This window comes from Capra hircus, chromosome 23 (assembly GCF_001704415.2).
Source record: "Capra hircus breed San Clemente chromosome 23, ASM170441v1, whole genome shotgun sequence".
NCBI lineage: Eukaryota > Metazoa > Chordata > Mammalia > Artiodactyla > Bovidae > Capra > Capra hircus.
In genome coordinates this window covers 41,775,386-41,847,474 of record NC_030830.1, presented here as the reverse complement: position 1 = coordinate 41,847,474, position 72,089 = coordinate 41,775,386, and the positions used below count along the sequence as shown (strand labels likewise).

Genomic DNA, 72,089 nt, shown 5'->3' with positions numbered 1-72,089 from the left:
CCTCACGTTGGTCATGTGGGTGATGCGGCTACACCGAAAGATCATCTCCTTGCCTTGGCTCAAGTGGCTCACAAATTCCGCGGGTGTCACCCTCCAATCCTCCCAAGAGGATGCTATCCTAGCAGAGTAATAGGGTATCAGGTAAACGGGTTTGTCCTGTTGCAGGGAATTTTGCTAGGGCCCAGAGACGGGGGAGAAACATTGTCACACACAGCAGGGGAGTCAGCCACCTCCCACAGAGTCAGTTGATGGAGAAGCACCCATTCAAGAACCAGAAACTCTGCTCCCCAACCCCCATGGAAGAGCCGTGTGGGAAATGGTTTCTAAAAGGGTTCTTGGGAAATCTCTATCATGTCACAGTCTAGTCAGTCTTTTTTTTTCTTTAATTGTTTCGTGGCAATTTGGGGGGTGCCGTGCATGCTGGGTCTTCAGTTCCCTGACCAGTGGCTGAACTCTGGCCGCCTGCGTTGGGAGCATGGAGCTTTGGCCACTGGACCACCAGGGAAGTCCCTAGTCAGCCTTTTAAGTAGAATTATAAGGCCTCTGCCACCGCCACATCACTTAAACTCTGAAAGTGATTGCTCAGAGGCCTGGAAAGGGGAAGCTAGGTATGTAGTGAGGTTAGCAGCTACCTGTGGAGCGAGGGCCAGAAGGCCTGGTTACGCTGAGCCAGAGCGGCTGGTTCAGATGCCAGCAGGCCAGGCTGGCAGCAGAGGGGCTGACCTGACTCAGTGACTCAGTGACTCAGTGCACGAGTCACACCAGTGCTTCTGCCCCTAAGTGAGGAGCACACGGTTCCTTAGCAGACAAATATGCCTCCAATAAAAGGGCTTGGCAAATAGAAGGCAATTATTCATTCAAGAAAGGCACCCAGCTACGTATGCTGTGTTATTACAATTCTGTGGAAGAAGCCATGCAAATTTATCTTGTCCTCCTAGCTTTTAAAATTTAAAAAAAAATTTTTTTTTGAAGTACAACTGATTTACAATGTTTCAGGTGTATAGCTAAGTGATTCAGTAATACATATATATTATTTTTCAGATGAGTTTTCATTATAAATTATTATAATAACCTATAAGATATTGAATATAGTTCCTCTCGTCATAACTTTGTATGATGACAGAGGGTAACTGTACTTATAGTAATGATCACTTTGTACTATATAAAAATATTGAATCACTGTATTGTACACCTGAAATTAATATTATACTGTAAACCTATGCACATGTGCATGCTTAATTGTGTGTGCATGCTCAACTCTTTGCAATCCTATGGACTGCAGCCCGCCAGGCTCTTCTATACATGGAATTTTCCAGGGATCAGACTTGCATCTCCTGTGTCTCCTGCATTGGCAGGTGGATTCTATCCCACTGGGTCACCAGGGAAGCCCTGTAAGCCTACAACATTTCAATTTTTAAAAGATGTTTAAAAGAGGAATGAAAACTGATGCAAGTGAAATAATAAAATAAAAATAGTTGTTCTTGGTTGTTGGGGTAGTTTCTCTTCTATATTTCTAATTTGCTCAATTGCATACTTATTAGCGTCATAGTTGAAAAAGGAAACTAATAAATGGGTTTTGTAAAATCAAAGCTTAATAACTCCAAAGACAATGAATTATACCTTAAAATGAGGCCTTAAAAGCCTAGTGAGATAGATGGTTAGGAGATAAATATATTTAAATCTCCTGGAGAAGGAAATGGCAACCCACTCCAGTATTCTTGCTTGAAAAATCCCATGGATAGAGGAGTCTGGTGGGCAACAGTCCGTGGGGTTGCAAAGAGTCAGAAATGATTTAGCTACTTAACAGCAACAGCAGATATTTAAATCACTAGCTGTCGTATACTGTTAGTAATCAATTAAAACGATGATTAATAGATCAGTCTATCTGTCAATATCAGGAATAAGCTTAATAAGAAATGTGTAAGATCTATATTTGTAAAAAATATTTTAAATATATATGAATAATATACATGTATAAGTGGAGAGAGAGACCTTGTTTCTGTCTGGAGCACTCAATACTGTAAAAAAGTCTATTCTTCTCACATTAGTGGATTAAAATGCAATTTCAGTAAAAATTCCAATGAGACTGCTTTAGAACCTGACATAGGAATTCTAAATCCATCTAGAAAAAAGTGAAGAAGAAATCTGTTAAAAGAAGAAAGAGGAGGAGGAAGGGGAGAAGAAGAAAATGAAAACTAAACTTTCTAGAAGTTCTATAAAACTGCAGAAATTTTGATAGCTTGGATAGTCACACAAAAAGAGGAAGAGATAAAAGGAGGGACCAGAATTATCTGTGGAGTTGACTATACGATAAAGGAGATAATTCAAATCCAGGAATAATGAAGACCTGTCTGGTGCTGAGAATGAAATTTGAAAATAAAAGAAACAAAGTAATAGCTCAACTTCAAGTCCAAAGTGAAGCATATATTTTGCATGAGGATTAGTGATCAGAGAGATTAATAAATGGCAAATCTATGTAAGTAGCAGATAGAGAAACCAGGAATATATTTTATAATCTTGGGATAAGGACATCTTTCTTAAACAAGAAGTAAACTCAGAAGTCATGAAAACAAACAGATCTCACTGTATAGAAAGGGAACATGTCTGTGTACCACTGTCAACCAGGTCGAAAATACTTACAATGCATAGTAGACAAAAGATTACTGTAAAAACTCAAATACCTAAAGGGACAAAAGCTATAGACAGGCCATCCCAAGAAGAGGCACTTAAATCTAATTCATCCTCACACCTTCGTCATGACAGGCAAACTACAACTTCCATGGAGCCACTTTTCACATGGCGTATTGGTTAATCTCGAAAAGACTGCCAATGCCCCGTAGTTGCCAAGTGATTGGGAAAAAAGCATTTTTCTATAAGATGGTGGGCATGTGATTTGGTGAGCCCTTTGGAGAAGATGTGATTTGGAGGACAATTTGAGGAGCGTTATTTAAATAACCCAGCACTTCCACATCTAGAAATCTGTCCTATAGAACATCGTGTACAGGTGTCCATGGATATGCACATAGAGCATTATCTGCAAAACAGAAAAGTTAGAGTCAACAGGATGTCCCCCTATAAGGAGTTGGTGAGATGAATTATGGCTTAACCGAGCTGTGGAATACAATGCTGTGTCGGTAAGGACGCGGTACATTTCCAAGTACTGATGGTGGAAGAGGCTCGTGACTTATCACTGAGTTAGAACACTGTTGCAGGAACTTCCCTGGTAGTCCCGTGGTTAGGACTCTGCAGTTCCACTGATGGGGCACGGGTTCGATCCCTGGTCAGGAACTAAGGTCCCACATGCCTGAAAAGAATTTAAAAAGAAAAAGAAAATTGTTGTGTATGCATATGCAGAGATAGCTTAATTTTTTTTAAATTTCTTTATACTGTGTGAAGAATGAAGGATTCTCTTATTTTATAAACTTTCATAATTTCGAGTCATATTACACTCATCTTTTAGAACACTTTCTTAGCTGAAGTATTCAGAACTAAGCATCTCTAATGCAGTCCCATCTCAGTGTTCCTATCCTCGCTAGCGGCCCCAAGCTGCTCATCACTTCCACTCTGTTTACAAAAGAGCCCTGGAAAGCTTTAGAAAATGGTAATGTCTGGGTTCTACCTCAGAGCAAGGAAGTCAGGATGTCGCAAATAGAACTGAGGTATCTCAAAGCATGGTCTGCAGACCAGTAGCATCCCTTGCCTCTGACAGTTTGTTAGCCATGCAGAATCTCAGGCCCCACAGCAGACTAACCCCAGAAAAATACATATTTCAAGAGAGCTATACAGTAAGCCCCCTACATAGGAACCTTCAAGTTACAGACTTTCATAGACGAGAACACGCATCTGGTTCCAGCAAGGAACTAGAAGCTGTACCATCAGTGTCAGGCGTGAGTGACATTGTGGCTTGCCCTTTATCTCCGGTTGCTGACGGTCCTTCAGCGCTACCATCTCCAGTCAGTAACTCTTGACTGTTCACTCGATGCCAGCCCCTATGTGCCAGCTGTTGTACTATGCTCCTATACTTTTCAAGGTGCTATACTGCAAGATTTAAAATGTTTTATTTTTTTGTATTTGTTTTTTATGTATTCTTTGTGTGAAAAGTATTATAAACCTATTACAGTCTGGCATTATACAGCCAATTGTGTTAGTACCTAGGCTAACTTCTTCGGACTTATGAACAAAGCGCCCTTTCAAACTCATTCTTGGAATGGAGCTTGTTCATATGAAGTGGAGTTCAGTTCAGTTCAGTCGCTCAGTTGTGTCCGACTCTTTGCGATCCCATGGACCACAGCACCCCAAGCCTCCCCGTCCATCACCAACTCCTGGAGTTTACCCAAACTCATGTCCATTGAGTTGGTGATGCCATCCAACCATCTCATCCTCTGTTGTCCCCTTCTCCTCCTGCCTTCAATCTTTCCCAGCATCAGGGTCTTTTCCAGTAGTCAGCTCTGGATCAGGGGCCAAAGTATTGGAGCTTCAAATTCAGCAGCAGTCCTTCCAATGAGTATTCAGGGTTGATTTCCTTTAGAATTGACTTGTTTGATCTCCTTGCAGTACAAGGGACTCTCAAGAGTCTTCTCCAGTACCAAAATTCAAAAACGTCAATCCTTTGACGCTTAGCCTTTTTTATGGTCGAACTCTCACATATGTACGTGATTACTGGGAAAACCATAGCTTTGACTAGATGGACCTTTGTTGGTGAAGTGATGTCAGTAGGAGTCAGTACCTACTTTTTATTAAGCTAAATGCTGCCAGGAAAGCAAGTAGTCTGATTTACAGGCATCTACATTCTAGAAGAAAGACTCTTCAACAGTGCCACCGCAAAGGCAGGCTGGCCCTCAGCTCTCATATGTATACTGTTTTCATTATTTGCCACTGAAAAGCAGCCCATGGTGGCTGCCTGCTTACAGTCAGAGGAACCTTGCTCTGGGTTTTGCACACTGCGTCATACTTTCAGAAGTGCTTGCAATGAATATGCTTTCTCCTTTCCAAGTGTGTCTTATCCAAAACAGTGCTGCTACCTTTAAAATGTCACAACAGAGCATGTGAACCACAAGTGTCCAGTTACGTCAAGAAGCTCTTAACTATATTCAGTGCAGCCCAGCACAGCTGGCATTTCTAGAGGCTGTTGGAACGGGCAGTGGGAATTCACTGACTTAGCAGCAGTCTCCATGAAAGTTTTGACTACACGGATGAATCTCCTGTTTATTTTCCAGAAGTTAGAGCTTGGTGGGAACTCGACACAGCTGTGCTGAACTTACGGCTTCCTGCTTCCAACCTACCTGTCTGAATACTAAAGCATCCCCCTTTGTGTCCCCTTGAAGAGGCAAGGTTTCGAGTCTGTTATCTGGAATTCTTGGCACGTGGCCTCTGCTGGCTCTGTGCATCGCATTTGTTTGCAGAGTCACTGACAGCTCCTCTTGCAGGCAGTTTCCACCTCCCGCAGCGAAGATGGAAACAGCCTTGTCGTTCCCTGTGACCTGTCACCGTATGTCCTCCTCAGTGAAGACAAGTGGATTAACTCTGGTGTGACCCGGATGTCAACTGAGGTCTCTGAGCCTTTTTAGTATTTAAATAGAACTGGCTTGACCTCTCAAAGTCACAGCCTTTGGGGAGTTCCCTGCCCTCACCTGCATTTCAGGGGCGGGCCCAGGGCCTCAGGCCCGCGTCTGTCCCTCCCCATCACATCCTTCTGCTTAGCTCTCCTGTCAGCTCTGCCCACCGAGCGCTCTCTTCTGTGATCTCCACTCGAAACACCCACCCAGCATTACGGAGAGCAGGCTTTCCTGACACCCCGGTGCTGTGGAGGGTTCTCACTCCACAGAACATGAGCCACTGAACACAGATGGTCAGGCACCTTTGCTGACGTGGGTCCTACGGCCGCTGGGCCTCAGAAAGGCCTCCCGGGCCCCTTTTCCCCACAGACTCCAGCTCAAGTCGTGTGCCTCAGCCCCAGCCTTCCTGCCTCCCAGGGGGTCTGCTCCCAGTGCCTCTCATTTCACGAGCTCCTGAGCTAGATAACTGTGTAACTAAGGAGAAAAGGGGTCTACTGGAAGTGAGGATGGGAGGGATACATTAGGAGTTTGGGATTAATAGTTGCTATAAAAAAAATAGATAACCAATAAGAACCTACTGTATAGTACAGGGAACTGGACTCAAAATCATGCAATAATCTGTAAGGGAAAAGAATCTGAAAAAGAATATGTGTATATATATTAACATATATGTTTGCATATATCTATAATACATATATGTGATGCATACATGTACATACTTACATATAAATATGTAACTGAATCACTGTGTGGTGCACATGAAGCTAACACAATATTGTAAATCAACTACGTTGTTGTTGTTCAGGCACCCAGTTGTGTCCAACTCTGCGACCCCATGGACTGCAGCACGCCAGGCCTCCCTGTCCCTCATCATCTCCCAGAGATTGCCCAAGTTCATGTTCATTGCATCGGTGATGCTGTCCAGCCATCTCATCCTCGGACACCCTCTTCTGCTTCTGCCCTCAGTCTTGCCCAGCATCATTGACTTTTCCAATGAGTCGGCTGTTTGCATCAGATGACCAAAATACTGGAGCTTCAGCTTCAGCATCAGTCCTTCCAGTGAACATTCAGGGTTCATCTCCCTTCAGATTGCCTGGTTCTATCTCCTTGCTGTCCAAGGGACTTTCAGGAGTCTTCTCCAGCACCACAGTTGGAAGGCATTGATTCTTTGGTGTTCTGCCTTCTTTACAGTCCAGCTCTCACCACCATAGACCACTGGGAAGACCATAGCCTTGACTATACAGATCTTTGTTGGCAGAGTAATGTCTCTGCTTTTCAACGCACTGCCTAGGTTTGTCATCACTCTCCTGCCAAGAAGCAGTCATCTTCTGATTTTATGGCTGCAGTCACCGTCTGCAGTGATGGCTTTAATTAAAAAAAATAAAAAGAAATTTTTTGTTTTAAAGAAAGGATCCCGTGCAGCTCAGGGAATCATTGCTGGACGACCAGAGAAACAGACCAGGAAAAGGAAAGGGGAAAATGGGGCTTCTGCAGATAGAACCATAGCCCAGACAAGCTCCAGACACCGCAGAGGCCCCCACAGGGCCACGGAAGCCACAACTGAATGCCTCAAGGCCCAAACAGTGAGGCAGCTGCTGGCCCCAGTGCCCACGCCGCTCCTGCAAGCTAGGGCGCCCCCTTTGCCAGGCAGGCCTCCTCTCAGGCCGCACCATCAGTTCTCAACCTCCAGTTGGAGGCGCAGGCATCTGATCAGCCAGGTCCATGCCTGGCACTCATCCACGCCATCCCTGCAAAGAAGGCTGGTAAAGCAAGCATCTGGCTTTCTGATTTCTAGGGTGGAAGACCAGCTCTGCCTTGTACCCAACCTTATGGCCTGGGAAAACACACAGCCATCAGAAGGGGGGTTAGAGGTCCAGCAGCCGGAAGGAACACGTCCTGCTTCACCCTTCAGGCCTGTTGGTCTCCCCGCCTTTCTGGCTCCTGATCACTCTGCACAAGCAAAGACTTGCTGTAGCCTTTGCCCAACAAGGCCTTCCCTGGTGGCTCAGACGGTAACAGAATCTGCCTGCAATGCAGGAGACTCCCCTGGGTGGGGAAGATCCCCTGGAGAAGGAAATGGAGACCCACTCCAGTATTCTTGCCTGCAGAATCCCATGGACAGAGGAGCCTGGTGGGCTACAGTCCATGGGGTCACAAAGAGTCAGACACGACTGACACTTTGACTTTTGCTCAACAAAGGGCTATCTTCTCCAGCCTCGCCTTCTCAGAGCACAGAAACTGGCAGCTTGGATATTTCTCTCTTTTTTAAGATTCTTTTTTATGTGGACCATTTTTAAAGTATTTACTGAATTTGTTTCAATATTGCTTCCACTTTATGTTTTGATTTTTTGGGGGTTTTTTGGGGGGGGGTCATGAGATATGTGGGATCTTAGTTTCCCAGCCAAGGATCAAACCTGCATCCCCTGAATTGGAAGGTAAAGTCTTAATTCCTGGACCACCAGCGAAGTCCCAGGCAGCTTTGTTCTCTTAACTTTTCCTGTCTCCAGCCTGAGATGAAAGTGCACACCCCAGGGCACCCAAATGTTAGAAATACAAAGGCACAAGCTTAAACTCCATTCTCAGGCTACCGTTCAAGACATAGGTCAGGATTTCTTTCCAGTTTCCATGTAAAGAGCAACTTTAATTACATTGAGCAACTTCAGCAACATGCAACAAATTATGATAAATTCTTTTAATTTTTCTTCTGTTACAAATATTTTCTAATATTCTTTACTATGGCTTCTTAAATACACCCATCATTTAAAAGTAGACATTTAATTTCCAATTACATGGGGTTTTTAAAGCATCTTTGATGTTAATTTCTCATTTTGATACTAACTTCCCATTTAAATGTTTCCTTTGCTGCAATCACCTTCTGCGTTTGTTCAGTCTTTTAGCTTTATCGACGCTTTCAATGGCTAAGTCAAAGACCTCTCGGTAAATGTCACATTGTCCTTGAAAATATGTGGATTATTTTCAAATATCTTTTGATATTGATTTCCAATGTAATTTCATAAGAGAACAGATCCTATATGATTTTAATAACTTCAGACCATGACTTTTGGTACCATTTTTATGTCCCTGGATATGTTTCAGTGTCTCCTGGTTTATAGTCTGCGGGAACTTGGATAGAATGTGTATCCTACTGTTGTGCGAAAATCGTACAAGTCTTCATTGCGTTGAATTGGTCCATAGCTTTGCAGGTCTACTGTATCCGTCTACTCTTCAGTCTATTCATTCTATTAATTTTTTGAGAGTTTGATATTAAAACTCCAACTAGAAATCTTCATTTACCTACCTAAAAAATAATTGCAATATATAATAGAACTATATGTAACTTGGTCTATGTTTTCCAAGTCTCCTGTAAATGTGTTGCAATACTTTTATAATTAAAAATTTTTTAATAAAAAAATAAAATGCTATAAACAGAGTAGAAAAAAATGATTAAAAAAATAAAGAGCAACTTTAAGATAAACTCTGTTCCTAAAGTTTAGGTTTTTTCCTTGGATTAATTTGGAGTGTATCTTGAAATCATAGGAGCCATGAGGATAACACAGCGTCTGCACACTCTCCCAGGCTGAAGCTTCCTTGCAAATCTTGTTTACCCCGGTACTGTCCACACGCCTGCACCGTCCACACGCCTGTGGTGAATGTTACTAGCTATCGTGCACTTGCAGCGGGGCAGGTCTGAATTTCAGCCCCTGAAATGTGCTGAAAATGTAAAAGACCACGTTTTGAAGTCTTAGGACTTAGAATTTAAAGTATCTCACTAATTTTATATTGATAACCCATATTATACATATACTGAGTTCAATCAAATGTAATGTGGAAATTAATTTCACCTGTTCCTTTTTACTCTTTCTAAAGCAACTTCCAGAAAATTTAAAGCTACATATGTGACTCACATAATGTGTATATATGCTGCTCTATACACTGAAATGCATCCCTAACTTTCAGTCAATTAGTATACGGCCCATCCCACACCTAGACAGTCTGCAAAATGAGAAGATGCCTCTGAGACCAAACAGACACTATACCGCTTAAGAATACACTTGTAAAAGTCCCCAGCACAAAAACAATCTATTCATTTACTAATTTTCTGAATTAAGTAATCAATTAATTAACCAAGTAACGTCCGTGCTAAATACCGTGTTGTGACTAGGATTAGAGCTGTGGACAGATTAGACAGACCTACGTCCATCTAAGTCGAGGTCAGCAACGTGGCCTCTGGAGCCTGACCATGTGGGTCCACATCATGGCTCCACCCATCACCAGCCGTGTGCTCTAGAAGGGAAACTGAAGCTGCTGCGGGAACACAGAAGTTGAGCTGAAGGTCCAAGAGAGGATTTTTTGAGGAAGTGGTATTTAAGCCACGAGGCAAAGGATAAGTTAGGAATCGTTAGGCAAAGGTGAGGAAGAGATCACTCGGGCAAGTGTGGAAAGCCAAGGGAGAAGATAAGTACGGAATACTGGGGGCCCTTGAAGAGGGTTTTGAATGAAGGGATCACAGAGGTGGACACTGTGGGACCAGGTGGCTGAGAGGCACTGAAAACCAGGAAGGAGTTGAGACTTTCTCCTAAGGAAATAGAAAGCTGTGGGATTTCCTGCAGGGCAGTCACATGATCAGATGTGAAAAGATCACTTTGACTGCACTGCGTAGAGGGTGGATTGGAGGGAAGCAAGAGCGGACACAGTAAAGTCATTTGGGGGGATTCCACGATGGTCAAGGTGAGAGGCGCTGATGGCTTGGACCAGAATGGCAGCAGTGAGAAGAAATTATAGATATGTAGCCCAAGGACATGGAAATCAATCAGATGTGGAGATGGGGGTGCCGGGGGATGAGGAAGAGGTCACTTGTGAGGCCAGATTTACCATTTAAGGAACTGGACGAGGGGTGGCTTGTTCACTACCAAAGAGAATATTGTAAGGGGAACCTATTTGCAGGGAAAGGATGACTTCAGTCTTGGAAAGATATTCTTAGATATCTGTGGATATCTAAGAATGCATGAGCTCGTCTTCCAGACACAGTTTTGAGGCTGAAAGAGAGTGCAGGACAGACCTGAAGCACTGTTATCTTCAAGAGTTGACCAGAAGACCTTCCACGAGGAAAAGAGGATGAGAAGAAACAGCCAGGGCAATTTGAGAAAAACCAAAACCAATGGGAAAAGGGCATTTTTAGTAGGAGCAATTGGTCAGCTGTGCGGAATCATCCTGCAAGGTCAAACACTGGCAAATGTCCAAAAAAAAACAGTGACCCAGGGTTATTTACAACCTTGGCACATCACTTGGAAGAGGGCAAACAGGGAGGCTTGGCTGGATACAGTTGAGGGGAAGATGGAAAGCAACGGGAGACAGGCAGTGCACCTGAGAACTGTGCCTGTGCGGACGTGGAAGGAAATGTGGCTTTAACTGCAGGGAAAAACAGACTAAATGGGAAGTTTTGTTTGTCGTTGTTGTTTTTTAATAGAGAGAGCCTGTGTACCATTCAATGGTGGTAGAAGTTAGCGGCCAGATGAGGAGGGTGGGGTACAGGCTGGACAGAAGTGAGAGAGCAAGGTTCCCAAACAGGTGGTTGTGGCAGTGGTCCAAAGCTGGGTTTGGGAGGAGGGCTGTTCCACATCACTTATTTGTTTGTTTATTTCTGGCTGCACTGGGTCTCCATCTGGAGAAGGCAATGGCGCCTCACTCCAGTACTCTTGCCTGGAAAATCCCATGGACGGGTCTCCATTGCTGTGCTGGTTTTCTCTACTTGCCCCTCTCCAGTCGTGGTGCTCAGGCTTCTCACTGTGGTGGTTTCTCTCGTTGCGGAGCACAGGGTCTAGAGTGGGTGGGCTTCAGTAGTTTGCGGGCACAGTAACTGTGGGACACAGGCTTCGTTGCCTCGAGGCATGTGGTATCTTCCTGGATCAGAGATCGAACCTGTGTCTCCTGCATTCACAGGCAGATTCTTTACTACTAAGCCTCTAAGGAAGTCCGGGCTGTTACAGCTTAACAAGGAAACGTCAGGAACTTTTTCCAGTAGATCTCAAGACGTGAAACTGAAATACTGAGTTCTGATGAAATGGCTTCTATTGCTTTTTAACAAATCTTTTCCTTTCAGATGCTGAGTAACCAAGCATTCCAAATCCTTGCTATTCAAAGTGTGGCCCTTGGACCAGCAGCATCAGCATTACCTGTAAGCTAGTTAGAAAGGCAGAATCTTGGGCCTCACTTCAGACATCTGTTAACCCGAATCAGTGTTTAAAAATGTTCTCAGAATTCCTGTATCCACTAAAATTTGAGAAACAGCACTCTAAATGACTTCCTATTAAAACTAAGAGTTGAGAACGGACTAAAGGATCAGAGCTGTAATCTACAGCAGATACATATAATTTAGGGACCAGGCATTTTTGCCCAATGGTTCTTTCAGCTATAAAAGCTTTTTTAAAAGACACACTTGTTTTAGCTACAGAATCCCTATGAATTTCTATAAGAGACAAATAGGATAAGTAAAAAGCAAAATAACACAATACTTTTCAGCTTTGTGTTTTACTGTGTTGCCAGTACTATTTTTTAAGGTAACCATTTATTTATTTATAATAGTGGATTTTTTTTTTGACCACGTTGTGAGAGAGGTGAGATCCTAGCTTCCTGACCAGGGATTGAACCTGAGCAAGCTACAGTGGGAGTGCAGAGTCGTAACCACTGGGCCACCATGTAAGTCGTGTTTGTTTGTTTTTTTATAAACTCTAGTTTATTGAGTATCTACTATATGCAGCGTCTTGGTTCTGGGATGGCAGTAATTAACAAGAAAAATTCCCTGCCCTTAGGATTTCATATCCATCCTTACTCAGCTCAGTTTTGTGGCCTGCTATTATAATACTTCTTGGCATACACCCTCCACTCTCCTGTCCCCTAACTTCATTGTACTCATTCAGTGTCTAATTATTCACTCATTTATTCATCTAGTCAATTAATATACAATGACTCATCATCCAATATGTGCCAAGCACTGCTTCAGGCCCTTGGGACTCATCAGAAAAAGATCATTTGCTCTCCTGGAGCTCACATTTGAGCTGGCCTGTGGTACATGGTCTGGAGGAGAGGTTGGTGAAGGAGAGATGGGCACCAGCAATGGGAACAAATAAACTACCCACCTTGCAACACCCCTTCTCCGGTTAAGTCTGGCTCACTGGTTTCTCTGCAGTTGAAGTTGGCTTAAGGAAAGCATACACGCAGACTGACAGGTCTCAGACCCCCAGTCACCGCCACTGACCTCAGTGGGGCCTTCTGTCCTGCCAGGCGATCCCAACCCATGTTCCATCACCAGCACCATCTACTCTACCCCAGTCTTTGCTGATAACTCACCTAACATTTTCTATCTCTTTCTAAACCTCTAAAGTCTATAAAGTCCCCAAATGCTGGAGCATTCTTTCCCATGCGAATCTCATCATGAACATCTTTTTGTCATAATAGACTTCAATACATAGGCTCCCATTGCTTTAAAAATAAAGATTAAATGTCCTAATATACACTGCTGCTGCTGCTGCTGCTAAGTCGCTTTAGTCGTGTCCGATTCTGTGCAACCCCATAGATGGCAGCCCACCAGGCTCCCCCATCCCTGGGATTCTCCAGGCAAGAACACTGGAGTGGGGTGCTATTGCCATTTTCACCCACATTCTAGACCCTCCATTTCTAGCACACAAACCACAGCAGAAGTTGAATCCTGGCACAAGTAGTCACTCTGTAAATGTTTTTAAATCAAAGTCTTAGATTTCCCATTTCGGCCATTGATTTCTTCTACTTGAGTTCATACCTCTACGTAAAATAATAGTCTACTGAAAGGATTATCTCAGTGTTGCTCCAGTAGAACTGAAATGGACAGTACTGAACCCTCGAAAACAGTGTTGGCTCCAACACCTACCTCTTAGAGGCTCTTGCCATTTTATCATCATTATCATAAATACTGATACAAGGCTCATTTTTTATCACAGCAGGAATAGAGTCGAGTACTTTGGTCTTTTGTTGGAAGTTCTACACACTGGGTTTAACTTTTGATATCTTAAAACCACAAAATTTTAAATTAAGGCCCCTTGCTGCCCAACAGCGCCCAGGACACTTGCACCCAGGATTCCCACTCCTCCGGAGTCCTCTCTTGGTTCTTCTTTTCTGAAGATGGTCCCAAGACGCCCAGCTTCCTTCCAGCCTCCTCCTTCGGGATACAGAAGAACTCAGCGAGCCACAGCAGCAAAGCAATGCTGAACTCCCGATCTGACTAATCAAGAATAATTAGAACATTTATTTTCCATGATCTATTTTTCTATTATTGCAGCCTACTATCAGGGTAACTTTTTTAGCAGCTATTTCACACTCCCGGAGCCTATTTAAAGCTTGTGGTCAGTTATGACCCTCTCTGTTTCTCCCCCCACAGGAAGCACTGCCAAAGTATTTCCCCAAGCTCTGGCTTCCCTGGGGACCACCAGAGAGTCGGGGCTGTGAATCTCACCCCGTGGAACTGGGGCTCCAATGATCACAGTGCCATGTGCGAGCTATCAGAAGCTCCTCTTCTAAAGAACAGTCTATTTATAAGCCCAGTCTTCTCAAAGGACCTGAGCTGACCAGGCTATTTACCTTTCCAGAAGTTCATTTTATCCACGACCTTCCCTTTCTCTGACCAAGTCCACACACACGCTAATCTGCTTCCGACAATTAAATATCCACCTGATTAATTTTCTCTCCTCACTCTCAGGTTATGGGGCTTGACTATTTTTTGTTTTTCAAGAAGTGGGGAGATCAGGAAACCCAAACCCTCTTCACCAACCAGAGGCTCCGCCCTCTGCCCCGGGGTGGCCTGAAATCGACGCCAGCGAGGGAGCCGAGGGCAGAGCAAAGGCTCTTCGCCCGCCGCGGGGCGGTGAAGGGTCACTCTAAGCCCTGCTGCCGCTGGACGCGTCAGGTGGCTGCCGCTGGCTCCGCACCGGCTCTTCCTCCGCCCTCTCTCCGCAGATTGCTTCACAAAAGGAGTTTGCAGCTGAAACTTCAGCATCGCAAGTCGGGGAAGCACCTCACACAGGAGGGTAAGGAGCTGGGGCCCCAGTCTCCAAATCTGGGGGGTGAATGACGGAGGGTGGAAGGGGGGTGTCTCTGTGTTCACGGTGGTAGTGATTTTATAGACAACGGTCTCCCCTCCGTCACGTCCTCCAGCCCTGAAGCTGTGAGCCAGAAAACATTTTCTTGAAATCTAAGGAATATGATAGATGGGGAGGAAGTATAGTCATAGAAAGGCGTGAAAGCGAAGTGACTGATAATTATAACACTCATTTTAAGTTTCTAATGCTAATGTAGGTTTTTCTTTTTCTGTGTTAGAGAGGAGGGAAGGGAAAATAAACCTCTGAGGTTTTGTTCATAAAGTTTAGAAGTTCATCTTCATTTTTATCAGGAACATCAGGAACATTTAGTATCTGATAAGTTTAGATAAAATATAATCTGTTGTGTTGAAATCAGTACCAACAAATCAGACAGCTCTTTGAACTCCCAGAAAGAGAGCCTATTGACAAAATGTCTCCTGCAAAAAAAGAACAGCTTTTAATTTAACTTTAAAACAAGTTTTTGTTCCAAGTGTGCGCCTGTGGCAATACTGATGTGTGTTTTATGCTAGAAATCATTTTGGAAGTGAAACAGTAAAATGGAAAACCCCCCCTAAAGCTGGACTTGGCTTAAAATGGCAAGAGGCAGAGGCCGGCTGTTTCTATTCCCGGAGTCAAGCTGCCGGGCGGACACACGCGGTGGCTGGAATGTGCTGGGGCCGGGCAGGCGCAGCTGCCGCCCCCTCGCCAGAAGGCCCTCTGGGATCCCAGCTCGGGCTGGCAGGAGAGTGACAGTAGCACTTGGGCACACAAGGCTGCCCAGCCTGCCCCGGGCAGAGGCCTCCCAGGAGGCGGGGTGGCGGGCGGAAGGAAAGAACACGCTCTTGCTTATGAAGTGACGGTTCCACTCTGCAATCGCTTCTAGGAGGTTTCACCTGCAATCTGTTTCAGGCCATGAGGGCCGAGTGTGATCCCGCCACGTGGGCTTGCCCCTCGTAAAAGAGGGTAGAATTACATTAGCATTTCTTGCAGCCTCACTTCGGTCCAGTGGTTCCGGATCTATTGGATTGGCTAAAAAGATGTTATGGAAAAACCCAATATTTGGGGTTATGGACCTTTTTCTGAACCTATGAAAGCTCTGGGCCCACTTAGAGGAAAATACACATGAACACACATGCAGAATATGTTTTCATAATACTCCAGAAATCTTCATGCAATTCCTGGACTCCTGAAACCCAACCCAGAAAAGGGTTGCCTGATATAATTCAGGACAGCCAGGTACCTTGAATTTCAGATACAAACCAGTTCTTAGTATAAGTTTGTCCCAAATATAGCATGGGATATACTTAAATTCTAAAAGATGATTAGTGGTTTTTCTGAAATTCAAATTTATCTAGAAATCTTCTATTTTTATTTGCTAAAGTTGGCAACTCAGACCCAAATGCATGATTCCGGGATGAAGAATTCCCCATCTCTGTTGGTTTATCCATAGTTAATCATGAGTTGATACTAGCAGTCTAAAAGGCTATACTGAAGGGGGATCAGGGAGAAGAAGTGATACAAACCAGACTTTTACAATTCTAACAGCAAAAGCCAGCTGTTTATTCTTAATCTCTGTAAAATTTTAGAACTGAAAGGTATATACCTCCTCATTTGACAGATGATTAAACTGAAATCTTAAAAACTTGAGTGTTTTGCCACAGATCATTCAGATGGTTACAGCAATATTAACACCAAAACCCAATTCTCAGTTCCGTGATGACCAGATCATTAGTCTTACAAACCAGATTTCCACCCTCGCTTCTCACAACCTTAACATACACACACCAAAGACTAGAAACAAGAAAGAGCAATTTTACTAAAATTTTCAACAAAATCAAGACCAAAAATCTTAGCACAGAGTCCTTACATAGTGTGTGCAGCTTAACAGAAGGTAGCTTTAGGTATAGAGTCTGTACACTTTATAGATAGACAGGCGTCTAGCTAAGTTGATCCATAAGAAATTGGCAATATTTGTCTTTAAGCAAAAGTTGATAACTTCATATTCAACCTAATACTTAAAAGGAAGTGTTTGATTCTCTGGTCAACAAATTCATGCAAGATCTCCTTGAACCTACTTTCTCTTTTGGCTTACCCAAACTACTAGAGTTTCATAGCCTTACTACCCCTAATAAGATAAAGAAACTCACAGGCTCTTTCTGTCTAAACAAATCTGTCTCACATTGAGAAGGGCAGCTTCTGGGCTTCAGTTTGGAGCCATAAAGAACCATTTCATGTTCTCCATATCCACCTTTTGAAATTATAAACTTGAGTTCCAACTCATTCAGTCTCTATCTGCTCATGCTGGAAGGAGCTAACCTTTTAACCTATGAAAGATTATAAGCTGCTCCGGATGTAAGGGTAATATAGGGGATCAGGATTCAATCTGGATTTGGATCTTTGCTCCACTACACATTATGTACCCAGTATGTGAACTTGGATATGTTTTTAAAATTCTCTCAGAATATTAATTTCTTCATTTGTAAAGTGAACATAATATCACCTGCCTTTTGGGAATTTTCATGATGCTTAAATTTATAAAAATAAAATCATGTATTTACCTAGGCACAGAACCCAGGAGTCCTCAACGTTTGCTACTTCTATAAATATTATCAATATTTTAGGGAGAAATAAAGGTAATGGTTTCCATTGCATACAGAGTCTAGATTCATGCTTGATGATTTATATTTAGGAGTTAATTATTCACATACTTAAAATATTCAAAGACAAAAGATCATAGCAAATTTGACAGCTCATGTACCTGCCCACCCATTGATCACATGTTGAATACATGATCCTGTTGTCATAGAAATGACAGAAGTGCCAGAGCAGGGGTGGGCAGTGGGAGGAGAGTGTGGCCTTATGTTGCCTTTTGCCCACTTTCTAATGGGCAGCTCTTCTAGGGCACCTGGGAGGTTGCTCTGGGAGACAGTGGATGTAGCAGAGGGGGAAGGAGGCTGTGGGGTTCAAGACCAGAGAAGAATTCTCCGGGTTCCCTCCACAGAATGGAAGCATGGCTCGGTTGGGAGCCTTCTGCAGCCTTCTGCACCCTGCACCTCTTATACTCAAAAAGGGAAGGGACAGAAGGGGACTGGCAGTGCCTCCAAATAGCTGCTCATCCCATTACACAACCTCAGCTGCCGGGGCTGGACCTGCTCTGTCCAGTGCGTCCTGCTATGGCAGGGCCACTCACGGTCCCAGAGTGCTGGAAAAGCGCTTCCATCCCAAGGGGACGACTCATTAGAACCCCACAGTGGGAAGGGAGAATCCAGCCCTTTGTTCTTCAGAGAAAAACAGAGAAATAGTCTTGAAAGTGTCCCAGCTGCAGGCCACTCAGCTAGGCTGACCATGCAGACCCCATGCAGACTGACTGTGACCCCAGTCAGAGCGCCCCCCCCCCCGCCTGGGTCTGGGACCCATGGTGACAGCTCCCAAGCTGGGGGGTTCCCTGAGCCACCAGCCACAAAGCACTCACTCGTCAAAAAAAGAGAAACGCCTTGAAAACAACAAGTAGAGTGCTCATCCAACTTTGAGTTGATATAATAAGAATGGAGGCTTTCCAAACTGTTACTCAACACCTGGGTTATAGTCTGGATCATATAAGGACGTGTACGGGCAACTAACTCACTGGCGTAACCTCTGCCTCTCCCTTGCAGCCACATTTTGGTATCACCTGTGGCCATCATTTGTGATCATTTACAATATGACTCAGGGGTGCATAATGAACATTTGTATAATTGTAAAAACTCATACAAACACACACATATATATTAGCTTCCCTGGTGGCTCAGATGGTAAAGAATCTGCCTGTCAATGCAGTAGACGTGGGTTTGATCCCTGGATTGGGAAGATCTCCTGGAGAAGGAAATGGCTACCTACTCCAGTATTCTTGACTGGAGAATCCCATGGACAGAGGGGTCTGGCAAGCTCCAGTCCATGGGATCACAAAGAGTAGACACTCCTGAGCAACGAACTCTTTCACACATAATAAATGAAAAATCCAGGGAGGGTTCCGGTGCCTTGTTTTGGCTACATGTTCACATATAACCTTGGGGCTGAGTAGTACATGTCTGCGGACATTGCGTTTTTGTCTAATCTCGCTCCCTAAGCCCACACCATCAGCCTAGCAACGCGGCACCACCACCAGATGAGTGGATAGCAGTGAATTAAACTGTTCCCCTTTCCTTCCATTCATGAACCAGGCTGCCTGCTTATAACTCCTTTCCTTTAAGGCTGCCTTTGCTTTTCATTTAAGTGTGATTGGTGTAGAACAATGCTGGGTGTGCTAGTCACGCGGCATGGTGAGAGTGTGTGTGTGTTTGTCCCTAGCATGTCATGTCAGAAAGGCCTCGGTGTGAGGGGCCCGGAGGGTCTTCCAAGGCTTCCCAGGGCGGCTGCGGAGAACAGAGCCTCTGGGTCTTGCTCCCACATCAGGAGCGAGCTGGTCGAACCTGCAGCAGGGCCCGGAGCACCCAGCAGCCGCCCTACCGTTCTTACCCTAAACAGAGAAGGGCTGTGCCCAAGGCCCTGTCTCCCTGGGAGATGCCAGAGGAAAAGCATTCCCCAGGGTGTGGGAGGCGGTGGCCATCTCCGCGGCCGAGAGGACGTCATCAGGACCTGGCCCAGCTTCCAAGGAGGGAGCCTGGGCCCCAGGCTCCTCGGAGGCGTCTGCAGTGTTGCTGAAGGAACACAGCCCCAGCCGAGTACACCTGGGCAGGTGCTGGGAGGTGCAGACCTAGAGAATAGAATGCAACGGCAGCTCTCATAAAGAAAGGCTGGACGTATGAGCATATCTGGGGAAATACAGCCACCAGGAAGGGGTCTGCAGGCTCTGATTTCAAAACTCTTAAATGGTCCCCTGCACCTAAGAGCTAAAGAAGCCTTTACAAAGTGCTTTGGAGGACTCTAAAAACCCTCTCTTATTTGAGATATATATACATATTTAAAATATATTAAGAACATTAAGATTAATTAAATGAATGATGTTAAAATATTATTTGAATATTAACATATCATAATACTACTTTTAAAAATAAATGTTCCATGATGGCAACTCTGTTAGAAATTTGTATGTGAGTCATAGGAGGAAACTGCTAAAAACAAAACAAAAACCATGCATATCTGGGAGAAACCATGCAAACCCTGGATCATCTATCAGACCAGCTGATGTCTCGCCCAGTAGGGGCCTGGGGAAATGGGACAAAGGCAAGAGGATTCAGATAGAGGGTTGAGAGGTCTCCAAGGGAATGCCAAGGGCAGCAGGAAGCGGGAAGGCCAGACTATGGAGGAAAGTGAAGGTGGCAACAGGAAGCAAGAGCAGGAAGCCGTGGCGGAAACGTGACGAAGTGCACTAGGGCCTCGGTGTGTCCTCTCCTTCCTGGAGGTCTCTGTATCCTTCCCAGTCATGTACCAGCTTCTCAGGTTCAAACCCTTCCTGGCGCCCAGTGTCCTTTCTGTGTTGATCTGGTGTTACCTGCCCACCTGTCTCCATCACTCCAGCCATCTCGGTCTGCACATCCCTCTCTGCTTCCACAGGGGCACTTCCTCGGCTTTAAAGTCCTTGTTCCCCCCCACCCACCCCCATACCTACTTCTTTTAAAAAGAAGCTTTAAAAGCTTCCAAAGCTTTTAAAAAGCTTTCAGTACTAGAACCAGCAAGATTCTTGTTATCTGCAAACTTTCCCATCCTAACTCCACCGCAACAAAACAATTCCTTTCATCTGAATTCCAAAGTCCAGGCTCATCGATTCAACCTGTTCCATATAATCCGTGTTTTTGTTTGTTTGTTTTGGGGTTTTTGTTTTGTTTTGCTTGTTTTTTTGGTGTTTTTTTTTTTTTTTTTTTTGGCCGCAGTATGCAGTATATGAGATCTTAGTTCCCCAGCCAGGGATGGAAGCAGTGCCCCCGCAACAGAAGTGGGTAGCCTTAACCAAGAGACCACCAGGGAAGTTACCCATATATCCGTTCTTTTGTTTACATAATCTGTGTCCCAAGTTTCCTAAACTTCCAGGGTTACCCTTATGCATAGCAATGTAAAAATAACCTGTTCTTCAGCCTATGTCATTACCTGAATTCCAGTTCTCTCCCTGGCATTTTCAAAGATCCTTTAGCAATGTCTATGTTCCAGAAATCTTCTCCTAATCCCCTGATTACCTCTCCATAGTGCGGCTGCTTTCTCTGATGGGCTTCCCCTCAAAGCTTAAACAGGTCACTTCCTTTATTCCTCTAAACACAAATAACAGGGGCTGTTTGTTTTAATGGCAACAATTGAAATCTTTTGAACATTGACTTTTTGCAAGATACCCTATTAAATGCTGTACAGATGCTTCCTCACTAAGCTTTCATGGACCACTCTACAGGCAAGCACCATTGTTATCTTTCCTTTAGAGGTAAGTCCGTGCAGACTCTGAGAGGTTAGTAATCTATGAAAAGTCACACCTCAGATAAGTAGGCAAGCTGGTATTTACATCATATTTTCATTATCATTCAGTTTGAAATACGATCCAATCTCCCTTGTGATTTCTTTGACTCATGGATTATTTAGAAGCGTATTATTTGATTTCCCTGATGTCCTCCAAAACAGAGACTGCTGAGTAGTGATAAGCCCTGCATCTACACGAGTGAAAAACTGCCTGTAGGGATTCCTCCAGGAAAAACAGACAGGGCTTCTTGCAAAGACACATGTGTGCTCCCGGTGGTAGGAACTGCTGTTTGTAATTTTTGTAGGTACTCTGCTGCGCTTCCCGACTCTCTTGCGGGCATTTCGTACTTGCCCTCGTTTGTCTATTTAACATGAATCGCATACTGTATTGCCTCCTCACTCCCAGCACAGCGCTGCCCACACCCTGATAACTGCTTGCTGAAACAAAATTTTTTAAAAATTTCCCCAGAAAAATCCAACAAAGGGTCACTCACCACATAAGTCAAATGCATTTGAAGACTAAAACGATGGTGGGTTGAAAATCTATTTCACAGGTAAGGATGCGTGTGGCTTTGCTCACAAGGAAGAATGAGGAAGGACAAACGTGCTCCAGTCTTGCAAACAAATACAAATGTGAACATGACGATTAGAGCTTAATGAGGAAGACAAAAGGCCCGGCAAAGAGACAGACGTCCTGTTTCTTCCCTACTTGCTTCTCTCCTTCCACATGGAGAAGAACAAGAACAAACACAATAGAAAGGTTATAGAGTTCTTATAACATCTATTCCAGTAGTAATTAAATTGAAAACATTCAAGGGGGCCTCAAAGCTAAGTGTCACCCCTCAGTGAGACTTAAAATACACACACACACACCACCCTTCAAAAATGAGAAAATACCTAAACACCTAAATGCCCATCAACACGAGAATAATTGAACAAATTTTATATATCCTTGCGGGGGGCGTCTCTGCAGCTATTAGGGAGAATGAGGTAAATTTATGTGCGTGCTGTTATGGAAAGATGTACATGAGTACATCCAAGTAAAGAAAGCAAATTGCTGAATAATATAGCACAAACTTGTTTCGGGCTTCCCCGGCTGGTACTGGTGGTCAAGAACCCGCCTGCCAATGCAGGAGACGTAAGAGACTCGGGTTTGATTCCTGGGTCAGGAAGATCCCCTAATGAGGGCGTGGCCACCCACTCCAGGATTCTCGCCTGGAGAATCCCATGGACAGAGGAGCCTGGCGGGCCACAGTCCACAGAGCTGCACAGAGGTGAGATAAGCTGTCTCACAGTGGTATGCTGGAGCTTCTAAGAACCAATTTGTATTTTCAGGAATTTAGCAAAACTGGTTGCTGACAGCTTAAAACCAACCACAAGTGTATTTATATCAAGGAAATTGTTGTTTAGTTGCTCAGCCGTATCCAACTGTTTGCAACCCCATGGACTGTAGCCTGCCAGGCTCCTCCGTCCCTGAAATTTCCCATGCAAGAACACTGGAGTAGGTTGCCATTTCCTCCTCCAGTGGATCTTTCTGACCCAGAGATCGAGCCCACATCTCTTGCATTGCTTGCATTGACACGTGGATTCTTTACCACTGAGCCACAGGGAAACCCTGAAAGATCTATGGGTATCTATATGCATAACCATATACAGTCTGGAATGATATGCAACAAGCTGCTAACTGTTGAATTATACATACTGATTTTATTATTTTTGGTGAGAAACATGATTTTTTCTTTCTAAATTAATTTTATCGGAGTATAGTTGCTTTACAATGTTGTGTCCGTTTCTACCATACAGCAAAGTGAGTCAGCCATACACATACATATATCCCTGAGACTTCCTGCCATCCAGTCACCACAGCGCTCTAAGTAGAGTCCCCTGTGCTATACACTACGTTCTCATTGGCTATCTATTTTATATATAGTATCAATGGTATATATGTGTCCATTCCAATCTCCCAATCCCTCCCAACCAGCCCTTCTCCCCTTGGTGTCCATGTATTTCTTCATCTGTGTCTCTATCTCTGCTTTGCAAATAAGATCATTGATACCATTTTTCTAGATTCCACATATATGCATTAATATGCAATGTCTTTCTCTTTCTGACTTACATCACTCTGTATAATACTCTCTAGGTCCATCCACATGATTTTGACATTTTAAAAATGAAAAAAAAAATGGATGGACCTACAGAGTATGATACTAAGTAAAGTAAGAAAAAAGCTAATATCATATGATATCGCTTATATGTAGAATCTAAAAAAATGCAAATGAACTAATTTATAAAACAGAAATAGACCCACAGACAAAAAACAAACTACCGTTACCAAAAGGAGAAACAGGATGGGGTGGGGAAGGGATAAGTTAGAAGTCTGGTCAAGTCTGGATAAGCTAGGAGCAGCGCACACACGCTGCCGCCGCTGCTGCTGCTGAGTCGCGTCAGTCGTGTCCGACTCTGTGCGACCCCATAGACGGCAGCCCACCAGGCTCCCCCATCCCTGGGATTCTCCAGGCAAGAAGACTGGAGTGGATTGCCATTTCCTTCTCCAATGCATGAAAATGAAAAGTGAAAATGAAGTCACCCAGTAAGTGTCCGACTCTTCACGACCCCATGGACTGCAGCCCACCCAGCTCCTCCATCCATGGGATTTTCCAGGCAACAGTACTGGAGTGGGGTGCCATCGCCTTCTCCGACACACACACTCCTATATGTGAGATAGGTAACCGACAAGGACCTACTGCATAACTCAGGGCACTATACTCAGTATTTTGTAATAACCTATAAGGGGAAAGAATTGGAAAAAGAATATATACATTCTGAACCACTGTGCTGTATACCTGAAACCAACATGACATTGTAAATTAATTATACTTCAATAAAAAATTTTAAATGCCATTAATTTCACAAGAAAGTGGATGCCACCATGGCGTAGATAAAATCCATTTAAAAAGCCAGGTTTAGCATGTTCTGATGGCTGTGCCCAATATTTTGAGAAGGGCTAAAATAACTTAATCTGTGATACTTTAAGAGCTATGTATTTATTTGGTAAACTTAATATATTTCAAGTCTACATTTAATATTAGAGCTGTTCACAGCTCTAAATGTACAGCTAAACCCACACTCCCTATAGGTTTAGCAGTTGGTTCAAATATTTATGATATTGATAATATGAAACAGTTACTGTCTTTTGTATATCAGCATCTATATAAATATATTTCTAAGAGACATATTAGTAGATTTAGAACTTTAGTGTCTAAGCATTTTTTTTTTGGTTTTTCATAGCTTGCTAAATTATTATTCAAAAATCTGTACCAATTATCCTCCTACCAACAATGTATGGAGAGTACCACACCAACATCTGATATTCTTTGTATTTTAAGATATTTTAACCATTTGACAAGCAAAATTTGACCACAAAAAATAAAAAGGCGCTCTGGATTTCAGTTGACAGTTCCCTGATTATTGTTAGTTTAGGTTTTTAAAAAAATATTAACTCTGTATTTTATTTTCTGTGAACAACATGGTTACCTAGTCATAGTCTTCATCCATTTTTTAGTTGGGTTACATTTACTTCTTTTTTTGTTATTGTTTGTATAACATTTTTATTGATGGTCCTTAGCAACCACTTTCTATTACAAAGATTCCTTTGTTAACCTTTTACTTCTTAATTGTAGGAGCTCTTTAAATACAATGTTAGGGGATTCCCTGATGGCCCAGTGGTTAGGACTTGGTGCTTTCACTGCTGGGGCCTAGGTTTGATCTCTTATCAGGGAACTAAGATCCTACAAGTTGTGAGGTGTGGCCAAAAAATAAAAATAAATAAAAATAAACACCATATTAACTTTAACCTTTTATCTGATGAACTATGGACTGAGGTTCGTGACATTGCACAGGAGACAGGGATCAAGACCATCCCCATGGAAAAGAAATGCAAAAAAGCAAAATGACTGTGTGGGGAAGCCTTACAAATAGCTGTGAAAAGAAGAGAAGCAAAAAGCAAAGGAGAAAAGGAAAGATATAAGCATCTCAATGTAGAGTTCCAAATAATAGCAAGAAGAGATAAGAAAGCCTTCCTCAGTAATCAATGCAAAGAAATAGAGGAAAAGAACAGAATGGGAAAGGCTAGAGATCTCTTCAAGAAAATTAGAGATACTAAGGGAACATTTCATGCAAAGATGGGCTCAATAAAGGACAGAAATGGTATGGACCTAACGAAGCAGAAGATATTAAGAAGAGGTGGCAAGAATACACAGAAGAACTGTACAAAAAAGATCTTCATGACCCAGATAATCATGATGATGTGATCACTAACCTAGAGCCAGACATTTTGGAGTGTAAAGTCAAGTGGGCCTTAGAAAGCATCACTACAAACAAAGCTAGTGGAGGTGATGGCATTCCAGTTGAGCTATTTCAAATCCTGAAAGATGATGCTGTGAAAGTGCTGCACTCAATATGCCAGCAAATTTGGAAAACTCAGCAGTGCCCACAGGACTGGAAAAGGTCAGCTTTCATTCCAATCTCAAAGAAAGGCAATGCCAAAGAATGCTCAAACTACCACACAATTGCACCCATCTCACATGCTAGTAAAGTAATGCTCAAAATTCTCCAAGCCAGGCTTCAGCAATGCGTGAACTGTGAACTTCCAGATGTTCAAGCTGGTTTTAGAAAAGGCAGAGGAACCAGAGATCAAATTGCCAACATCAAATTGCTGGATCATGGAAAAAGCAAGAGAGTTCCAGGAAAACATCTATTTCTGCTTTATTGACTATGCCAAAGCCTTTGACTGTGTGGATCACAATAAACTGTGGAAAATTCTGAAAGAGATGGGAATACCAGACCACCTGACCTGCCTCTTGAGAAACCTATATGTAGGTCAGGAAGCAACAGTTAGAACTGGACATAGAACAACAGACTGGTTCCAAATAGGAAAAGGAGTACGTCAAGGCTGTATATTGTCACCCTGCTTATTTAACTTATATGCAGAGTACATCATGAGAAACGCTGGGCTGGAGGAAGCACAAGCTGGAATCAAGATTGCTGGGAGAAATATCAATAACCTCAGATATGCAGATGACACCACCTTTATGGCAGAAAACGAAGAGGAACTAAAAAGCCTCTTGATGAAAGTGAAAGAGGAGAGTGAAAAAGTTGGCTTAAAGCCTAACATTCAGAAAACGAAGATCATGGCATCTTGTCCCATCACTTCATAGGAAATAGATGGGGAAACAGTGGAAACAGTGTCAGACTTTATTTATTTGGGCTCCAAAATCACTGCAGATGGTGATGCAGCCATGAAATTAAAAGATACTTACTCCTTGGAAGAAAAGTTATGACCAACCTAGATAGCATATTCCAAAGCAGAGACATTACTTTGCCAACAAAGGTCCATCTAGTCAAGGCTATGGTCTTTCCTGTGGTCATGTATGGATGTGAGAGTTGGACTGTGAAGAAAGTTGAGAGCTGAAGAATTGATGCTTTTGAACTGTGGTGTTGGAGAAGACTCTTGAGAGTCCCTTGGACTGCAAGGAGATCCAACCAGTCCATTCTAAAGGAGATCAGCCCTGGGTGTTCTTTGAAAGGAATGATGCTAAAGCTGAAACTCCAGGACTTTGGCCACCTCATGCTACGAGTTGACTCATTGGAAAAGACTCTGATGCTGGGAGGGATTGGGGGCAGGAGGAGAAAGGGACGACAGAGGATGAGATGGCTGGATGGCATCACTGCCTCAATGGACGTGATTTTGAGTGAACTCCGGGAGTTGGTGATGGACAGGGAGGCCTGGCGTGCTGCGATTCATGGGGTTGCAAAGAATCGGACCCGACTGAGCAACTGAACTGAACTGAACTGAACTGAACCTTTTATCTGTCAAAAATATTACAAATATTTGTTTTCACAGTCTGTTGCTTGTCTTTCAAATAGTTGGTGTTGTTTTATAGATATAAGTTTTCACTTTTTTAAATATTCGGAGCTGTCTTTCCCTGTATGCTTCTGGATTTTATGTTATGCTTAAGCATCTTTCTGATGCTAAGATTTTTTTTAACTACTTTCTTCTAGTTCTTGTAAGTTTGTGTGTGTATATGCACCCTTTAGATATTTAATTCAACTGGAAATTATTTTAGTGACTATGCAGAGTAGGAAGTACTTGAACATCATTACAAGTTCTTATCCAGTGGTTATTACCCATGTGTATTCTCATATATATTCAGACATCTACATTTAACATGAATTCCTGAGTTTTAGTATTATAGTATTTCACTGAGAAAAACTTCAGAGTAGTTATAATTTGGGCTTCCCTGGTGGCCCCCTGGGTTGGGAAGATCCCCTGGAGGAGGCCATGGCAACCCACTCCAGGATTCTTGCCTGGAGAATCCCCATGGACAAAGGAGCCTGGCGGGCTACAGGCCATGGGATCACAGAGTCAGACACGACTGAGTGACGAAGCACAGTTATAATTTACTTCTTCCTGAGTGCAAACTCCGTCCTTGAAATGACGTTTCACTTATTCCATAATTATTGGACAACTAGATCAGAGAATATTTGGTCATTTCTGCTGTATAAAATTTGTCCATATAGCTACTGAGAGGTTTCATTTGATAACATAAATCTTTCTAGCATTGTCTGCAATGATTGATGCTTAAGTCAACTGTCAATAAGATGTGGATCTAGTCCAATGTCTTTAAATGGTTTTTTTTTTTGAGAAAATCTACATTGTGTCATTAAAAAACTACTATCTTACAAAAAAAATTGAGAAAAGTTTCTCAGGGTGGTATTTCGAAGTCCAAAGCACAATTAAAATCATGTCTTTTTTTTTTCTAGCAAGTTCTTGCCTGTGACAGTGTGTTTGCCAGCATGGCCCCCAAAAAGAAGACTGTCAGGAAGAACAAAGCTGACGTCAATGAGATGACCATCATTGTGGAAGACAGTCCCCTCAACAAGCTCAACGCTCTGAATGGGCTCCTGGAAGGAGGCAACGGCCTTAGCTGCATTTCTTCTGAACTGACAGATGCTTCTTACGGCCCCAACCTCTTGGAAGGTTTGAGTAAAATGAGGCAGGAGGGCTTCCTTTGTGACTTAGTCATCAGCACCAAAACCAAATCCTTTGACGTTCACAAGTCAGTGATGGCTTCATGCAGTGAGTACTTTTACAACATCCTAAAAAAAGACCCCTCAACCCAAAGGGTGGATCTCAATGACATCGCACCGCTGGGCCTGGCCACGGTCATTGCATACGCCTACACCGGAAAGCTCACTCTCTCCCTGTACACCATAGGAAGCATTATTTCTGCTGCTGTTTATCTTCAGATCCACACCCTTGTCAAGATGTGCAGTGATTTTCTGATACAAGAGATGAGCGTTGAGAATTGCATGTACATTGCTAACATTGCCGAAACATACTCCCTGAGAAACGCAAAGGCAGCCGCCCAGAAATTTATCCGGGATAACTTCCTTGAATTTGCAGAAACAGATCATTTTATGAAACTTACCTTTGAGCAAATTAATGAACTTCTTATAGATGACGATTTACAGTTGCCTTCTGAAATAGTAGCATTCCAGATTGCAATGAAATGGTTAGAATTTGACCAAAAGAGAGTGAAATACGCTGCCGATCTCTTGAGCAATATTCGCTTTGGTACCATCTCTGCACAAGACCTGGTCAATTATGTTCAGTCAGTACCGAGAATGATGCAGGATGCTGACTGTCACAAGCTTCTTGTAGATGCTATGAACTACCACCTACTTCCCTATCATCAGAACACGTTACAGTCTAGACGCACGAGAATCCGAGGGGGTTGTCGTGTGCTTGTCACTGTGGGGGGCCGTCCAGGCCTTACAGAGAAGTCCCTTAGTAGAGACGTCTTGTATAGAGACCCTGAAATTGGATGGAGCAAGCTCACAGAGATGCCAGCCAAGAGTTTTAATCAGTGTGTGGCTGTGATGGATGGATTTCTTTATGTGGCCGGTGGGGAAGACCAGAACGATGCAAGAAATCAAGCCAAGCATGCAGTCAGCAATTTCTGCAGGTACTGACTCTTTTATTAGAAATAGAAATGGTTCAATATAATGAGGGAATTGCCCTGACATAGAAGGAAGCTAATCATGTCTATTAGCTTAGGTTACTGGCTCAGTAAATCAATAATAAAAATAACACCACAATATACATATATAAAACTTTACATTTTATAGAGTGCACTCACATCTATTCTGCACTAGAAATTTCTAAATATGCCAGTGAAGCAAGCCAGGAAGAGTCTGATGATTCTGATTTTACATGTGAGAAACCTGACACCCAGAGAAGTGATACTGCTAGTAAGTGGAATTCACATGTTCTTATTTCTAGTCAGGGTGCTCTTCATGATACCCTGCTTTTTTGAAAGAAACTGGGTGCAAAGTAAGAAAGATTAAAAGGATGCAAAATTTCTTTTAAGTGGATTGTTACTGATGACTGTCAGATTCATAACTGGCTTGTTACTGATGACTGTCAGATTCATAACTAGCAACTAGGTTGAGATTATTAAAAATGTGACAGCTAATTAATTTTAATTAATTTAAAACATTTCTTTAAAGACTAAATACCATCAATATCTTTGATGCATGTAGAGAGCAAAAGCATACCAAATCCTGCAGAAAGTGAAATTTACATGCATGTTATTTTTGTATATTTATAATAAAAAATGAAACCTACATACACAAGAAATGGTCAGAAAGCAGTGCTTCCATTGTGGTAGTGGTTCAAAGCCAAACATAACTAATGAACAAGAGTTGAAACTTCATCTAGTAAATCATAAAAAATATTCTTTACTATTTTATTATATGCACGTGTCATTTAAATTAAACAATTAATGATTTTTAGCCTTGATAGCCATGATTAAGTCTTGACTTGGAGGTGAAATGAGACAAACATGAATGAACATCAAACAGAGTTCTGTGTTTACAATACTTGGAACTACAGAAATAGGAAAGTATTAGTTTCCTGTGGGTGCTTCTTTTCCTCCAGCTGATAACTATTGGTACTCGGCCTTTTGCGGTATTGACTTCAATGCTGATGGTATAATAATTGTAACGTTGAACGCTGAAAAAAGAGTATACCTACGCTAAAAAAAAATCGGACCTATTATTAATAATAAGTGCTAGAAATTAGAGAAGCATCCAAATGTTAGCTTTGTTGATGCGCTGATACATGAGTGTCTACTGTTCTCCTTCTAAACAGACGATAGAGGACTTAGTGACTAGCCTTAAGGTGCCAATGGCCAGGAGAGGTGTGTGAACAAGAAGGGATTTGTGAGAAAAGGAGAAACAAACCCAGTTAGTCAACCCCTACCTTGATTAAGCGGTGAGGATGAGCTGGGGCGGGCTGGTGTCTGAGGATAAGCGGAACTGGCTTTCATGCCGCCGCGTTTCCTTTCCCGGTCTCTCATTCCACACATTCCGGCTCCACCCCCTCCACGCGGGCATCCCCTAAATCCTGCCGGAGGATGGATATCTGAATACGGAGGAAAGGGGGTCGGAGGTCATCTCAGCGGGGCGGTTGTGGCTGGTTTACACGCGGGAGGAGCGGGAGTCCCGGTCGCCGGCCCTGCCCTTCCCAAGGACCACACTTTGCTGCTGGATCAGAGAGGACCAGCATCCTCCATCCCGGGAAGGAGTTGCCCTGGGTCCCCGGGCTCCTCGCACGGACGGGCTGGTGATCTCCCCCTTACCCACCCCCAGCCCACACGCCCCTCCCCCGGTAGCGCCCACCAGGCTGTCACGCTCGCTCTGCCATTTCCAGATACGACCCCCGCTTCAACACGTGGATCCACCTGGCCAACATGACCCAGAGGCGCACGCACTTCAGCCTGAGCGTGTTCAACGGGCTGCTGTACGCAGTGGGCGGCCGCAACGCCGAGGGCAGCCTGGCCTCGCTCGAGTGCTACGTGCCCTCGGCCAACCAGTGGCTGCCCAAGGCGCCCCTGGAGGTGGCGCGCTGCTGCCACGCCAGCGCGGTGGCCGAGGGCCGCGTGCTGGTGACCGGCGGCTACATCGGCGGCGCCTACTCGCGCTCCGTGTGCGCCTACGACCCGGCGCGCGACGCGTGGCAGGAGCGGCCGGCGCTGGGCACGCCGCGCGGCTGGCACTGCGCGGTGGCGCTGGGCGAGCGCGTGTTCGTGATGGGCGGCAGCCAGCTGGGGCCGCGCGGCGAGCGCGTGGACGTGCTGACCGTGGAGAGCTTCTGCCCGGCCTCGGGCCAGTGGAGCTACGCGGCGCCGCTGCCGGTGGGCGTGAGCACGGCGGGCGCCTCGGTGCTGCACGGCCGCGCCTACCTGCTGGGCGGCTGGAACGAGGGCGAGAGGAAGTACAAGAAGTGCATCCAGTGCTTCAACCCCGAGCTCAACGAGTGGACGGAGGACGACGAGCTGCCCGAGGCCACCGTGGGCGTTTCGTGCTGCGCCCTGGCCATGCCCAACCCGGTGACCCGGGAGTCGCGCGCCAGCTCGGTGTCCTCGGTGCCGGTCAGCATCTGAGCCCGGGGAGCCGCGGGGAGAGCGAGCGGCCAGCGCGGCGACGCGTGAGCTGGGGGAGAGGAAAGGAAAATATCTAACATTTACTACGGGGCAGCCTTTTCAGATCCATCGAGGCACCCGTCTTGGAGGTTTGCAGTTGCTGGTGGGGCATCATCTACCTCTCTGTCGATTTTTTTTTTTTTTTTTCCTTAAGCAAAAGACAGGGCCAGAGCCAAGAGAGACAAGAAGCCGTTGATTTCAGCGGCCACTGGGTGGCAGGCAGGACTCGCGGTGCGCGCTTCATCGCCGCATCCTTTTTAAACTAGAGCGGTTACACCCACCTTGGAGATGGTGCTTCCGCGGTTTAGTAACACACGAAGCTTATGTGAGTAAAAGATCTCTCGTACAAAAGTTGATTGTCCTCTTTTTTTTTTCTTTAGGAAATTAAAAATATTCTTTATAGACTTTATTTTAAAATGGAAATCCGTCTGCGTTCATAAGGACTCAAGATTTAATTCTATGTTTCAATGCAATTTCTTTTCCTATGCATGCCTGAGTAAAAGATTTCGAAAGGCATCCCAGGAGAAAAATCATAAAGCTTAAGATGAGAGTCCGACTGGAAAGTAACAGGGACTCCACCCAGGGGCTGCCAGGTTGATGCCTTTGGCTTAAGAGTGATTCCCTCCTCCATGCCTCAGGCCCTCCAGAGTATTTCCTATCATAAAATCCTACTCTCGGAGAAGAAATTGACATCAGTCATTTCATTTCTAATGTAAATTTAAATCATTTTTCTGTTTCTCCTGGAAGTATTGGCACTTTACTTTGCTTCCCTGTTAAAGGGATTGCAAATATTGATATTACTAATATAATTGCTAATCTAAGAACTACCCCAAGATGGTTAAAGGCAACCTTGACCTTCATGTAGGACCCCAGAAGAACATCAAATAAAAGTCTGTCCTTAAGAATCATTAACTTAAAGCAAACACAGCCCAAAGCTTATGGAGCCAGTAACAATAATTTGATTTCTTCCACTCTTAGATGAGTGAGAATGAAGGAAATGTTTAGAATTCCTGGATTTGGCACAAGTGGGATGAATGGATTTTCCTGTTGGCAAATCCTATTGTTTACCATTTCATATCAATCCTGATTTCTTAATTAAAAATCTGAACACATTCATTTCCCATTGAAATGTTAAAATAATACATGCCCATTTGATTACATATTTTTTAAATTTCATCTGTTGCAGATTAGTTTTACAAATGAAATTATATCCGCTCCATATCACTTTTTTATTATGTTTGCCAAGTTTGGGAGCAAAGGGATGATGGTAGTAAATGATACATATTTTCCTTTCTTATAATTTATCCTTTTATTCTTTGATAGTTCATTTGTTTTGGAGAGGAAGGGCCCATCAATTATGGGTTATGTGCAAATGGATTTTGAAAAAATAAGACAAAGTATCTAAATGGTGAAACATGAGTATCTATGACAGTATAACTGGGTTTCCATGAACCCCCTCCTCTCCCACCTTGTGTAGATAGGTTATGGCTAGAGTTACAATATTTATATTTAAAATATTTTATTCGAACTGTGAAAAGTGGTTCATATAGTACATTTTGTGGAACAATTTTATATCATTGCCCCTGATAGAAAGTTCAGTCTCTGCGTGTTTAATGGTAACACTTGGGTAAAGGCTAAAACACCATAGGTTGAGAATAAGACATTATTAATATAAAAACATTGGGCTGTTTCCTCTCCCCATGCAGGGCAATACGGAGCAGACCTGCTCCTTGGTTCTTTACTGTCCCAGACTGAGAAATAAAGCTGTGTGAGAAGCCAGTGTATGGGGCCGGTTATATCACTGAGCTCCTAAGTCACAACGTGCAACGTATAGGTAGACTTCTGTCCTTGCAGCACTGCTGGTAAAATTAGCTTTGATTTATAATAAATTATTTTGGCCACAACTTACAAAGCCGATGTGAGGGTGACTGTGATATTGTTTCGTTTGCTGTGATATATTCTCATAGAACTGAGAAACCTACAGCACATCATTAATTTTGAGAGAGAAAAGTGATGTATTGTGGGTTACAGGCCGTAGTGGGCAAATAGACATAATTTCTTGGATGTGTCTCCCACCGAGATCCTATAAACATTGTGAAGAGGGGGGCCTAAGATTTGAATGAAATACAATCAACCAATTATAGTATTTTATCATGGAAGAATGAGAAAAGATGCTGAAACTAGAAGTTTTTCATCCATCAGAGCTTGATAAAATATGATGTGCAAAAATTCGGTAGTGACTTTCTAGAAGAGAGCCTGGGTTAGAATGGACAGATTGTTTGAGATGACCGTTTAATATATTTTCTACATTGGTTGCCTGAAGACTCAGAGAATACAAATATCTGCACTAACCAGATTCCTGGGTATATTGCTGTTGTTTCGTCTGCTCCAACAGTTAGGTCAATAAACAAAAAAACTAATAGAAATTTGAAATTCCAGAATTTCTGACATAACAAATTAGTAGGGAACATGGAACAGAAGGGTTGGTGAAAGTTATACATCTTAGAACATCCTGCATGGACAATTGAAAGGCATGAAAGTGTATAGCATCAAAATGACGTCTGTCACTTTCCACATGTAAGGGAAACACACTCTTTAACCCAACTACTGAAGCAGGTGTTCCTAGAAAACTTGATGATTTCTCCATGTTTTCCAACTGGAAAATTACTTTATTTTCATTATATTTTAAACTTAGAATCAATCACACTTCCAGGCCTTTAGGATCCAACCCTGTTCCTCTTCTTATTTTTCTGAAAGCAAAGGACTTGTTATTTTTGTAATACCAGAGTCCTCTGATGAAATAAAAGCATTAGTTCAATGTATCAGAGAAATAGCAGGCCACCCAGCAGCTGAAATAATAAAATTCAAGCTCTCTTTTTTGGAATGGGCCAGAGATCTGATGTGAAGGTTTCCAGGATACCAGACTGTAGTCTGTCCATTTTTAGTTAGACTTTTGGTGCCAGATTGTTATCCCTGATGTACTAGTTGCTTTCAGCGGCGTTGGATGGGTTTTATTTTTGCTTCCTATGTTGTAAGAATGGTTATGAATAGGAGGTCAATGATGGTGCAGATGAATATAATTCCCAACCAGGATTAGATGGTAGTGGAGTGTTATGAATGAGGAGGTATAACTGAGGTAAGAAGCATGTGAGGATGTACTGACTTGCTCTGTGACTTAAGGCAGAGCAGCATTACAGTAAGTGTATTTTTCAAACGTGCGTGTAGTTAGAGTTTGCCTGGAAATATGTAAGTGTTAAGAGGTCCATCTTTTGCTGGTTACCCTGGCCAAATATCTTCCAAATTCATCCAAGTTATTAGATAAAAGAAACTACTATCACGTCACTTATTTTTTTTTCCAGAGTTACAAAGAAATGAGTTTATGCCATCTACTCTGAATGAGTCTTCTCTGAATAAACTAGAATTCCCAGCCCAGCCACTGATGGGTATATTCTCCAGCACAAAAATAATTCAAAGGAATTATTTTTCAATACGTGCTTTCATATTTTAGAAACTACAGACTGGTTTCCTAAACACTCCTCCATCATAGTTATGAGAACTAAAGATTCTAAAACTAACAATTTACCCTTCAGCACATTGAGGGGGTAAAGATCATTTAAATGCCCCTCTCAGGGAACCAGAAATAAAATACTTGTCTTGAATACTCCTTAAAAATCTATGTGTTTATTCAGCAAATTTTGGCCAAAAATTTCTTTGTTTGCTTAAAACATTCTTGTACTGTATAAGGAACAACAAACTAAAAGGTATATCCTGTTTATAATCTCCTCAGTATCAATAAAGCTGCATTCAACAAGCGCTTTGAAGCGTTCTTTCTGTGATAGTCGGCTGTTGGTTTCTTTTTTTCTTCTTCATTTTGTTTTCATGATGACTCACCTCAACGAAACACAACAAAAAAGGAAGCAACAAATCATTTAGAAAGCTGTTCCAATAACCTGAAGACTAGTGAAAAATAAAAAGGGATAAAGCATCGCTAATGAGTTGCTTTGTAACTCAGACAGAAGCCCAGGTCTGTCTGTCAGTCCTGACCATGCATAAGTCATAGATTAAGTGTGGTTTCTCATCTTGGTTCCGCCCTGACCACAGCCAGCCCGGAACTGACTCAGATTCATCATCATTTGCAGTGAAACCACCGCTTAGGAAATGAAATCGTGTTGCTGTCGAGACCAGCCTCACAGCCTTTCCCTTCCACCTCACCATCCAAACGAGCAAATGACATGTAACCAACATGAGGTGTTCAACCTTTGATCTGAGTTAGCAGTAAAAATTTTTTTCTTTAACACGTGGACCATTTTTTAAAGTCCTTCTTGATTTTTTTTTACAATATTGCTTCTGTTTTTTGTTTTGGTTTTTGGCTCTGGCCTTGGGATCTCAGCTCCCCAACCAAATATGGAATCCATACCCCCCATGTTGGAAGGCAAAGTCTTAACCACTGGACCGCCAGGGAAGTCCTAGTAGTAAAATATTAAAACTCAGTTGAGGCCATCTTAGTCATTTCTAGAAAATTCTAAATGGCAGAAATAACTTTTTCTTAAGCTTCCCCAAGTCTCATGACCAGGCGCAGAGACTAGTCAATGGTGGTGGTTTAGTCACTAAGTCACGTCCTACTCTTGCAGCCCCATGGACTGTAACCCGCCAGGCTCCTCTGTCCATGGGATTTCCCAGGCAAGGATACTGGAGTGGGTTGCCATGCCCTCTTCCAGGGCATCTTCCCAACCCAGGGATGGAACCTTCGTCTCCCACATTGCAGGTGGATTTTTTTTTTTTTAACCACCTAGCCAGCAGGGATTGGGCCCCAAACAGAAACAGAGGTTGCATTCCCAATCGTGAGCATCCCAGCCAAGGGCCCCAGAGTTTCCTCTCATTTTCTTTGAACCCCCACAGAGCTCCCAGTTTCTCTGCAGGTTAGCACTCTTCTCCCCTGACGTTCATATACCATCTATCCAAATCATAATACACAGGAAGTTATTTCATGAAATTACGCCTTTGTATGTCAAAGGAATAACCATTTCGCACACAGTGTACTTGGCAAACTCGGTAGAAAGACTAGCGGTGAAAAGATACTCAGACCTTCCTCTCTGCTTTCCTCCCTTCAAAGCGGTACAGAGAAGAGCAGTAGGAGGTCCATTTCACAAAAGCGGACAGGCCCTTAGGGAGAGAGGGATCCAACCGGTGGTCCCTGGGAACACCTTGCCCAGCCCTTTTGCCCGCTTATAAACCTGGGTGGAAAATGCATTATTCCTCATGCCGGCACCAACCTTCCACCCAGTTTCAGACCAAATCTGCTCTTTAGGGAGTGGTGGCAGAGGAGAAAGCACTTTTCCTTTCAGTAAAAGACAGAAACAGTGCCCTCAGATTAGCCTAAAGATCCTATGCAATTTCTTTCCTTATCCCTTTCAGAGCAAAGCCTTATAAAGCAAATCAGCCTGACTCATAACTGATCTTCCATCTGGACTTTGCCTTGATATTCAGAGGTGATCGCTGTCTTCAAAAAAAAGACCCTTGTTAATTACCGTTATTCATTTAGCCCAGGAGGGATGATGTGCCAAATAGGAAGAAGCATGGCTCTGATCATAGTAACAAACATTTCTCCCGCTGCCTCCCCATCTTGGCCAGCAACACGGACCCAGAGGAGGGAAGAGTCCAGTGATAGGAATGGAGAGCTTACCCCCCTTTCTGACCATCTTTGCTTTGCGTTCACATTTAGGTTATCATCAGAGGCTCCACATTCAGAAATTTTCTTTCCATCTTGGGGGTATCTTTCCTCCTCAACAAGATGGGGGTGGGGGACACTGAGGAGGATGAATGTTTGGTCGGCCAGGGATGGAAGTGATCTATGTCAATTGCACCTACATCACTTCGGCCAGAGGGCACGTGGCCCTCCTGGATGCAAAGGAGCTGGGGAAAGAAGGCTTCAGGTGAGCCCGGGAGGGAAAAAGAAAAGCTTTCCCAGAGCGTTGTCTCTACACGATGAAGGATTACCCTTTGGAAGCCGTAGCTCTCAGCTCTCACCCCGGCTGTCCAGGGAGCTGAAGCTTCCCAGCGCCCCGCCCGCCTTCCCAGCAGCCCTCTGTCTGTGCTCACGCCGCAGCATGCGCTCCATCCACCCGCTTCCGGGCTCACAGGTCTCACCCTCAGCCCCCTCGTTAGATCTTGCTTCTTCCCTTCTGAAGGACAAGTGCAGACAGCTCTTGCAGCCTTTTCTCAATTCGGGGCTCTTACGGGTCTCCAGCATACATTTAATGGGTTCTGTAAGCCTTGGGTATTTGCATAAATCTGGTGCCAATGAGCTCAAGGAAACTGATCTAATATCAGAATTGCCCCCCTCACCTCCGCTCCCCCCCACCCAGGTCTCCCTGTCCCTCTATTTCTAGAAGGCTCTAAACTCTTCTTGATTTTATTAAAATACCTCTTCTAAGACAATGTGGACTGTACAGTCCTCGTCTGTGACTAAATTTCTCTCATTCCAGCCATAGAAGAAGGTTCCTAATGCATGATGACTTGGGGGAGAGAGCACATTATGTCGTCTAAGAGAGGGAATAATATGCATCGAATCTTTTGTTTTCTTTTTATGTTCGTTTCCGATGTGCAGCAAAGTGATTCAATTATACATACATATATGAATATGTACCAAAGAATATATATATATATTCTTTTTTAGATTCTTTTCCATCATAGATTGTTACAAGATGTGAGTAGAATTCTCTGTGTTTTACAGTGGGTCCTTGTTATCTATTTTACATATAGTAGTGTGTATCTGTTAATCCCAAATTCCTAATTTATCCTTCTCCCCTCAATTCATCAATTCTTCATCACCATCACAGGAGAGGATTTCTCAGCGAGAGAGGAGGAAAGAAACCGAAATAATCAATCTGTCCTCCAAGTCTTCTTCCCTAACCTCTATGAAACCTTTCCACTTAAAGCAGGCTTGAAGCTGAGAAATGTTTTATTCTATCACACTTCTGCATATGGGTAACAAAGAAAATTCTGCATGCAAAAAGAATCCTCATTTAGCAAATGTATACAAGTACCAGGCACTCTGCTGTGATACATGGTGAACAAGATGCCATGTTTCCCCAAGGACAGAGAAGAACCAGAGTCCCAATGGGGTGACCAATGCCTGAAGCGCATATTTAGATCAGGCAGAGCCAACCCCACAGCACACAATTAAATTAGCAAGCACGTGCTTCTTGCCAAGTTCTGTGTTCTCTGGGTGCTATGGAGAAGAGAAAGGCAAACCCAACTTAGAGCCTGCCCTCAGGGTGATCAGATGTGGTGAGAAGCTTCCTGATCAACCCTGCTGGGCCCTGATCATGCTCTGTCTCTGCCCGGCTCTGTGCTTGGGGAGGCTGACCCCCAGGAAGTAGCACCCAGGCTCAGACTCCAGCTGAGAGGTTGCATTTCTGCTGTGGGAGGACGCAGGGAGGTCAGAGGTGGGAGAGAGTGGCTGCGGCGTTTCTGGCCTGTTCTCCAGCAGGTGTCCCTCTCCACGGCTCTTCTGTGCCTGCAGCCCCGGGACTCCGGCTCTCACTGGACTCACACCTCCACACCAGCTGCCGACCCTGGGTACCTTCTCACTGGCTTGTCGACACCCTGTCACTCTTCTGGGAATATGTTCCTTCAGAGAGAGGACCTTGTCTGTCTCAGGCACTGCTGTGCACATCCAGGGTCTAGAACATGCCTGGTGCACAGCAGGGGATCAGCACGTTTGGTTGACTGAATAAATGAGTGAACACGTGAATGAAATTACAAACCCATGTAACCTACTGCTTGCTAGATTCCCATTCCAACTATTTTCAAAGAATGCTAAGACCCTTTATGGGGCTTCCCAGGTGGTGCTAGTGGTAAGGAACCCACCTGCCAGAGCAGGAGACGTAAGAGATGCAGATTCAATCCCTGGGTCAGGAAGAGCCCCTGGAGGAGGGCACAGCAACCCATTCTAATATTCTTGCCTGGAGAATCCCACGGACGGAGGAGCCTGTCGGGCTACAGTGTGTAGGGGCGCACAGAGTCATCCACAACTGAAGCGACTTAGCACACACACAAGGTCCTTTATTATTACTATTTTGAAACAGCTTGATTTCTGTTTGTTTAGTTAGATTTGGCTGTGCTGGGTCTTTGCTGCTTGGCACTGGCTCTGTCTAGTTAGTGAGGGGGCTACTCTTTTCTGTGGCCTGCAGGCTTCTCATTGTGGTGGCTTCTTCACTGAGGAGCGCGGGCTCTAGGCACGTGGGCTTCAGTCGTGGGAGCAGGAGGGTTCAGTAGTTGCGGTGCACGGGCTTAGCTGCTGCGTGGTATGTGGGAATCTTCCTGGACCAGGGATGGAACGCGTGTCCTCTCCACTGGCAGGTGGGTTCTTATCCACTGCGCCACTAGGGAAGCCTCATTCATTTATTCAATAATCAATTACTGTACATCTACTACATTCAAAGCGCTTTCCCTTGCCCCAAGAAGAGGTGAGTATAATGAAGGCTGTTGCCACAACCATGGCAACAACAACCTCTCCAAACGAATGGGACATCACGAATTCTATTGCTGAGAACACATCACAGGCAAAGGGAATTATCCAGCCAGACTTTACTCTACATCTGCCTATTTACTTTTAAATTTCATAGAAGGTTGATAAGATTTCTCTACTTATTTCCCCATTGCTGCTGCTGCTGCCGCTGCTAAGTCGCTTCAGTCGTGTCCAACTCTGTGTGACCCCATAGACAGCAGCCCACCAGGCTCCCCCGTCCCTGGGACTCTCCAGGCAAGAACACTGGAGTGGGCTGCCATTTCCTTCTCCAGTGCATGAAACTGAAAAGTCAAAGTTGCTCAGTCGTGTCAACTCTTGGCGACCCCATGGACTGCAGCCTACCAGGCTCCTCCGCCCATGGTATTTTCCAGGCAAGAGTACAGGAGTGGGGTGCCATTGCCTTCTCCATTTTCCCATTAAATTTTTTTTTAATCACATACTTTTTCTCTAACATTACCAAACCTTTAAAAGCAGGTTAGGACTAATTTCAGCAATTAGCTGGTAAGCGTTTATTTAGTGCTTACTATATAGAATAGAAATATATAGTATATAATTATAATTTGATAGAATAGATTTGTTTATATTTATTCTGTCAAATAGTGTATATATATGAATATAAATATATATCCTGTTCAATTTTGTAGCTAGCTAGATCTATCTATATTTACCACTAAATAAATACCAGCTAAATGTAGAAACAAGTCCTATATATAGTTTTATACATATATATGTACTTATATATATAGTTACAATGTTATGTGTGATAAGGGACTGTGTCCTCTCAAAATTCCTATGTTGAACCCCTAATGTGATGGTATTTGGAAGCAGGCCTTTGGAAGAACATTAAGTCATGAGGGTGAGCCCCATGATGGGATTAGTGTCCTTGTAAGAAGAGGGGGAGTGAGCCCTCCCTGTTCCCCTGTGAGGTCACCTTGAGAAGATGGCCATCTGTGGCCCAGGAAGAGGGCCTTCACCCAGACTCCGAGCACACTAGCTCTCAGGACTTCCCTGCCTCCAGAACGGTGAGAAATGAACGTATGTCGTGGACTCCTGGTCTACAGTGTTTTGTTACAGCAGCCCCAGCTGGAGCAGACTGAGCTAGGAACAGAGGTGGAGATGATGATTACAGAGACAGAGACATATCTATGTCTCATCACGTTTGGTTCTGAGATTTAACAGCCAATCTGATGCCATTGCCTTAAATGACACGGGAGCTGAATGAGTTCGTAGGCAACGTTCATTTCTTTAAATACGTCTTGAGGGCCGCCATGTTCCTGGCCACATGGAGAAGCCTGAGAAGGTTGGAGCCCACCCACTGACCCCCCAGAGGGCTTCTTCTGGTTCAGGAATGAGCCATAGACAGAGGGACTCCGGGGAGCAGGGCACCTGCAGCCCAAACCCTCGAGCCCTTCAGATCCCTCAGACAGGCCTTCACTGATGGTTCTCTCGTTTCCCACATGGATAAAGATACTGAGGACCAGTCAGGACTCGGGTCACAATCCTGGGTGATGGACAGCACAGCTCTGACCTGAGATACTAGGACATCTTCCAGAGACACTAAAATGTGACATTAAATAACATAGAAGGTGGTAAACTCAGCTGAAAGAAGGACCTGCCCACTCTTCAGAGGCTCTCCCCAGAGGCACCCTTCTGTAGGTGATACAGTAGACGGGAGGCTGATTCCAGGCAAGGGCGGAAGGCACGTGCTGGAGGTGGCAGGGTCCCTGGAGGAGAGCTTCTCCATCCAAGAAGGAGTGGATGGAACAGGGACAGACTGGCTCCACCAAAAGTCCGTGAAATATTGAGATACTGTCACTTCCCTTCGATTTCTGATGAATTCGTTCAGTCATGCTCAGCCACTCAGTCATGTCCGATTCTTTGTGACCCCATAGACTGTAGCCTGCCAGGCTACATGGAATTTTCCAGGCAAGAATACTGGAGTGGGTTGTCATTTCCTCCTCCAGGGAAGTTTCCTGACCCGGGGTCAAACCATTGGCAGGAGGATTCTTTACCACTGATCCACCAGGGAAGCCCATCCTCCAGTAGAAATTCAGCTCAATAAGTCGGTGCCTTTGGTGAGGTCTGTTGGTCCTCTGACCCTGACTACACTGACCAGGCGCAGATAAGAGAGGGAGTTCTCAGGGGGGAGAGGTCCCTGTGACCACAGGCAGCCCTGGGCTCCAAGCTCCAGGAGACTTTACACTGGGGGGCGGGGGCTTCCCTAGGGATGGAGCACGTGCCACCATGCACTCTGCCACGCTCCTGAGCAAGGAACAAGTGATGGCCCAGCCCTGCTTTGATGCCTCCCAGGTTTGCTGTTGGGATGTTCAGTTCGGTCGCTCAGTCGTGTCCGACTATTTGCAACCCCATGGACTGCAGCATGCGAGGCTTCCCTGTCCGTCACCATCTCTCGGACTTTGCTCAAACTCACGTCCATTGAGTCAGTGATGCCATCCAACCATCTCATCCTCTGTCATCCCCTTCTCCTCCTGCCTTCAATCTTTCCTAGCATCATGGTCTTTTCCGATGAGTCAGTTCTTTGCATCAGGTGGCCAAAGTACTGGAATTTCAGCTTCAGCATCAGTCCTTCCAGTGAACACCCAGGACTGATTACCTTTAGGATGGACTGGTTTGATCTCCTTGCAGTCTAAGGGACTCTCAAGTCTTGAGTTTTCTCCATCACCAGAGTTCAAAAGTATCAATTCTTTGGCACTCAACTTTCTTTATGGTCCAACTCTCACATCCATGCATGACTACTGGAAAAATCATAGCTTTGACTATAGGGACTTTGTCAGCAAAGTAATATCTCTGCTTTTTAATATGCTGTCTAGGTTGGTTATAACTTTTCTTCCAAGGAGCAAGCGTCTTTTAATTTCATGGCTGCAGTGACCATCTGCAGGATTTTGGAGCCCAAGAAAATAAAGTCTGTCACGGTTTCCATTGTTTCCCCATCTATTTGCCATGAAGTGATGGGACCATATGCCATGATCTTAGTTTTTTGAATGTTGAGTTTTAAGTCAGCTTTTTCACTCTCTTCTTTCACTTTCATCAAGAGACCATTCAGTTCCTCTTTGCTGTTGAGATATAGTGGAAGGGATTTGGCTGTGAGTTTGCCAGTTGGAACCTGCAGAGGCCAGTGCTTCTCCGGCTGCAGTCAGTCTTTTCCATTTTCCCCCAATGCACCACATTACGTAATTCCACTTTCTCTTTGTGCATTTTCTCTTTGCTCATGCAGTGCAAAGTTAGAGAGCCCTGTTTTATTGAATCCAGCCCCACTGATGGTCTGCCCTGGATATCAGGCACTTGTTTGGGTCATAACTCTGCAGGATTCCATGCAGAGGATCAGTTGTGGCTCACAGGACACTGGCAACCAGGGACAAAGCTGCAGGACTCTTTGGAGCCATGGAGGGCCTGCTGACTGCCACAGAAATATCTTTCCAGCAGCCGTGGGACAGCTGGGTGGAGGTCCCCCTGTGTTGTCAGAGTGCTGGGAATGGTGCTCAGTTCTCTCCGAGTTTCCCACTGAGTGTGGTATCTGCTCTTTATACTAAAGAGCCCATGTACTTTTAGGAGGGAAAAGTGAAAGTCGCTCAGTTGTGTCTGACTCTTTGTGACCCCGTAGACTGTACAACCCATGGAATTCTCCAGGCCAGTACACTGGATCAGGTAGCCTGTCCCTTCTCCAGGGGATCTTCCCATCCCAGGGATCAAACCCAGGTCTCCCACATTGCAGGCAGATTCTTTACCAGCTGAGCCATGAGGAAAGCCCCAAAATACCGAAGTGGGTAGCCTATCCCTTCTCCAGTGGATATTCCCAACCCAGAAATCGAACTGGGGTGTCCTGCATTGCAGGTGGATTCTTTACCAGCTGAGCTATAAGGAGGGAAAAAAAGTGAAGCAAAAGGTTTTGTGCCAGGGATTCATACTACAGTAAAGTCAGAGAGAAGATCAGACTGCTTACAAGACCCAAGAAGGCCTGAGTCACCTCTAGTGGAGACCGGTCCTCTGAAATTACAAGCATGTGACAAAAATCCGAATATGTCCATCTCTTCACTTGAGGGTACAATAGGCCTTCCTGACAAAAAATAGAAAATCGAGACCCCCAACCTCTCATTTCTTGGTGTGACATTGGCTCACCTTCAAGGATGGACAGGCACACAGTCACTTGAAGAAGCATCAACATCCCCCAGTGCCTAGTAACTCACACCAAAAATATCTTATAGGCATCTCAGAAGAATGTAGAACAACTTCAGAGAGAAATGATGAATGGTTTGGATGAAAACACTCATCTTCTGGAAAGCCTTAAACTGCTGATCCAAGAAGTTATGAGATGGAAGAAAGTGTGGGAATTAAAGAAAGGGGAAAAAAAATATTCAAACCATACAAAACAAAATAGTTTCAAATGATGAAGGGAGCCAGTTCACATCTCTAACTGAAGCTATACTGAAGACGATACATCTGCCTGCCTGGTTTAGGAAAGATTACATTTGAATTAGATGAAAAAAGTGATTCAAACACAGCTGGTTATACTATCAGTCAGAAGTCAATTTGAAGAAACGTATCAATGCTGCTTACTTAAATGTTTCCTTGAAAGAGAAAAACAGGAATTATTTTAAATAATTTGACTCAAATCAGATGGATGAAGAGTTTATAGTTCAAATGAAAAGTTTCCAAACTGAGCAAGCATCTTAACGTCTAAAAATTCACAGCTTAAAGGTGAGAGTCAAGAACTTCAACTGAAACTTCAAATACTGCCTGAACTGTATCAAGAACACACAGTGAAACTTTGCAGAAAAGCAACTGAGGAGGTAATTTCTCTCTTAGAGGAAAAACTTCTAAAAATGTAGAAAAGCATCAGAAGCATGAATTGGAGACACAATTCCAACCAGAAGGTTTGGCTGAAGGTCTGGATATAGAATTACAACTTCCTTCTTGGAAAACTAGATGGATTATCTCCCATGAGAAAAAAGCTCAAGAGAGCTGGCTGGCAGCTTCGACAACTGGAAGAAAGCTCAGTGAGCTAAGACAAGGGAATGGCTGTACCTGGCAAAAATCAGCTGAAGTAAATTTCCAATTTCCCCAAGCAGCCCTAGAGTAGGTTGATTAATGGCCACACCCTACTGTTTGGATCTTGTGCATATCTTATGCCATGTGGCCAAAGGGACTTCACAGAGGTAATTAAGGTTACAGATTTTCAGGGGATGACTATCCTGGACTCACCAGATGGACCCAATCTAGTCACTTGAGACCTGGAAAAACCAGAGCAGTTTCTCCAGCTAGAGTCTGAGAGGAAGTCAGGGAATTTCCAGGTGGGAGAAGGATTCACTGCACTGCCAAGTTGCAGTTGTCCATGTGCAAAGGTTGAAGAAAGGCCTCTAGAAGCTACTGCCAGCCCCCAGCTGACAGCTGGCCAGGAAACAGGACCTTGGACCTACAGCTGCAAGGAACTGAGTCTTGCCAACAACCTGAATGAGCCTAGCCTGAGCCTCTCTATTGAAGTCCAGCCCATCCACGCTTTGATGCAAAGAAACCGAAGAGCAAAGTCATACCTCTAACCTACAGAACTAGAATAAATGTGTGTTCTTTTGAGGAACTAAATTGAGAGCTAATATTCTTCCAGTTGACAAGCAGCCCTGGGCACAGGTCCTAAAAGATCAGTGCATCACGTCCCCAAGGGAAGAGGAGAGTTAAAGACTCTGGAACCCAGGGTCACATGCAAGTTTGTTTCCGCTTTCACTGGCCCCTGTGCATCCACGGCCACAGGAAATTTGCCTGTGTTTTCTTTCTTTAAAAGTCGATTATCTGTTTTTAGTTTAACCATTATTTTTTTAATTGATGCCACATTTGCTGATAAAATTACAATTCCTAAGGTGTTGTTTTTCAAATATAAATGGTTGCTATGTAATTCTTATGCGTACATTATTTCCTGTAGAGAATAAATCATCTATATATTAGATTCTGTTAAAAATAAAAGGTCCATGATCATTTAAGCCATCATTAGACGTCAACATGGCCAGAAGGAAACATTCAAAAGGATAAAGACCATTTCTATATCCTATGAGCTGTTATTAGAAATCTATAATAGTAGGTTAATATCTCAAAATTTTTGATTGTTTTTTAAAACAATACATGAGTGTGCACGCACACACACACATGCACGCACACACACACATACACACACACACACCCAAATGACAACACCACCCCCAGCTAAACTTAGTCTTGCAATATTTTTATAATCACTAACTCATAGTTTAGGGCATTTGACATTCACCTTTGTTTCTTATTTTTCCACTTGTTTTTATCCTTTATTTTGTTTAGGATATATCCTTTACTGTTTAAATGTCTTTAAATGTTATGCAGTCAAAACAAATTTTCCCTTTGTGAAAAAATCAAGATACATCTTGAACTGTTATGTCTAGCAACCTGCTAGGCGCTGGACCCAAGATGACAAGACCTTGGGAGCCCCAGGGGTGGAGGGGTGAGAGGCTGGGAGACAGAAGTGTGCACAAGTAATTGCCCGATGATGCAATGCAGGGAACCCCAGGGTGTGTGCGGAGCCTCATGGGACCCTGCGGGAGAGGCAACTTCTCTATGGGGTCAACGCAAAAGAGGCAAACTTCCAACTGGATTTTAAAGAAAGATTTAGAAATCCAGTGCTTCTGTGGATCATGCACTACATTCAAAGAGCATTGGAGGGCTTCCCTGGTGGCTCAGTTGGTGAAGAATCCGCCTGCCAATGCAGGAGAGGTGGGTTCGATCCAGCTCTGGGAAGATCCCACCTGCTGTGGAGCAAGGAAGCCTGTGCGCCGCAACTGCTGACCCTGTGCTCTAGCGCCCGGGACCCAGGACCCGGGACCTGCAGCCACTGAACTCTGTGTGTGACAGTCTGCGCCCTGCAACCGGAGAAGCCACCACAGCGAGAGGCCCCCACCACTCCAACTAGAGAAAAGCCCGCAAAACAACGAGCCAAAAATAAATCAGAATTCATTGTGTTTGTTTTTTTTTTAAAGAGCATTATATGTTTATACTCTGGCCTCCCTTGAATTTTGCCAAAAAATTTAACAAGGGTTATCCCCTCGTGACCTCCTCTTCTTTGGAAAGAAGCCTAAATCGAGAGTTGGAAAACTGGTGTTTTATATCTAAATCCAGCATCTGCTAAACAAATCGTTTGGTTTCTGTAAAAATGGTAGTAAATCATAACATTCTGCTTATCTCGTAGGACAACTGTAAAGATTAAATTAGACCATGTATACGAAAACACTAGGGCAATCTGACAGATTACTTCAGGTCACGACGTTTTACACTGAGTTCCTGTGGCTGCTGTGAATGACTGCCATGTTCTAAAAGAACAGACTCACAGAGTGATACACGATTTGATTCCTTCGAGTTCCACAGCACCTTTCTTCTGAAGCCTTGCACATCTGTTCTCTCTCGGACCCCCTAATGTCTTTCCAGGATAAGCTGGGGCCCCAGACTTGCAGAAGAATGAGGAAGATGAAGTCACAGTGTGGGATCCAGATTTGGACTCCAGCTCCTGGTTTCAGACCATCCCCTGTGTACACACGGTACCCAGAGCGCCAGGAGGAATGACAGCGGTCTTCCTAACACATCATGTTAATAGCCACTCAGAACAGACAGGGATATATTCATTCTAATTACAAATGCTCAACAGTAAAGTTCATTCCCTTCAATATTCAGCAGGAGGAAAAAAGGAAAAATAAAAAAATCCCATGCCTCTAACATATAAAGGAGAAAGCACAGGCTGCCTGCCTGCCTGGGCTCCCGCCTTCCTCCCAGGGGTCTGCACAGCTGTGGGGACCCCCCTGTTCTGTTCCCCTCCAGCCATTCTGAGCATAGAACCCCCTTTTCCCACCTCTGCCTGTGGAGATTCTTCTCCTCCCTAAGTGTTAGTCACTCAGTCATGTCAGACTCTTTGTGACTCCTTGGACTGTAGCCCGCCAGGCTCTTCTGTCCATGAAACTCTCCAGATAAGAATACTGGAGTGGGTTGTCATTCCCATCTCCAGGGAGATCTTCCTGACCCAGGAATGGAGTCGGATCTCCTGCATTGAAGGCAGATTCTTTACCATCTGAGCCACCAGGGAAGCCCTTCTCCTCCCTGAGCTCAGCCCAATTGCCACTCCTCCCTGATCCCAGATGTTGGGAATAAGTTCACCAGCTTAGACTAGTGGGAAAGAATGCAGGCCCCTAGGAAGTCAGCTTGAGTCTGAACCTCCGCCTTGCTACTTAACCTTCCTACCTCTGGCCCCTTATCTGTAAGGGGGAGGCTGTGGAGGCCATGCTAATAATGGCCTGATCATTATCGGGTTGTTAAGGGGATAATGGTGATAAGATAAAGCTAGTGGCACACACTCGATGGCACGTGCAGTGCCCAGCAAATGCACGGGTGTGTGCTCAGTGGCTTCAGTCACGTCCGACTCTTTGTGACCCTATGGACTGTAGCCCGCCAAGCTTCTCTGTCCATGGGATTCTTCAGGCAAGAATATTAGAGTGGGTTGCCATGCCCTCCCCCAGGGAATCTTCTCAACTCAGGGATCGAACCCACGTCTCTTACGTCTCCTGCGATGGCAGGTGGGTTCTTTATCAGTAGCACTACCTGGGAAGCCCATCCAGTAAGTACTAGCAGTCAGATTCTCTTCAGCTTTCTGAGGGAAACTGGTTCTCTGGTGCCCCTTTACCTGGTGCATAAGCGTACATTCCAGTTCTGTCATTTATGAGATCTGAGAGCTTGGCCTACCGTTTAATTTCCTAAAGACTTAGTCCTCATCTGCAAGATGGGGTTAACACGGACATCAAAGCCAATAATGTGAATTGAAGCACCTGGCATAGTGCGGGTAAGGAAGTTTTTGCACAAATATATTTTAGCCATTGTTTGGTGCTTAAGCGTCTATATGAAAACTGTATTAAAGAGTCAAGGTTCTGATATCACAGTGTTCCTCAGACAGTGTTGTCTGACGTCTACAGTTGAAATTATAGATTAAAACTTGAAAGCTGGAAAAAGGGGAAAGAGTGTGCAGTATCAGGAGGCCAGGGCTGGGAGGACCACAGTGGGCAGCCTGATGAGATCTGTTCGCCACAAGAGACAAGCAGTCCTCAGCTCCACTCCTGAAAGTGGCCATCACCTCCTCCTGCTGAAGGGGGAGGGTCTGGGTGAGGCAAAGAGAGAACTGGAGAACGTAAGGAGCAAGTAAAATGAAGAAGAAGGTGGTCGAGGGACAGAGGAGGGAGAAGGAAATGCACGGAGAGGGAAAGGGGGCAAGAGAAGCCCTGTGACCGGGGACGTGCCCACCTCAGAGTCTTTGGATGGAGTGTTACAGCCCCAGAGGGTGCTGGGAAAATCTAAGGGCGTGGCTGCCTGTCCCCACACTTGCAGGTGGCACGGGGCAGATGTCATGTGGGTCTCCAAATCCCACCACTCAAAGAAGGGTCCCAGCTTGCTTTTCTAAAATTTTTATCTTATTAATATTTATTATGTTTTAAAAGTCACTTAATGATGGTTTATATATCCTATTTTTTTATTGAAGTAGAGTTGATTTACAATGTTCTGTTCATTACTGCTGTACAACAGAGTGATTCTCTTATATATATATAAATATATACACATTCTTTTTAAAAAATATTTTTTCCATTATTGTTTATCATCAGATACTAATAAATTTCTCTGTGCTGTACTGTAGGATCGTGTTGTTTGTCCACCACATCCTGCTTAATCATGGAACTAATCCAGGAAGGTGGCAGATCCAGAAGTCGACTCTGTTTTCCATATTAGCACACAGTATTTTTGCTCTATTTTGATATAAGCCAAATATCCCAGTAATGCCACTAGATTAAAAATAAAATTGTATGTTGCTTTGTTGATAATTTTCTTTTAAAGCAGAGGACGACTGTACGTTGTTTTGTAATAATTCTACTTGACTTGCTCACCACCGGAAGATCTCAGCTCTTACGATGAAGGCCACGGGGAACGCCTGAGTCAGACACACACCCTCGATTCAGCGCATCCTCCTCTGTGTGGCTTTGCAGAGGCTCCATGTGGGTGCAAACATTTGGCAACATCACTGTGATTCTAGTTGGTCCCGAGCAACAGATAGCAAACTATTACGAGTTTCACTGATGTTCCTTTTATTTTTCCTTTATTTTTCAGGTGGGACATTATACTGATTGTATACTAGGCTATATTATCTCTGAAAGTTATTTTAAGATAAAGGGGTTAATTTATTTTTTAATTGACAGGGAGAGGTGTTGGGGAAGATGGGATTGAAACCCTGCCCTCGAAGCATTTCTGACCATCCTTTCCCTTAGTTCTCTTCTCTCCTGCCCACTCCAACCGGTGGAGATGCTGGCCTGCAGGACGACAAGGCACTGGGCCCTAGCCCTCCCTTCCTGGGCCTCTGACATCCCCACTCCCCTGCCAAAATGTGTGTATTCTGTAAGGAAGTGAATAGATCTCCAAATGGTCACTATCATTAATTTTATCATATAATAGCATGATTTTTTAAAGTAAAATATTACTTTAAAATTTTTTTAAGTAAAATATTCCATTTTTAGCCTGATGCTGGGAAAGATTGGGGGCAAAAAAGGATGACATAGCTGGATGGCATCATCAACTCAATGGACATGAGTTTGAGTAAACTCTGGGAGATAGTGAAGGGAAGCCTGGCATGCTGAAGTCCATGGGGTCACAAAGAGTCAGACACGACTGAGCAACTGAACAACAGCAACAGGGATTTCTGGTGAGTGGGCCTAGTTGGAGGAAATGTAACTGCTTGACGATGGTGCCCACATGGTTTTCCTCATACCACCACCCATCGTGACTCCCTCAAGCTGGGCTCCAGGGGCCATCTCATCCTCTCCCCTTCCTCCAAAGATGATCCCACAACCTTCGGCAAGGACATAGACCCAAAGTTTGCATTAGCTGAAAAGGATAGAAAGGCTAGTTTTCAGTGAAAAAAAAAAAAAATCACAGCATTTAGATTCAGGGTGGGCGTATTTCCCACGCAGGAGGTCAACAGAGTGATGATGAAAGCTAAGACTTTGCAGCCAGTCACCCTGAGTCCCTCGGCTCAGCTCCGGCCCTGACCAATCTTGTGACCAGCAGGTTTTCTTTACCATCCCTGCAATTCAGATGCCTGGGCAGTTGAGTGAGGGTACCTGCCTCAAGTGGTACCCGTGAGAATGGAAAGAGTTATCTGCTGTCAGTGCCTAGAGGAAGGTTTGGCACGTAGGTATTACAGGCTAAGTGTGATAGCTGTGACAATTCTTCTTCCTGGAAAATTTCCTTCCCTTCCCCTTGGAGTGCAGAGACTACAGAACGGCTCAGCAGTGCTTGTCGTGACCTGGCTATGCCAGGTGCATGGTGCCCTTTCTGCGCATGTCATCAAACACGGACCAGATTAGAGAGGAAGGCTCCACAGGAAAACAAAGACACCAGAGAATTCCCGTTTGACAGGCACAGACCAAGACAAAGGGAGTTATGTGAACACCAGCCACATATTCAGAAGAGTTTAGACAATACACTGCTTTGTTATATTTCATGAGTTCATGGCACCCAAAGATGCCGCTAATACAGGAGGACAATAGCTGACATATCAGGTTTTGCAGTCATACTACCAGTGGCTGACTGTCTGCCAAACTGCCTTCGGCATCGTCCCTGAGTTCACAGAACAAAAAGAGGATGGGTATTAAAATGCTCGCTTCCATCAGACTTTAAAAGTCCCAGATTATCCGAAAGATCAGTCAAACTGAAACCAGAGTGCAGCCTGTTGCATCTGATGGCAGAATTATTAAATTTATTCCATTCCTGAGGCATCTAAATAGGAGGAAGGGGGCGTTTGGCAAACATGAGCAGAGGGGAGCCCTGCACAGTATTTATCTGAGTCCACAGGCGGTGGACTAGTTTTCCAGGACTGTCATAACAAATGGCCACAATTTGGATGACTCATAACAATAGAAAAGTATTCTTTTACTGTTCTGGAGGCAAGAGGTCCAAAATCCAGGTGCCAGCAAGGTTGGTTCCTTCTGGAAGGCTGCGAGGGAGCATCTGTCCTGTGCTTCTCTCCTAGCTGCTGGAGTCTTCCACCCATCTTTGGCGTTTCTTGACTTGAAACTCCATGACTCCATGACCATCTTCTCAGTGTGTCCCTGTGTCTTATGGCATTTTCCTGTGTGTGTGTGTGTGTGTGTGTGTGTGTGTGTGTGTGTCCAAACTTCCCTTAGGGTGTTGGATCGGTACCACCTTAATGACCTCAACTTACCTTGATCACGTCTGCAAAGACCTTGATTCCAAATAAGATCAAGTTCCCAAATACCAAGGGTTAGGATTTCAACATCTCTTTGGGGGCGGGGGACACAATGCAAACAATAACAGGTGTGGATTTGCTAATTGCTGAGGAGAATTCAGAGTCGATCAACTTTTGCCCACTAGTCTGAGCATCTTCACTCCTTAAATGAGGAACGTAAACATGTTTCACCCTTGGGCTTGATCTTCTAAGAAAAACTCTCTTCTACTGTTTCACTTGAGTTCTGTTTTAGTGTGCTTCCAGGTTTGGAAGAAATGGTCTTTGTCCTGTCTTTAAATCTGTTGTTCTTCATGTGGATGTCACCCCAGAAGGTAAAATTCTAAAAGCTATTTAGTTGGCCATTGTTGGCGTTGACGTGGGAGAAAGAAGAAAGAGACGGCCTCAGAGACGCTCCTCAACCTGCACCAGAGGCCATCTGCGAGCAGAGAACTTCACCAGCTGGGGAAATAGCAAAGGGGGACCCTCTCTTTAAAGGAAGCCTGGAGCAACACGTTCTTTCTGTATCTTAAAAGCAGGCATGACGTTTGGTTTAAGGCTGTTAGTTTCCAAAGTCACAACGTGAGATAGAAGGGAAATGACAGTGACGTAGTTCCACGCAGGCAAAACGGGTCCTCCTTTCCCCATTCTTCGGGAAAAGACAATTTAAAATTTTTAAAAAAAATTGCTTGTGAAGAGCATGAAAGTTATTTACCTGTTTGCTCGCCTGTGTCTTTATTTATATCATGGGTCAGCAATGGGGGCCCACATGCCAACCTGGTGGCCGCTTGTTTTGTGAATAAAGTTTTATTGGAACACGGCCAACCCTATTTGTTTTATTGTTCATCCCTGCTACCCACTATACGGCAGAACTGGGCATTGCCAGCAAAACCTAAAATATCTACCATCTGGCCCTTTACAGAAGAAGTCTGCCAACGCTTTATCCAGATTTAGGGAATTAGAAACTAAAGGATATCACAAGGCCCCAAACACACGGGTTACCAGCAGTAACTTGCAACCTCCTGGTTCATAACAAGCCTATGAGCTTAGTGGTTAATGCTTGGCATTCGTACCTATTGGTACAAGCCAGGTATTGTTTAAACCACCAAAACCCCCTAGCAATCATAACAATAGAGATGCCAGAAGTGAGCACTATTAAGAATCAGAATCCAAGAACAAATAGAGAAAAAGACTGCATCACGGTTTAGAACAGCCCTCTAAGGCTTGAAGCAGGGTGTGAACGAAGCTTGTCATCTGCCTTATCAGTAAACCAAGGACATTGCAGCATCAAGCCCTCAGCCACAGCAGCTGCCCCGCCGCGGAGCACCTGAGGGGACGCGGGACTGAGAAAAAGCTGGGTACCGGCCCTGTGTAGTTTGAGTGCACATCAGAGGGGTGGCTTCAGAGAGCGCAGACGCCTGGATCTTCCCATCCATAGAAAAGGGCTACACTCATCCATTTAGGATGCTGCTTTTCTTTAATTAAGTCATCTTTTGATGTTCCTAAATTCATGGTTTTTCTTGCAAAAATTATATATCCTGACTCCTCCTTATGATCTCAGAGCAGTCCCACAGAGCTACATGAGAGGCTGCCTCCCAGGCTTAAGACCTCAGCAAAGCCCGTCAAATAAAACAGAATTCTCTGCCTTTAGGGGATAAGTCTCTGACAAGCGGATAAAATCTTATGGTTGGTGCTGGGATGAAACCTGGCACAACTTCTCCCTGCTATGGCCATTCTTGTAGTTTGTTCCCTCCTTCGCTAGAGTCATCAAATCACAGCAGGAAATCTCCAAAAGTGCTGGGGGCCCTCGAGGCCTTCCCGGGGTCCCCCGGAACATCCCAAACCCAGCGCTCTATAAAAAGCACTTCAATTTTGTCCCAGGAGCTGAGGCTCCTCTCGGCTCCCGTATCCCTTCTGCCAGCCTCAGGCTTTCATCAGGCAAGTCCGTATTTTCAACCCAAACTGTGACTTTCTGGCCCGGCCCCGTGGGTGAATGCCTCAGTTGCACTGTCTGCCTGGCTTCCCATCAGATCATCTCCGAATCCAGGCTCTGTGGCAAAAGGGCCAGACCTGATCTCGCCCAGTCTGCTCTGACCTCATTAATTTTTCCCCAAGGGCACAATGTCCAGTCACTACCGCTAAGCCACAGGGACTTTGATTCTAATATATTGGCTGCTGTCTTTTTGCTGAATCTGTCTTTCCGTGACAGTTTCTGGGTTAACCCCATCTTGGAACATACCAGAACCTGAAGGGGCTGCTAATCTTTTATGCCCTACAAGAATAAATAAGTTAGTATACATATACAGCATTTAGAATCGCGTCTGACTGTAATAATCACCTAATGTTCGTGTGTGCTCAATCACTTTAGTCGTGTCTGATTCTTTGTGACCCCATAGACTGTAGCCCACCAGGCTCCTCTGTCCATGGGATTGTCCAGTCAAGAATACTGGGGTAGGTTGCCATGCCTTGCTCCAAGGGACCTTGCCCACCCAGGGATCAAACCCATATCTCACGTCTCCTGCATTGGTAGGTGGGTTCCTTACCACTAGCGCCACCTGGGAAGCCCAAACACCTAATACATGCTAGTTGTTATGTTATCTGGAGAAGGCAATGGCACCCCACTCCAATACTCTTGCCTGGAAAATCCCATGGATGGAGGACCCTGGTAGGCTGCAGTCCATGGGGTCCCTAAGAGTCGGATATGACTGAGTGACTTCACTTTCACTTTTCACTTTCCTGCATTGGAGAAGAAAATGGCAACCCACTCCAGTGCTCCTGCCTGGAGAATCCCAGGGATGGCGGAGCCTGGTGGGCTGCCATCTATGGGGTCGCACAGAGTCGGACACGACTGAAGTAACTTAGCAGCAGTAGTAGAAGCATTATGTTATCTGAGCCAGTAACTGTGGTTTCTTTTTTGCTCCATGGTGTTCAGAGACCTTTTGGAACCAAGCATTTACTTCTAAGAATAGGTTTTATCTTCAGGTTACTGTAATTCTAGTCTTATCTAGTATCCCTTCTGAATAGTTCTCAATTCCTCTTTCTAAGTGGAGAATAAAATCTTAGGAAACGTGCCTTTAAGTAGAATGAGAAGACCAGAATACCTATATTTATTTTTCTTCTTTTATTTTTAAGCCACTGAAACTCAGTTGGACCAATAGATAAGCAATCCTTGAACCTTCACAAGCTTTGTCTAAAACAGAAGCTCCTTTTTCATCTTCTCAACAGACTGTCTTTTATACTTTTGCATGTAGCAAGGATTGTTTTCCCCCAAAGACTAGCACAGAAAGAACCACTCAGAGACAGAGACAACATATTTATTAAACATCACAGCAGCCCTCCACGGTCATCTATTTTCATGGGCTGCTGAATTATCCATGATTATGATGTACTAACTATTTATTGCTCTTTTCTTTTTTTTGAACTCTATTTTATATTGGGATACATCCAATTAACAATGTTGTGATAGTCTCAGGTGACAGCAGAGGGACTCAGCCATGCGTAATACACACGTATCCATTCTCCCCCAGCTTCCCCTCCCATCCAGGCTGGGACATTACTGCTCATTTCTTGAGCTTCGGGTCTCTCCCATGCTAATGTCTTGCCCTTTGAGCTCTTGAACCAGCTGGTCCTGGCAGACAGGGCTGAGGGAAAGGATATAACAGAAACCAGGAAGCAAAGGTGCAGATTCCCCAGCACCAGCCAAATGGGAGCAGGCCTATTTCAAAGACTATTTGAGACAAACACATGCTGTACCATTCCTGACACTGCCTATCCAGTGTCTGCTCCAGAAGTAGCCATGTGGGATGGATAATAATTAATGGGCCTGTAGGGACCAGACCAGTAACTTGGTAACCACAAGGAAATTTCAGACAGCAGGCATGGCTCCAGATATGAGATAATCTGTGATCTTTAGACTCAGGTCTCATTTAGCAGAACAGGAGCTGGAGCTAGGCCCACACTAGCCTGCAGGTAAGAGGGCCTTCCAGAGGCATTGTGTCTAACACGAAGCCCAGAAGATTCCTTCTGTCTTGGAACTTGCTTTATGGTTGCTCTCATCACACAATACCATAAATATTTATCCACATTCTCCACTAAACTCTGAGCTCCGTAAGGGGTATGACCATGTGATTTTCATGTTTAGATCCCCAACGCCCATCAATCAGCCGATTCACTAACAAATCAATTAATTTCAAGTTAAATATAACACTGTATCACACACTGCTCAATGAGACCACACACCCCTCAATCAGATCAAGGCTTTAGAGACTCCTCCAGGCCAGATTAAAAGTGGTCTCTTCCTCTCCCCATCTCACTCTCTGGGTCATTCACAAATGGACTGTGAATGTTGGCCCCACTCTTGGCTTAGAACTGAAAGGCTCTGGCTGGATGTGGGCCCTGAAAGAACACTTGGGACCAAAGAAACTTCTCCCACCCACCTGCCAGGTGGCGTGAATGCCGTCCAAGTCTGGATGGAGGGATTTACCCAGATGCTTGTTGTCATCTATTGCATCATCCTTTCCTAGGGAAGAAGAAAACTTTCCACATCTCTGTGACCTTAAATGGTCTCGGTCTAATCGGACTACAGGCATCTCTTGGCCTTTCGGTGCCAATCACATTGACGTTCTAGTACCTATGGTGTCACCCTGATCGAGCCCTCTGGAGGTGCTTGACTCATGGGGTCCCATCTCCTGGAAGTTACAGCAACAGTGTGGTCAGCACAGCAGGGCCAGAGTCACCGCAGGAGAGATGGCCAACCAACCAGTCTCTTACCAGGGAACAAGTAGGTTCTCTTCATTCTCCAGTTCTTTTCATTCTGCTCATAAATAGAACATCCCTTTCTGTTTTACTCTTTTTAAGTGGATCCAAATTTGCCTCTCATTTCCTTAATTTTAGTAACTCATTCTAGAGCTATGTCGATTTAGTGCCATTCTTGTCCCTATTTACAACCCCCCAGTTTACCATCTGAGTCTAATGTTCTGGACTCTGACCTCTGGCCCAGTATTTGATACAAGATGAAGAAGTGACTTTAAAACTTTCAAAGGACAAGAGCCAGAACAGCACACCCAATCCCTGCAAGCAGCCTTGTATCGCAGATGTAACTGTGTGTGTTCGAAGGGTGACATAGCTTATCGTTTGCTCCACCTGGTTACTCTGAGACATTTTAAGAAGGCGCCAGGAATAGAGGAGGGACGAGAAGGGCGGGAATTCGGAGCTGTGCTGGCCAGAAGCCACATGCCTTTTGGGGGAACCGAGTCTTTGACCACCCCCAACAACGACCCCCAACCTCTTAGAAATTCTGCCACCCCATCACTATCTGCTTGATCACCTAGACTTATGCACAGCCTCCGTCTGCAGTCACAGGAAACAACTTACAAGGCGTGGATTCATTACACTTTTTAAGATGAAAGTGAATTAATAAGACTTTTATTGTAAGCATTTTACAGAATCTTCCTGAAGCAACTTGCAAAACCTTGGCTTAAAAAAACACCTTTTTTGGCAGCGGGAGTTGGACAGGAGCTGCATCTTGAGGCATGCGGGATCTTAGTTACCCAACCGAGGGTTGAAATAGCATCTTCTGCAGTGGAAGCATGGAGTCTTTATCACCAGACCACTAGGGACATCCCCAAAAGACATGTTCTTAAAAAGTGAACTTGAGTGGTTATGTAGCTATTACAGCACTATAGTCACGAGGGCAACTTTATAGCAAGGGTCCTAGGAAATAGCAGAGAGCAGTTGTCACCTCAGTCAGGAGACAGTGAGAGACAGGGAGAGTTCCCCGGAGGTCCATACACACACTTCCTGCAAGTGAAGTTCAGGATATTTCCTCAAATCCTTCCCTTATCCACCCACCTCCCCTACGTTACCTAGGCAAGATTCAGTTTGTTTTCACTTGTTGCAAACAAACGATCCTCTTGCCTAGATAATACTGAAGATCTAGGAATAGCACATAGAAAAGGGTAAACAGAGAAAAATCAGTGAAAATCTTTGCAGGCCCATCACCCAGCTTCCCTCTTTTGACCATCTGAGCATAGTACCCCATGGGAGTGGAGGATGAGAGAGAGGGTATCTTGGTGTCTGGAATCACTGATGAGCTGCCTGGTTTTACTATAACCAGATCTTACCCTCTCACCTAACACAGCCTTCTTCCCACCTGATGTGTAACACTGATATAAGAGAGCATTTTCTTGCCCTCTTTAACTGGTATTTCTGGATAGAGGAAAAGAAAAAAGAGACGTTGAACAGCATGAAGAGGAAAAAATAAAACAACCAAGCATGCACACTTCTGCAGAACACACAAGAGACCCTCGATTTGGTAAAAGACTGTTTCACCAGTCAAACATACATTTTCAACAAAAACATCGGTGCCCTACAGACCGGTCTGGCTGCCTAATTTCTACTGTAAAACAAGCTCCAGCTTGACCTGGCAGAAAGGGGGGAATTTGAAGCTTGAACATTTTTATTTCCCCAGTTTCTTTCAGTGCCCCGCTTTAGCAGGGTGACTGCTCAACTTCCACCCCCCGGTGCCCATAACAGCCTGATTTCCCTTGCGCTCAAGGCCAGGTCAGCTCACAGTGGATGGTGGCCCATCCCCCAAGGGTCTGCTTTCTTCTGAGTCACCCACGTGTTGTTAAGTCCTACAGGAAGTTGTGCTGTAGATAAAAAGATCTGACTTAGACAGGCTGACAGCTCGCAGCTAAGGAGCCCAAGTGCCTCTCTGGGCCTAAGTTTCCGGTTGTAAAACAATAGATATGTCTGCTCTCCTGGGTTGTCGACAGGCCTGTAGAGCTCAGACAAGTCTCCACCAGCAGGGGCTCAGCCTCTCCCACCCCTCCCTTCAAAGTAACAGAGGACTTGCATCCTCCCAGTTTCTGTTAGTGGGTCCAGGAGTGAATGGAACTTAAGGACAAGTTTACAAGGCGCGGGAAGCGGGCGGAGGACGGAGGACATTTGCTCAGGGGCACTTCAGTGCCCTCACATGCTACAGCGCGGGAAGAATGTGCTTTCAGACGCCTGCGGTGGTTGTTTCGTCGCTCAGGCACATCTCACTCTCTTGCGGCCCCGTGGACTGCAGCCCACCAGGCTCCTCTGCCCGTGGGATTTCCCAGGCAAGAATACTGGAATAGGTTGCCATATCCTTCTCCCGGAGAAGGCGATGGCACCCCACTCCAGTACTCTTGCCTGGAAAATCCCATGGACGGAGGAGCCTGGTGGGCTGCAGTCCATGGGGTTGCAAAGAGTTGGACACACCTGAGCGACTTCACTTTCACTTTCATGCACTGGAGAAGGAAATGGCAACCCACTCCAGTGTTCTTGCCTGGAGAGTCCCAGGGACAGGGGAGCCTGGTGGGCTGCCATCTATGGGGTCGCACAGAGTTGGACACGACTGAAGCGACTTAGCAGCAGCCGCATCCTTCTCCAGGGGATCTTCCAGGACCTGGGATCAAACCCGTGTCTCCTGCATTGGCAGGCTGATTCTTTACCACCGAGCCACCGGGGAAGCCCTACCATGGATTCAGAGGAGAACTTTAGGGAAGGTTCAGGAAGCCGTGGAGCACTAGGGTCACAGGAAGGGGAACAGTAGCAGTCAGCACCATTCTGCATCAGGATCACAACTGAAATTTTGCAGATAAAATTTATGGTGAGAGAAAGTCGGGAGTTACTGAGAATTACAATTTAATTGTCTTAGATTTTTTTATGTTACTGAGTTGAAAGGAAATTAACAGTCATTTTTCTTAATAATATGATTAGCCAATTCAGAGTCCTTTGGGGAAACCAAACTGTTTCTTGACAACTTAAAGAAATTAAATGACTTATTTAGAGCTTACAGTAAATCTCTTTGACTCTTTGTTAACAGAAATATTAAATCCATCATTCATTGATGGATTCCAAGAACTAGCAAACTTGTTTTTAGGATTTAATTATACAGGCTAAACAGCCAAATCCAAATAGTAAATTTGAGTGAATCTAGCCGATGACATGAATGAGAATATCATTCTCTGAAATACCTTAGGAAATAAATTCTGGGTCTTCCCTGGGGTGGTCCAGTGGTTAAGACTCTGCACACCCGAGGCAAGGGGCACGGATTCAATCCCTGGTCAGGGGTCTAAGACCCCACACGCCACACAGTGCAGGAAAAATAAATAAATATTACTGCAAAAAAAATTTTTAAAGGAAAATAAATTCCATGAATGTTACTGTGAGGATAACAATCTATGAGAACAATGTTGTGCAATCTTTATCTACTTGGTTATAGTTTTAAAATTTAACTAGTAGGCTAATTAGTTACTCCCACACCATTTTCTATGAAGAATAATAAGCCACTTAGATGGTTTTATAAAATAGAGCTTGATAACATAAATTACATATTGGTGGAAAACAAAATACATGAAATAGAACTAGGCATAAATCCAAGAAAAAAATTGTCTACTATATGAAGCTATTTACTTACTTTGGTACCAACTTTGTTAAGAGGAAGTGAGGAAAAAAATAGCTAGACATTTTATATATATAAAATATCTAAATTTTCACTTTTTCCAGTTCAAAGACATTTGAAGGACATTCCAAAAATTCTTTTGCACTTCTCATAATCTTCTAGTGAGTCTTCCTACAATCAAAGTCACATCTTATTATGACATTTATATTAATATTATATCAAACTGAATACTGATATGTCAAACTAATAGCTTGAAAACAAGGATTGTCGTATCACTAGAAAATCCTACAAAAAGCAGATCTCAGCCTGTGTGAACTCCTGGGAAGTGACAGGATTTCTTAGGGACTTATACACACATCTATATCTATACTATTTTAAGATAAAAAATTTCTGTAGGAATTGCTTGCAAGTTTCTGTTTACAAGTTTCAACCTTCAGATATACCGTACCCTTCCATTTAACATTAAATACTTTTAAAGATTTTCTCAATAAAGTGTTAGTTATATCAGGTTTTGATTCCTACAAAACAGTCACCTTGTAAATTTCAAACACATAGCCCTGAAGATTCAGCACTCACAAGCTCAGATTTCCTGAGTCCTGCTTGAAGTGTTCTGTCCCATATCCCGTCCCACCGAGCCATCAAAATGCCCCCAAAATTCCAGCACTTAAGCGTTACAATGAAAACATTCACAACTTAAGAATAACTTCAAGCCACAGATGATGAATAATCATAAGCCTTAGAAATACTTTAATTAGTGATAGAATAAACAAGAAATTTTTAAAAGCTGACATCATTCTAATTGATACAATGATTTTTTTCCCCCTGTTCTATGTAAGCTTTCTGGTATATCAGTTAAAAGTATTAGCATTAACAGTATTTGCCTTGGTATCCCCAACATAAGGCACAACATGTTAATGCAACAATAATGTTTTGAGTGCCTCTTGGCTTACTCTGTACAAGGCAGTATCAAGCACTAAGTAGTTATAAACAACACCTTGGGAGTGCTTTTTTTGGTAATTAATTAGGGAAATTTTCCAGCATATACAAAAGTATACAAAAAAGTATGAGGAACCCTCACATACCCACCACCCAGTTTTTAAAATTGTCAGCTCATTGTCAGTCTTATACTGTATTCCCAGCCACAACTCCATATTATTTGAAATCAAGTTGCCAATATCATAACATTTTACTGTATACTTTTATTATTTACTCTTGATTTTAAATACAAGCATAATAGCATCACACCACCTAAATAAAACACCAAAAAAATTTTCTATATAGTTATCAAATATCCAGTCAGTGTGCAAATTTCCCTGCCTTTTAAGTCACTTTTAAGCTAAAGCTCTTCCTCCGCTATAGTTTGAGTTCCTCCAAAAAGAGACCGTAAGACAGGATTCAAGTCCATGGAGTTTAAGTTCAGGGAACACCACAAGGGAAAGAGAGAGGGGAGTCAGGGGGAGAAGACAACCAACAAAGGGTATTAAACATAAACCAACAAGGCCATTTAACCATTTACCAGTGCAGAATAGAAGCCTAATCCTTTCAGGGCAATTCTTGGAAAAGGTATTAACACACACACATACGCCCCTCAGGATTATCTCCCTGACAGTTGAAAAAGCTGGGTACTTATTCACCCACTTGATTTAATCATTGATTAAGGGCTGCTTCTGCGGGGATTGACTTCCTGGCACTCCTGACCTTTCAAAATTGGACTGAGCAGCCTCCCACAGTTCAGGGGGAAAGCTCCTTTGGCACAAAGAGGAGCCAGTGACCACTGGAAGTCAGGCTGAGTACGTGAAGGGTACAGAAGACCAGGGTGAGCACGGACAGCGCTTGCTACCTACTCTTCCCTTCTCGCCATTTATATGGTGAGGACACCAGGGTGATTTGTTCTGGAGAGTACTCTGGGTATTCCTGACTGCATCCACGTGGCATCTTTTCATCTGTTTGCTGTCCCCTGCACTCCCTGTTCTCATTCTCCAATGGGTAGTTGGACACAGACTTAATAACTTAACAGACTGGATATTTTAACTAGAAGACACCACTGATGATAATGAAGGACTTTTCATTAGCAGATATGTAATGCCCGGTTGTCTTTCTTTGCATAGTGTTAGGAATTTTTGTCGCAAACAAGCTCATTATTTCACTAGAGCATGCAAATATTCCCTCACTTTCATTCACTTATTAGCAGAAATGCTTCTATAATACAGAAACTTTTTCTTGTCAACTATTTGATTACCCCAAGGTATAAGAAACATAAGATAAACCCTTGATTCTTTCCTTTTATTTGCCAGTTCTCGGAATCCACTACAAGTGATCAGGAGTTCTTTATTTTTTATGAACTCGTAGATTTAACCATACCTGCAAGCTAAGTCGCTTCAGTCGTGTCCGACTCTTTGCCACCCCATGGTCTGTGGCCCGCCAGGCTCCTCTGTCCATGGGATTCTCCAGGACAGAACGCTCGAGTGGGTTGCCGAATCCTTCTCTGGGGGATCTTCTAGACTCAGGGATCGAACCCGAATCACTTACGTCTCCTGCATTGGCAGGCGAGTTCTTTACCACTAGCGCCACCTAGGAAGGCCTGAGTTTCAATCCATAGCCCAAATGCTCCCATTTTGGGCCAGTGAAAATCCATTCAGATTGACTTCTCAGTTCTTTTTGTCATTATTTTGATGGTCATTGAAAAATTTTTGCTTTTATCATATGACAATATGTCCCAGGACCGTCTTGAATTTTTCCTGCCCAAGTCTTGAAATTAGCTATTTCTTCAAGAATTCAGGTTCCTTTTAGTGGAAAATAGTAATAGGAAACAGTCCAAGTTCTACCGGTTCATATCACTACTAAGACAGTCATTATTTCTAGGCTTTTTAAGTGGCCAGAGGTAGGAATAAGGGTTTTTGTTTGTTTGTTTGTTTTTCTTTTTGTTTTTTAAGAGCAATACATTCTGAGATCATACTGATATTTTTAGTTCAAGTTTAGGGTCATTTGGTTAGCTATTCTTTGATTTTATATATTTTTCTCATGCTAACCCCTTGATTTTTATTAATATAAACATAATTACTTATTTGCCATATCTTGTACTATATACCATAGTTTCATAACAGCAATGCTAATATTATTACAAACAACATGACAATTGAAAGCAGCTTAAAGCTATTTGCAATTCTTTTTCCTCAGAATATATCCCACTAGGTTTATATATTAAATTACTGGGATTTTTTAAGTCACTTGAAATAATCCTCTCTGTGTAGTTAAGTCACTAACAACACGGTAATCTTTATTTTGCTGTTTTTAGGAATTATTTCTAAAATTTAATTTTATTTCATAATCATGAAAAATCTTCACATGGTTTCAAAGTTCAATCTACAAAACAAGATATAATCAAAAAGTAAGGTTTTTATTCATGTTTCCTTCACCCTGTTCCCAGGGCAGGTAACCAATTTTTCATATTTTTTCAGTTTTTTTATTATGCTCTTATTTTCTTGCTGTGAATTAAATATAAGCAAAGAGATATTCATATTCTTGCCACATTTTTTTGGTGAATGGTAGCATATTATATATATTTTTTCTCCACCTTGCTTTTTTCAGATAACAATGCATCCTACAGAATATATGGAGATGAGATAGTAACAAACTTATACACACCCGTCAGTTACAGCTGCATAATTCTCCATTGACAGATGTCCTAGGTTCCCTATTGACAAACATGTGGGTTTTGCCAACATTTTGTTGTCACAAACATGGTTGTAATGAATATCCTTCTGCAGCTTATAAATTGAAATTTCAAAAACACAAATGTTCTAAGACTTCATTTTGGAAATTGTTAGATAAGTCATGGATTGAAGAGTTTTGTTTGAACTTATAGTATATGTTAGCTATGACCCTATCAATGTGGCTTTTACATTTTCTCATTTTTATTATATAGTAAAAAAGTGAAGTCGCTCAGTCGTGTCCAACTCTTTGTGACCCTGTGGACTGTAGCCCACCAGGCTCCTCCATCCATGGGATTCTCCAGGCAAGAATACTGGAGTGGATTGCTATTTCCTTCTCCAGGGGAATCTTCCCAACCCAGGGATCGAACCTGGGTCCCCCACATTGCAGGCAGATGCTTTAACCTCTGAGCTACCAGGGAAGCCCCCAATTCTGTTTGTGACCTAGTATATAACCATTTTCCTAAGAAAATAACTAATTTTAATTTTAAACAAGTAAAAGGAAGCGAAATTTCATCACGACCCTTTCAACAAAGAACAGGAGCAGTTCGCTAGAGCTGACAAGCATCAGGGTTTAGCAGGCAAGGAGGGTGGGTGGCAGGGGGCCTGAGGGCACAAGGCACAGGTGCCCTGCTGTTCAGGCAACAAACCCTGCCCAGATGGGGAGCCCAGTGGGTGGCAGGGGCGGAGGGAGGACTTTGGTCCAGGATCTGGCAGCTGAACTGGAGGCTGTGAAGCCAGTTGTCCACAGTCAAAGGCATAGGGTAACCCTTACTTGTAAGATACATCGTTCAATATCAACCTACTGATTGAAACTTATTTTATTCTTCAGTCTGCAAATCTTGAGAAAGACATGTATGTAATGCCTCTTATCACAATTCATATTTCTGCCAGTTTCTCCTTGATTTTCCATATTTTTTTTTCCTTTTCTATTTTAAGCCAGTCTGTCTTATTTTATAAAGGTTCACAAACTTTATATCTTCATATCGCTTCCCTGGTGGCTTAGACGGTAAAGCGTCTGCCTGCAATGCGGGAGACCCGGGTTCGATCCCTGGACCGGGAAGATCCCCTGGAGAAGGAAATGGCAATCCACTCCAGCAGTCTTGCCTGCAAAATCCCATGGATGGAGGAGCCTGATAGGCTACAGTCCATGGGGTCGAAAAGAGTCGGACATGACTGAGCGACTTCACTCACTTTGTGGATTATATAATTTATCAATATGAAATGACCCTTGCTTTTCTGGCAAATTATTTTTGCTCTGAATGACACTAATGTTAATAAAATGACAATTTTATTTTTCCTCTTCTTCCTTTTGTAAATTATACTGTTGGCCCTTTTACTTTTTAACCTTCACAGCAGAAGAATGGCTGCCTTGGGCTCTGGCTGATAAAGATCATGGGTTCCTGAACCAGGAAGTAGGCAGAAGGCTGTCTCAACCACCAGCAAGATTTTCCACGTCAAGGGGCAAAGCTGTGACTGACTGCTCCTGCCGGGGACTGTCAGTCAGGCTCCAAAAGATTTTCCCTTAATGGCGTTTCCTCTCAGATTCCGACTGCTGCTTCCGCTTCCTTTCCAGGGTCACGGTTCTGCGGGTTCATCATTTTTCAGTGTCTGGGTGAGATGCTGGCTGTATACTAATTTTATGTGTTGCGTGAGGACACGTTGCATTTTAAACTGGTAGCCCATTCATCATGTTTTTAACATTCCCTTCTATTGGTAATTTGATTTTAAAATTAACTTTGTTTCGTAAAAGCTTATCTTGAAGAGAACTTAATAGCTGAATATGGCACAGAAAAAGGAACTATACATCGAAGATGATAAAATGTACTTACAGATTTTTATTCTGTGAATATGAATATTTCAGAACTAAAGAAAAAAACCCCACGACTTTGTCTTTTTACTTTGGAGTATTTTTATACTAAGAATTTATAAATTTTTAAGAACATTTAGTTTTTATATCCAGAACTTTGGATGAATTGGAAGTTTCTACCATGATGTGTGTGTTAGTTGCTCAGTCAGCTTGGACCGAGTGTATCTGTTAATGTGCCTTAATGTCATCTTTACAGGATTTTTATTTATTTTTAAATCGAATTTTTTTTAACTTTTTATTTGCTTGCTTTTATGTTTCTTTTTCAGTGGCACTGCACAGCATGTGGGATGTTAGTTCCCCAACCAAGGATTTAAAAAATCTTTTAAAAAATTAATAATTCTAACCATAAAAATGGAAATGATCTAATTAGAAAAATACATTTTTCACTCTCATGAAGCAACTGCTTCATGCAATAATAAACAATGATGATAAAAGGATTAGAAGAAAGTAGACGGGGAACTTTACAAAGCCATCAAGCTGCCATCACCTAAAGCCAGTGACCAATCTTAGTGGCGCTCGAAGTGTGAAGGCCAAAGATCAGGTATCTTATGATGATGAAGTACACGCACGAAGTATTCCTGCCCGTGTGAAATAGAGAGCCAGTGGGAAGCTGCTGTATGGGCGCAGGGAGCTCAGCTGTGTGCTCTGTGACAACCTGGAGGAGTGGGATGAGGCGGGAGGTTCAGGAGGGAGGGGCCATACTGGTACTCAGGGCTGATGCACGTTATCGTATAGCAGGAGCCAATGCAATATTGGAAAGCAATTATCTTCCAATTAAAAATATTTTTTTTAAAAAAAGCTAAACTGAATCTAGTTAAGGCTTTAGTTCTAACTTCTAACTTTCAGGAAATACAAGGAATTAAGGACAATTTCAAAGATCACCACCAGGAAGCAATCAGTCAAATCAATAATCAAGCAATATATTACAGGATAATGAGCCTGTTTTCAAGTCAAGAGCATGAAAAAGAGGGGTGGGAGACAACCAAAACCTCCTGTGTTGGAAGCATGGAACCCCAGGCACTGGACCACCAGGCAAGTCCCTACAAGATTTTTAAAACATTTAAAACTTAGAGATTTCCCAGTTTGGAACTCAGAAAATATTACCATCATTCCCAAAGACCAAAAACTAAAATTAATCCATTTTTCAAATTGGAAAACTGGGTCTCCAAATCATAAGACAATTTTTTTTTCACTTTTTATTTTGGATTAATTTCAAATTTATGGAAAAGTTGCAAGAATTAGACCAAAAGCCTGTATAACTCAGATTCATCAAATGCTAGTATTTTGCCACATTCGCTTTCCCAGTCTCTCTCCCCTCATCTCACTCTCTTTTTTCTCTCTCCCCACATGTCCACATACTCACACACATATACACACATGCACATACACACTACAAGAATAAGAACATTCTTTCACATAATCACATTGATCAAAATTAGACATCTGACACTGATACAACAACCATTACCAGTCATTCAGCTTGTATTCCAGTTCTTCCAGTGTCCCCAGTACTGTCCCTTAGAGCACTCCGGGAGCAAGCACGGATCATGAATCACGTTTGGGAGTCCCTTTAATTTGGACTGGTCCTTCTGGCTTTCTTGGTCTTCACATCAACAGTGTTCAAGGGAGCAGAGCTGGTAGCATAGGGAAGGAGTTTTCACTCTTCTCAACATTTTTTGGAGTTAGTATTGCCTTTGCAGTAAACCTTGGTGGGTGCTATCCTGACCTTCCAGAATCTATTTCTTAAGGGTGAATGAACCTAACAACTCATTTTCATGAATCTTTCTGTGTAGCATCTGAATCCATGTACACATATAAAGATTCAAGGCAAACTTAAAAAAAGAGTTGTGGCAGTAGCAGCTAGTACTTATATAGTGGTTAGCGCAGTGCACACACTGTCATTGAATCCTCGTAACAACACTGGGGTATCAGTACAATTGTCATCCCCATTTTATAGCAGAAGAAACTGAGGCACAGAGAAATTAAGTCACTTGGCCTAAACCACACAGCTAGAACACAGCAAAACCTGAACTTCAACTCCAGCCGTCTGGCGTTCGACGCTTTTGGGGATTTCATCTCTCCCAGATAACCTCATCATCTCTCTCATAAGTATCCAGCCTGGTGAGTGAGTGCTTGGTTTTTAGGATACATTGGCATATGATCTGGGTAATAAAATCCTTAGGAACACTGTCCTGGTCAACTTCATACACACCGTGCTCTACATCTGAGCGTGGTGGGGAAAGAAGACCAGAGAAACAAGAAGTCAGCAACAGACAAGTTTCCCAAAAGCAGGAAGTGGCAGTGTCCAGACAAACAGGCACGGAGTCATGTTAAGTTAAATATTTGCTCAGCTAACAGGAGTAAATATTGCAGTTTTAATTATTATCCACTTTAACCAATACTTTGCTAGTGTCCACTGTATGGGAGACCATGCGATGCATTTTGGGGGAAAAAAAACACAAATAGAAAAAAAGGGTCTTAGGGAGCAATATGCATTCGTGAAAAAACAAAAGCTAATGAATATTTATCCAAAAATATACATGTGTTGATAAATTAGTATTATGTTAATACAAAGAAAATAGGGTTCACACAAACCCTGAGGGAGCCATCAGAGTAGGGAAAGTTTAAGGAGATAAGTTTTTCCTTGAAGAGAAAGAGGTTTTAGAATAGGTTTAGAATAGGCTTCCCTGGTGGCTCAGTAGTAAAGAATCCACCTGCAGGTCTGGGAAGATTCCACGTGTGCACAACTACGACGCCCAAGCGCCGAAACTATCAAGCCTGTGCTCTCGAGCCCAGAGCTGCAATTCCTGAGCCCAGTGCCACTACCGAAGCCGAATGACCTAGCGCCTGTGCTCCACCAGAGAATCCATTGCAGCGAGAAGCCACGGATACAGCCCCCGCTCCCACAACTAGGGAAAAGTCCGCTCAGCAACGAAGACTCAGCATAGCCAAACATAAATACAGAAATGCAAATTTTTTAAAAACAGATTTAGAAAACCAAGGGACTGTGGAGTTAAGGGTGTCTTGAATGAGATAAAAACACAGAGCTGAGAGGGCACCACACACATGGCCCTGCAGAGGGAGGAGGGTGGTGGGCTCACCTGGAAAGCGGAAGGATGCTAACCGCGAGAAGGACCTTGATAAACCGCCAGGTAGGTCCACAAAATGCACAGGGTCTCAGGGTTACAGATGTCAGAATGGGGAGACCATCTCAAAAGAGGGAACACAATGCGTTTGGGGGTTTTGTTTTGTTTGTCATTTTACCAATGTTAAACCAATTAAGTAAGCATGAAGGAGGGCTATGAAAACAGCTCACTGGATCAAGGTCAGAAGAAAAACACCAGGCTTTAGAGAAAGCAGTGTGTTCTGATAAGTGGTGGGCAGAGAGAAGAGGGTGGAAACGTCAATTTCTTCACTAGACATTTGGTCAAAACACTTGTGGAAGATGACATGGCGACTGGACACTGAAGTGAGGTCAAGGAAGGGGTTTTTATTTTTTAAGTAAGAAGAGACTATAAACCAGCCACAGTTCCCTGAGGTTGTGTCTAACTAGAGCCCTAGATCTGAAATCAGCTCTCAAGGTCCGCTTTCATGACCTCAGTCATTGGGAAAATGTGCAGAAGAAAGAGAAAACCTGAGAAGCAAACATTTGTGCAGAAAATAGAAAGGATCATACAAATAAAACCTCATGTTGCTGTTCAGTCACTCAGCCACGTCCGGCTCTTTGCAGCCTCATGCACTGCAGCACGCCAGGCTTCCCTGTCCTTCACCATCTCCCGGAGCCTGCTCACACTCATGCCCATTGCATCAGTGATGCCATCCGACCATCTCATCCTCTATCGTCCCCTTCTCCTCCTGCCTTCAATGTTTCCCAGCCTCAGGGTCTTTTCTAATGGGTTAGCTTCACATCAGGTGGCCCAAGTACTGGAGTTTCAGCTTCAGCATCAGTCCTTCCAATGAACACTCAGGACTGATTTCCTTTAGGATTGCCTGGTTTCGGATCTCCTTGCAGTCCAAGGGCCTCTCAAGAGTCCTCTCCGACACCACAGTTCATACTGTTATGCAAAGGCCACCTGGATATGCTTACAATGAAAAGGGGGGACCAGGGAATATGATGAGAGGAAATTACCAAAGTCAGTTAAATTTGTACATGCGAAGATTGAAGGCCAACTTAGCAATAGTAGTAACTGTGGCAGGCATGGTTAACACTGGTGTGTAGGATCATGTGAGTGCAGAATACAGAAGGCTCCAAAACCCAAGTAGAGACTCTAGTTTTCTTCATCATATCTCAGAGCTTTGATAAAAAGCAGAGGATAGATGGATGTATTCACTAATTCAACAAGACATTTGCTGTAGACATTAGGGGTCCACAGATGAATTCAGCATGACCACATCACTAAGGAGTTCCCTGTCCAAAGACCAGGCAGGTAAGGACAGTCCAGTTCAATAGTTGCCACCAAAGGCAGGGTGACAACACCAGGGCTTCCCGAGCCCCTCTTTTATCCTGAAAGGATACCCATCACTCAGAATGTTCTTCGGCGATCTTAGCGTTGTCTCCGGCAGGATGACTATTAACACCACTCCAAGAAGGACGGTCTCTGTTGATCCTTCCAGCCCCTTTGTCACCTCACTTCTGCCATGAATAACCAACTTGCCAGGTGGACCTTGATGTTATCATGAGGGATTTCCAGAAAGTTGTCTGGCTCCTAGAGATTATTTTTTCATAATTTTCTCTCTAAAGCAACTTGAACTACTGCTACTGTGTTCAGTATTGAGTAAGCTTCTGAACCACCTACTAGTGAGGTTAAGAACACACAGATACATACAGATGCACAACGCACGCACACACACACACACACACACACACACACACACACACTCCTTTGCTCGGTAACCCAAATCTGTGTTTTTTTTTTAACTTTATTGAAGTATAGTTGATTTACAAGTTGTGTTAATTTCTACTGTACAGCAAAGTGACTCAGTTATACCTATATGTTCTTTTCCATTATGGTTTATCACAAGTTATTGAATATAGTTCCCTGTGTTATACCGTAGGACCTTGTTGTTTATCCACCCTATATATAAAATAGCTTGTATCTGCTCATCCCAAACTCCCAGTCCTTCCCTGCCCCATGCCCTCTCCCCCTTGGCAACTACCAGTCTGCTCTCTCTGTCCGGGTTTGATCCTGAGCATCAATCCTAGCTCCTACACATCAGCCTTGCCTAAGGTTCCCGGGAGCCTCTAGTCCAGAGGCTTGGAGGCAGCAAGGCTAAATCGTTTCCCCCCAGGAACAAGGCGATGGGGTTGCTGTTTATTATGTAAGACGGAGAAGCACCGGGAAAGTGAGCTTTAGTGAATGAAAGGTGATCATGTGACAGGGCCTCCAGACTCACTGCACAAAAGGAAATGCACTTGCGTCAAGATCTCCACATCCTTTTCACTGAGAATCACCTAATCACAGTGACTCAGCACCTCTTTTGTCACTGGTGCCAGATCCTATTCTATTAGGACACACACGTTGCTCCAAATGTGTTGTCTTGCCACACCTCACCACTGTTGCTAGGAAAACATATTCAATGCAGGAAAATGTACTTGTTACACTAAAAGCGAAGACAGA

At 43.8% G+C, this 72,089-nt stretch overlaps 1 protein-coding gene across 1 annotated transcript; it reads left to right on the top strand.

The window, feature by feature from the left end:
* Positions 14,443-35,462, top strand: KLHL31 (kelch like family member 31). Its single transcript, XM_018039251.1, has 3 exons — positions 14,443-14,611; positions 27,902-29,106; positions 30,855-35,462. Exons 2-3 carry the CDS (start codon positions 27,935-27,937, stop codon positions 31,585-31,587), a joined length of 1,905 nt encoding a protein of 634 aa, XP_017894740.1. The 5' UTR covers positions 14,443-14,611; positions 27,902-27,934; the 3' UTR covers positions 31,588-35,462.

Excerpts from the sequence above, each read along its gene's own strand:
- KLHL31 (XM_018039251.1), top strand. The coding sequence starts at position 27,935 with ATGGCCCCCAAAAAGAAGACTGTCAGGAAGAACAAAGCTGACGTCAAT. Across the intron at positions 29,107-30,854 it reads GCAGTCAGCAATTTCTGCAG|ATACGACCCCCGCTTCAACA; the intron begins GTACTGACTCTT and ends TGCCATTTCCAG.